At 37.5% G+C, this 71,054-nt stretch overlaps 8 protein-coding genes across 11 annotated transcripts; 5 read left to right on the plus strand and 3 right to left on the minus strand.

Moving 5' to 3' along the window:
* Positions 1–9,483: 9,483 nt before the first annotated feature.
* Positions 9,484–13,294, minus strand: LOC130738794 (uncharacterized). The gene is made up of 2 exons (XM_057590947.1): positions 11,868–13,294; positions 9,484–10,823 (listed from the first exon to the last, which is right to left on the minus strand). The coding sequence occupies exons 1-2, from the start codon at positions 13,048–13,050 to the stop codon at positions 9,571–9,573; spliced, it is 2,436 nt and encodes an 811-aa protein (XP_057446930.1). The 5' UTR covers positions 13,051–13,294; the 3' UTR covers positions 9,484–9,570.
* Positions 13,295–15,794: 2,500 nt separating this feature from the next.
* On the plus strand, positions 15,795–19,564 carry LOC130735538 (WUSCHEL-related homeobox 1-like). The gene is made up of 4 exons (XM_057587487.1): positions 15,795–16,682; positions 16,920–17,261; positions 17,497–17,573; positions 18,689–19,564. Exons 1-4 carry the CDS (start codon positions 16,496–16,498, stop codon positions 19,181–19,183), a joined length of 1,101 nt encoding a protein of 366 aa, XP_057443470.1. The 5' UTR covers positions 15,795–16,495; the 3' UTR covers positions 19,184–19,564.
* A 1,643-nt stretch (positions 19,565–21,207) lies between these two features.
* LOC130738795 (multifunctional methyltransferase subunit TRM112 homolog A-like) lies at positions 21,208–23,734 on the plus strand. The gene is made up of 2 exons (XM_057590948.1): positions 21,208–21,416; positions 23,055–23,734. The coding sequence occupies exon 2, from the start codon at positions 23,091–23,093 to the stop codon at positions 23,457–23,459; it is 369 nt and encodes a 122-aa protein (XP_057446931.1). The 5' UTR covers positions 21,208–21,416; positions 23,055–23,090; the 3' UTR covers positions 23,460–23,734.
* Positions 23,735–25,906: 2,172 nt separating this feature from the next.
* Positions 25,907–26,800, plus strand: LOC130738796 (probable calcium-binding protein CML27). Its single transcript, XM_057590949.1, has one exon. The coding sequence runs from the start codon at positions 26,001–26,003 to the stop codon at positions 26,559–26,561; it is 561 nt and encodes a 186-aa protein (XP_057446932.1). The 5' UTR covers positions 25,907–26,000; the 3' UTR covers positions 26,562–26,800.
* Positions 26,801–29,091: 2,291 nt separating this feature from the next.
* On the plus strand, positions 29,092–44,098 carry LOC130738797 (ras-related protein RABA6a-like). Its single transcript, XM_057590950.1, has 2 exons — positions 29,092–29,499; positions 43,399–44,098. The coding sequence occupies exons 1-2, from the start codon at positions 29,279–29,281 to the stop codon at positions 43,832–43,834; spliced, it is 657 nt and encodes a 218-aa protein (XP_057446933.1). The 5' UTR covers positions 29,092–29,278; the 3' UTR covers positions 43,835–44,098.
* Positions 44,099–45,141: 1,043 nt separating this feature from the next.
* LOC130735539 (uncharacterized) lies at positions 45,142–47,678 on the plus strand. The gene is made up of 5 exons (XM_057587488.1): positions 45,142–45,352; positions 45,444–45,558; positions 46,110–46,202; positions 47,230–47,260; positions 47,364–47,678. Exons 2-5 carry the CDS (start codon positions 45,484–45,486, stop codon positions 47,555–47,557), a joined length of 393 nt encoding a protein of 130 aa, XP_057443471.1. The 5' UTR covers positions 45,142–45,352; positions 45,444–45,483; the 3' UTR covers positions 47,558–47,678.
* A 4,351-nt stretch (positions 47,679–52,029) lies between these two features.
* On the minus strand, positions 52,030–52,446 carry LOC130736818 (uncharacterized). The gene has a single exon (XM_057588600.1). It carries the CDS (start codon positions 52,444–52,446, stop codon positions 52,030–52,032), a length of 417 nt encoding a protein of 138 aa, XP_057444583.1.
* A 6,849-nt stretch (positions 52,447–59,295) lies between these two features.
* On the minus strand, positions 59,296–70,895 carry LOC130738798 (probable serine/threonine-protein kinase SIS8). Of its 4 annotated transcripts, none has more exons than XM_057590951.1 (13): positions 69,829–70,895; positions 67,832–68,269; positions 67,333–67,436; positions 65,789–67,011; positions 65,631–65,671; positions 65,198–65,266; positions 63,765–63,865; positions 62,913–62,991; positions 62,717–62,815; positions 62,556–62,624; positions 61,715–61,764; positions 60,890–61,066; positions 59,296–59,820 (listed from the first exon to the last, which is right to left on the minus strand). In XM_057590951.1, exons 1-13 carry the CDS (start codon positions 70,288–70,290, stop codon positions 59,670–59,672), a joined length of 3,063 nt encoding a protein of 1,020 aa, XP_057446934.1. In that variant the 5' UTR covers positions 70,291–70,895; the 3' UTR covers positions 59,296–59,669. The 4 variants fall into 4 exon arrangements, with proteins under 4 accessions (XP_057446934.1, XP_057446937.1, XP_057446935.1 ...); XM_057590954.1 differs by having other exon boundaries at positions 67,832–68,288; positions 69,829–69,965; XM_057590952.1 differs by lacking the exon at positions 69,829–70,895 and adding an exon at positions 69,617–69,790 and having other exon boundaries at positions 67,832–68,288.
* Between the last annotated feature and the right edge of the window lie 159 nt (positions 70,896–71,054).

Here is a 71,054-nt window from a genome sequence, read left to right on the forward strand (position 1 = left end):
TCCTTTTTCTTGGGTTTTTGCTTGTGTTGAGGTAAGTTGTCCCCCAAGATTTGAGTTGATGGGCTTAGGAGTGTATTTATATGGCTAGTTAAGCTTTTGAACCATGGATCATTGTCGTTTTGTTGAGAAATGCAAGAAATGGGGAAAAGCCCCAAAGTTTTGAAACTTTTTGAGATGATTTTAGAGTTGTGGCATGTTTCAGGCTAAGTGATTTCACATTAAGTTCTTATATGGTCTTTAGTTTAAGTTGTCTGGAATCAATTTTGAAAAACCACAAACTTTGTGTTTTAAGGGTTTTGCCAAGTTTGGTCTTATGCTTTAAACTTTTTAAATGAGGAATATGCATGCCTTAAGCTTTCAAAAAATACTCATATTTATGTATGATTTTGAATTAGGGAATTTTGGTAATTCAATCTAGACCTTGTACGGAAGTTTGATTGAGTTTTTAACCATAGAAATGCCACGAAAATGCCTAGGAACTAACTAGTTTTGGAATCCATGAACCATTGTTGGTCGTGAGCTTACTATTGATTGTGGGGGTGAAAGTCTTATTTTTGAAGCTTAGAATTAATGCATGATGCTTAGGTTGTTTTTGGGAAAGATTTGGGTTTATACTTGTAGAGAAAAGTTGAAATATGTTATGTACTTCTTGCCCTTTTAAGTAAGTGGAGAACATGCTATATGTTGTTACATGAGAAGCTCTAAATGAGCCTAGTTTTTTTTTTTTGTTGTATTTTGAAAGAGAATTAAAAAAAAAAAAATTGTGCATATTTTGGACTAGAGGTCGTAGGCCTAATATGAGAAAGGAAGGAGAAATTTTTTTGTGACTAGGAACATGCCTAGGATTAAATCTTGAGGTCGCATTATTTATCCGCTGGTATGAGATGCTTGAACTTTAAGAAATTTACTTGGTAAATGCTTGTTTAAGAATTTTATTTTGAGTGAAGTTGTCTTTCTGGAACAATAGCATATTGGCAAGTCATGACTAATGCGGTGGTGAACGAAGTAAATAATCTCCTTAAGCATGAACTTCCAATTATGATTCTCAAGCACAATACACTCCAAACTAACTATGAGTACATCCAAGTAAGATGTGTCAAAGTGAGAAGGCTCTCGTAGCCCCGATCTAAACAATTTAGGAAACTTCATCATCATGATGAGGCAATGAAAATCCAAATCTTTCTTGAATAACCCTGGAAAAACAACATGTTGGTAAGTCATGACTAATAAGGTGGTGAACGAAGTCAAAAATCTCCTCAAGCAAAAACTTCCAATAAGGACTCTCAAGCACGATACACTGCAAATTAACCATGAGAACATTCAAGAAAGATATGTGCCCTCGAAGGATAACTCAAGTGGTAAGAGCTAGGGACATAAGAGTTGAGTGAGATGAAGGGTGAAGGGTCCCGAGTTTGAACCCGGAGGAGGGACTAATTTACTAGCATTTCTAACAACTAAAATTTGCCTATAAAAAAATTCAAGAAAGATATGTCCAAGTTAGAAGTCTATCGTACCCAAGATCTAAACGATTTAGACAACTTCACCATTGTGATGAGGAAATAAACATCCAATTCTTTCTTGAACAACCATTTCTACAACAACAACTTTGAGCAAAGCGCGAATGATTGCATGGCAAATTTAGCAAGGATACTAGCCGAGATGGGTGTGTGATTGAGACTGACCAGACGAGTATGAACCCTTTTAGAGATGAAAGCACTAAAGGCTTTGAGCTCGAACATCTTTTCCATGAAAAACTAGAGGCTTCCGCCCCTAGTGTCCCATTCCCAATCAGAGAACCGCACGATGTGGGAGACCATGTAATCCACCACCACATCCGGCAGAGAGGTGCCTTCTTTACTGCATAGGTGCGCCACCTGTTGAAGGGTTTTTTTTTGATAAGCAAGTGAAATATATTGAAGAGAAGTACAAGGGGTACTTCAACCCAATACAAGAAGAAAGAAGGGAAAGAATAGAACAATGTAGCAAGTTACATCAACAAAGTAAAATAATGATCCTCACTAATAGAAGAACCCACCACCCACCCCCTCCTAGGAGAAAGGTTATAGAGATCAGGCCTCATTAAAACCTTACCAGGAAAAACCCCCTTGGGAAAACCTAGTGAAGGAAAAAGAGTACTAGAAATCTATAACCAAGAGGAATTCTCCAAGGAGTACAAAACACAAGAAGCACAAAATCTAAAATTAGTGCAATTCCACTGCACGCACCAATCCCAACAGATTTGCAATAAACAAGGTCCAGCAACATGCCATGATCCCTTTTAAGTATGCACAACACAGCCAACAATCCAAGAAATTCCTTCACAAATAGATGAGTAGCAATCCAACATCCTTCCTCGTAGCAACAATGAGAATTATGCAGGTCCCACCAACATGGAAAAATCATAAACAACAAGACCAGCAATGCTGTACACACAAATTGCACATGACCCAACCGGAAGCAACTCACAGCAACATTCTAATGACAGAAAAAATCATGAAATTATAGGACTGCACAACATGCAATTGGCTCACCCAACCAATCAGAAATTGTATGATGGAACCTTCTATGCTTAGCTTTTAACCAAAGCCAAGCTTTGTTTCTAGCTTGATCAAAAACCTGTTCTGGCGTCGAATGCTCCTGACGAAAAATAAACCCATTCCTAGAAATTCAAATCTGCCAAATAACTGCCACCCAAATTACTGCGAGGCCTTTCTTCATTGAGCCTGAACCAACACCAATAAACTGCTGGAAATGATCTCTAGCAAGTGCAGGGGGAACAAAGAGCCAGCCCAACCACCTTAAGGTGAGTGCCCAAACACGCCAAGCAAATGGACAAAATATGAAAAGATGATTTGTATTTTCCTCCTGTATCAAACACAAAGAGCACAGTGAGCTAGCCAATGGAATATTGCGAGCAATAAGATTTACCTTAGACTGAATACGATCAATGAAAACCCGCCAGCACATCGCTAATGCATTTGAAGGGGCCAAGGTCGACCACAGAGTCATGAAATTTGTATCCATGTCTGATAAATCAAAGTCCATAAGTTTTTCATAAGCAGAGCTTACAGAATAGATCCCATTGCCTTCATATTTCCAGCGCCATGAGTCTGGTTTCCCTCTCACCAATGGAACAGTGGTGATCATCCTCAGTAACTCATTTCTCTGAGATAAAAGATTACCCAAGATTTCTTCAGACCACTTTAAATCCCAGTGCCAATTATTTTCAGTCCACATGCCCATCTCAGCAACCCTGCACATTTGTTGTTCATAAATAATAAATAAATTAGGAAAGAGTTCACTAAATAAGCCCCCACCATGCCAATCTTCCTGCCAGAATCGGGTATCATCACCTTCACCAATTCTCCTACAAATGCCTTCCTCAAACCAATGGCCAGCAGCTTCCCCCACACATGAATTATTCAAATCTTTCCACCAGACAGATGCCTTAGAGAGCTCGCCATAGCCATATTTGGATTGTAAAATCTGACACCACAGCTGGTTCCTGTTATGAAGAAAACGCCATCTCCACTTTCCTAAAAGCGCAACATTAAAGAGCTCCAAATCTCTCACACCCAAACCGCCCACCACTCTTGGGGAGCAAACTTGGGTCCAACTAACCCAAGAGATCTTCCTCTCCTCCTCATCACCTCCCCACAAGAATCTCATCATAAGCTGTTTACATTTATGTAAAATCCCCTTAGGCATTTTAAAGAAAGAAATGTAATATAAAGGTAAAGCAGTAAGCACACTTTTAACCAAACACAATCTCCCACCAAAGGACAACTGTTTCCCTTTCCAACTAGCAAGCCGCCTCCTCAATTTGACCAGCACTGGTTCCCAAGTAGATAGTCTTCTAGGATTAGCACCAACTGGCAAACCCAAATAGACAAAAGGAATGTCCATCCTCCTGCAATTAAGCAAAGCAGCAAAACGCTCCGTAACAGAAACATCAATTGCAACTCCAGCAAGCTTACTCTTATGAAAATTTACCTTCATGCCAGACACCAGCTCAAAGCATCTCAAGATACATTTCAACGTCTTTGCTGTCTGTAAACAAGCTCTCCCAAAAAAAAGGGCATCATCAGCAAACTGTAATAGTGCCACATCCACCTTAACCTCCCTACCAACACTGATAGGTTGAAAATTATCAGAGGAAATTGCTTCTCTCAATATACCAGTCAGACCTTCAGCCACGATTAAGAATAAAAAAGGCGCCAAAGGATCTCCCTGCCTGATGCCCTTTTCCATCCTAAATTCATTTGTTGGACTGCCATTCACCAAAACAGAAACATATGAGGATTCAAGACAACCCACAACCCACCTTATCCATACTTCACTGAAGTTCATCCGACGCATCATATATACCAAAAAACTCCATCTAACTGAATCATACGCCTTCTCAAAATCCACTTTTAAAATCAAGGAGGGGATTTTACAGCATTTAGCCTCGTGGAGCACTTCATTTGCAATGACCACACTGTCAAGCATGTTTCTTCCCCCAAGAAAAGCAGACTGATTCTCTGCAATCACCTTATGGAGCACAAGCTTTAATCTGGCGGCCAACAATTTTGTAATAATTTTGTACAGACAACCCACCAAAGAAATAGGTCTGAACTCATTTAAATTCTGTGGGGAATCAACCTTGGGGATAAGAGTAATAAAAGAAGAATTTGTACCTTGAGGCCATCTCCCATTGACAGAAAAATCATCAACCAATCTCTTCACATCAAACTGTAAAAGGTCCCAAAATTCTTTAATAAATTTGAAATTGTATCCATCTGGCCCAGGACTTTTATTGCCATCACAATCCCATACAGCAGCTTTGATTTCCGCCAAGTCAAATTCAGATGTCAGTAAAACATTGTCAACCTGTGATAATTGAGCAAACGGTATACCATCAAGAGTCGGAACAGAGCCACTAGATTCCTTAAATTTCTGCTCAAAGAAATCTTTAATGCCCTCCTTCACAGCAGTAGGATCTTCTTGCCACACATCATCAAGAACAAGGCCATTGATAGCATTAGATCGTCTTCTCCAGTTCACCATTCTGTGGAAGAAACCAGAATTTGCATCACCGTCTTTAAGCCATTGTACCCTAGATTTCTGCCTCAAGAGAGATTCCTGAAGATTTGTCACCCTCCAAAACTCACCCATCAAATCCTTTCTTTCATTAATCTCCTCAACAGAGAGAGCATGATTTGCTGCAATAATATCAAGTTCATTCATTCTCCTAACAGCTTCTTTTTTCTGAGAATTTAAGTCCCCAAACACCTCCGAATTCCACCCTTTTAGGAGACATTTAAATTTTTTCAGCTTCTCCTTCAACATAATAATACCATCCCTCTCCGAGGCTAACCCACCCCAACTCTCCTCTACAAACTTACGGAATCTAATATCTGAATGCCAACAGTTAAGTACACGGAATGGTTTAGGGCCCCATTCCTGGTTCAGGTGCTTCAATACAACTGGACAGTGATCAGAGATGTCACGATCCAAAATATGTTGGACACTATGTGGCCACAGAGCAAGCCATTCAAGCGAGATCAAACATCTATCAAGACGACTCATCGCCGAGCCATTAGGCCTAAACCAAGTAAACCTTCTTCCAGTCATTGGCACATCAACAAGCTCCATAGAGTGGATAAAGTCATTAAAAAATTCAGTATCTCTTCGCGAAACAGATGTATCATTTGTAATCCCTTTCCTTTCGTTCGGATCTCTAACAGAATTGAAATCTCCAAGAACACACCAACAATCAGCCGTAAATCGCCTTCTGCAATTCACAAGTTCTCCCCATAACTGACGCTTCTCCTCTGAACTACACGGAGCATAGACATTTATAAATGCATAAGTTTCCCCACTTCCACCCCACTTTCCTTTTAAATAAATCCATCTAGGATTACAGCTGCTTTCCTCCACCACAAAGTTCCCTTTCCTCCAAATACACACTAAGTCGCCACCTCTATTTATAGCAGGAGAATACAAATATTCGCACTCCTCATTCCCCCAAAGCCTTTGACAAAAAGTTGCATCAATCAGTCCAATTTTAGTCTCCTTGAAACAGGCAAAATCAATCTTCTCATTGGAAAGAAGATTTCTAATGATTCTTCCCTTGGCACTGCTCCCGATCCCTCTGATATTCTAACTTAGAACTCTCATTAGGACAACTGGTTCATTACCCCTCCAATCTGACCACTGCCTCTTCTAACCCCTTGTTCATCTCTGGCCTCCATCTCTACCAACTATCTAACAATTTCTTCATCATCTCCTTCATATCTCAAACCGAATGATTTACCCAAACTCCATAATTCCCTAGCCTCTTACTCTCTGTGTCTCATCCAAAAAACCCCATTGCAATTTCGGATACATGTATCTGACATGGATAAGCACATTGAAGAAGATTTCTGTCGACTTGTTGACCTCCCTGTTGCGCTACAATGGTTGATTCTTGAGTGAGAAGAATGGTTCAAAGGACCCAAGGCAGCCCTAGGAGAAGAGAGCGCCTGATTGCCCTGGGTCAACCCAACTGAATCCACAAGATTTGTTGATGGGTCAAGTGTGTAGTCCTCTATCGAACGCACAGAGCTACTAGACGAGTCTCCTCCAATAGTATTTGAATTCAGGTCCCCCCTTACACAGGCAAGCACAGGTGCAACACTGCCTCTGGCATCTCCTTCTTCCTCTGTCTCTTCTGCAATTTCCGCCCCACTGCCACCATGGTCGTCAGAAAATCCCACAACGCTCTCCCCATCTGGTATGCACGCAGGTGATGGAATTTGGGTATTCTCAGCACTTTCTGATTCCACTGGATCTGGTTGGGAGAGCCCAAGAAGAGAACCAAAGCTAAAACCCTGCAATGGGCCAGGGCCCAAAATTGAAAGGGGCCCCACATTAACCGCACCCTTAGAAACCTCCATGACCGGTGGTAACCGGTTTTGAATCCCCTTAAATTCCTCTGTAATATTCAAATTTTGATAATGATTGAAATCATTAACCTCCTGCCTCCCTAAATTCTCTCCATCATTATCTTTGCATTCTCCCATGATTCCAACGTTCCCCTTGGAAACCTGCTGCCCCAATAATGGTTCATTAATATCCAAATTCCCATTACCCAAAGAAGTTTGAGCGTTGCCCGGAAAGCCACCGTCATCACCGCCGGAATCATCAGCAGCGTTGGGGCTTGGCGGCGGGGTATCTACATCAAACCTCGACCACCCAGAGTCATCACTCTCCTCCGATTCACTCCTGGAACTGTCGTTGAAATTTCTGCAAGCGCCATAACAATCAAGTTCCTCCATTAATCGGATGTTGAATGAGTTCTCCTTAATTGCCATCTTGTAATGAATAAAAACAGGCTGCATGGATGCAGTGCGAATGCAAAGTCTTGCAGCATCAAGCTTTTCGAACTTGGTTGTTTCCCCTGCAATTGCTATTAATTCCCCAATCTCCCTTGTTACAGATTGAAAAAATTTCTCATTCCATAGATTAAGGGGAATACCCTCACACCTTAACCAAATTAATCTTTTCTCTGGCGTAAGGTCAGGTCTCCATGGGTAAATTGTAGAGAAATGTTCATCAAACCATTCCCCTGATTGTCCCCAAATTTCATTCACATCTGCTCCTTCCTCCCCTGATAATAATACCATGTTATCGCCAAGATAACGTGCCCTAACATAGTGCAATCCTCCTGCAAGAACAAACATATCCTGAATGTTGTTTAACAGAGTAACATCCTTAATAATCCCCACCAAACTATTTTGTAGCCATGGTTCCACCTTTTCCTCTATCTCAATTGAACAGCCCTTCCCCAACTCCAGTTCTTTCTCTTCAAGAGACAAGCTTGCTGGTTGCTTGATGTTCTTGCCCTTGTTGCCATCCATCAGGGCATTCTTGTAGGAGGAAGATCCACCGCCCCCTCCCTGGATGCCATGCTCAATACAAGGCCTTCCCTGTTTCTGGTTGTGCACCGCTGCAACTGCGTGATTCAGCGATTCTGTCCGCCTCCCATCTTGAAATCTCTGCCCCTTAGCTTTCATACCAGTTACCTCATTCTCTTTCTGAAATCTGGGTAAGTTCACATGCAATTTCAAATTGCCAATCAAAATATTATCCAGCCGCCTTTCCATATACCTGCAGTCCACCACATCCCAGAATCTGGCGAAGCCAAAACGAAGACCCGCTCGGTTCACCCTGTTAGGAATCACAACCTCCTTAACTTTTCCATACTTTCCAAAAACTCCCCACATAGATTTGGCATCAAAGTTGTCGGGAAAGTGTGAGAAATAGAATGAAGTGACATTCCTCTATCTTCTTCCTGTAACTGTAATCCAGCCTTGATCTCCATCACTTGCGCCAGCAGCCTTTCCACCATTCTCTCTTCGTCGAATGCTACCCCCTCGACTTCCCGCTCTCTCCCACCCTCTCTCTAGTTTCTCTCTCATCCCGTTCTCACACTCACCAAGACATAATACATGTACCTATCATCCTTCTAAGGTCTTATCAAGAATTTCAACAGTTTTAACTTAATGGAAGCCCACTTTTATATTTTGTGTCTTTAGCGTTGTTTTCAATCCCTCATTTGCCTGAACGCTGCCCGTGGACAAGAATTCTACTTATCCTTTCAATCCTTTCTTGGACAGATTTGACAGTTTCATCTTTTGAACATTGAATCACAATGTAGTCACTGTTCGGTAACTTGTGGATGAAGAACTGAAGCCACGACGACAACGACAAGCAAGACGACATCGCCGGTGGTGGTAAGCCAAAAGTCAAGAAAAGTAATCCAAAGCGAGACCAACATGTTTAATTTCTATATGAGAACTAGGTCAACTACCATTAGTTAAGAAGAGTTTGAAGAGTAATTCAGTTTATATTAAGATACATATTTAGAAATTGCTTGTAAATTTTAAATTGATTATGTCAATACATATTCTAATTAATTGTTTAATGTTAATCCATAAAATATCTAACAATCTCACACTTAGATATAATTAGACAATTAACAGAAATATGAGTATTATTAAAACTAGAATATTGAAAATGGACCAAACGCATATCAATCAAGAGTAAAAATATTAAAGTTTAACTTCTTTCTAATCTTCTTTTTTTGAACTTTCTTTCTAAGACCATGTACAATGGTGTAAACAAGTTTTTCCCATTCAACACCACTTTTTATCTTCCCAACACTCCACATCATCTTCTCTCTCCAATTCAACACACTTTCAACAAATACCCACTCCAATGGTTTTCTCTCTCAACACCCTACCCCACCACTCACCCTACCCCACCACTTTTTATTTCATATTTTTATTTAATTTTATGTTTTTGTTTTTTTTATTTACATAAAATTACAATTATTATTTTAAATTAAATTAAATAATAAACACTTAACGAATTAATTTTTTTTAATATAGATAATAATTTATTTTATTTCCTTAACTAAAAAATGGAAGACGATAAACGAAGCACACAATAATTTATTTTATTTTCTTAACTTAAAATGCAAGACAACAAACTAAGCACACAACACACAAATAACGTAATTAGTACGATACAAATCATCTTCCATCACGAAGCATTTGCAAACTTTGTCCATATGTGCTTCACTAGATCTGCTTGCAGTTCGTGATGAATGTTCGAATCACGCAACTCGGATCTAGCACGCACATGATTTGCAAAAGCGGGTAACACCTCGGTCGAGTATGGTTGCGGTGTACTAGATCCACCTTCCCCAGATTGCTCAAAATCGGTCCAACGTTGAGCAAATGTATCTCGTTCATCCTCAACAATCATATTATGTAATATGATGCATGACCTCATAATGATACCCAAATCAGCTATGTCCCACAAACGAGCTGGTTCACGGATGATTTTAAAACGAGCTTGAAGAACTCCAAATGCACGTTCGATGTCCTTCCGACATCTCTCCTGAACTTGTGCAAACAACTTATCCGGTTCACTTTGAGGAAGTCTGATCGATTTGACGAAAGTTGGATAAGAAGGGTAGATACCATCAGCTAGATAGTATGTCATATTATAGGGACGTTGATTCACAATGAAACTCACAGTTGGAGCCTTTCCCTGTTCCACATCATCAAACACTGGTGATCGATCTAGAACGTTTATGTCGTTCAACGTTCCCGGACATCCAAAAAAGGCATGCCAGATCCATAGATCATGAGATGCAACTGCTTCAAGAATAACTGTAGTGGTTCCCATATCCCCTCTAGTAAATTGACCTTCCCATGCTTTAGGACAATTTTTCCACTCCCAGTGCATGCAGTCAATACTCCCGATCATGCCTGGGAACCCCCTTTGTTCACTAACCTGTAGTATTCTTTGCAGGTCCTCTTGAGTTGGTGCTCTCAAGTACTCGTGCTCATACAATCGTATGATTCCATTACATAATCTATGTAAACACTCCAGTGCTGTAGTACCTCCTATTTTGATGTACTCATCGACTGCATCTGCTGCCACACCATATGCTAACATTCGCATTGTTGTGGTACATTTTGCTAAGGGTGATATACCTTCTTTCTTGGCTGCATCAACTCGCTGGGTGAAGTAGTTATCACTACTTGAAAGGTCCCCAACGATTCGAAGGAAAACGTGTTTTTGCATCCGGTACCGACGACGAAACATTGAATCGTCATATGTAGGCTCATTGGCAAAGTAGTCGTCAATTAGCCTTCGGTTTGCTGCTGCATGATCTCTACGGACATACTTTCTACGAGGTGCACTATCTTCCAAATTTTGGTTTGGACCCAACCCTAATTGGTTGAGTATAAGAGCTTCTTCAAGTTGAGAATTTTGAAGGTATGTTGCAATATCAAAAGGATTTTCACAAGGATTCTCAAAAGGATCAAAAGGATCCATTTGTTGTGAAATTCGAAGTAGAAAGTAAGAGGTTTTGGATATTGGTACATAAATTGATCTATGAATCCATATATATAAGTAAATTGAATGGTGGACACTGACGGATTCAAAACAAGTTACCCACTAGAGTTAATAATCGGAAAAGGACTAGATTCGAATTGAGTGGAGCATATTCAAACCCAATAACCCATACACTAAAGCCGAACACTGCAGACTTGACACCACTGGCAAATTATTAAAGCAAACCCCACCGACTTGACACCACTGGAAAATTATTAAAGCAAACCCCACCGACTTGACACCACTGACAGATTCGAAACAAGTTACCCACTAGAGTTAATAATCGGAAAAGGAGTAGATTCGAATTGAGTGGAGCATATTCAAACCCAATAACCCATACACTAAAGCCGAACACTGCAGACTTGACACCACTGGCAAATTATTAAAGCAAACCCCACCGACTTGACACCACTGGCAAATTATTAAAGCAAACCCCACCGACTTGACACCACTGACAGATTCGAAACAAGTTACCCACTAGAGTTAATAATCGGAAAAGGAGTAGATTCGAATTGAGTGGAGCATATTCAAACCCAATAACCCATACACTAAAGCCGAACACTGCAGACTTGACACCACTGGCAAATTATTAAAGCAAACCCCACCGACTTGACACCACTGGCAAATTATTAAAGCAAACCCCACCGACTTGACACCACTGACAGATTCGAAACAAGTTACCCACTAGAGTTAATAATCGGAAAAGGAGTAGATTCGAATTGAGTGGAACATATTCAAACACAATAACTCATACATTAAAGCCGAACATTACAGACTTGCCATCACTGACAAATTATTAAAGAAAACACAACATACTTGACGACAACACTGACAAATGGTTAAAGCAAACACCACAGACTTGACACCACTGGCGGGTTTGACCGAATACAGACAAATACTCGATTGAAATTAATTACCAAATAGGTCTTGGGCCAACTTACTCAACAGCTCTTTCTTACGGTCATCGAGATCCTCTTCAGAACTTAGCTTGAGATACAAATTGGTTTTCATCAATTGGTTAGTTTGTTCTTGCACCATTGTTAGCTTATCAATTCGTGCAATCTCTTGAGCCTTCAAATCTTTGTATTCAACCCAAACTTTCCCCTTCTCCTCAACGACAGGTTCTTTACTTTTCTTTTTATTCTTTCTTTTAGCTGCCTCCCTACCCATTGGACGAGGAATTGATCCTATAGTGGTTGAGCCACATGCATCACTGTCGTGAGATCTCTTAGATCCACTACTTGCTGAGCCACCATTTCCTCCTACTTGACTACAAAAACGTGGTAGATCACGGAGAGCGATCCATTCTTCCATCAAAGTAAATTGAACATTCTTCCCACATGCGAATAATTCCTGCGCTTTTGCCAAAACATCATTATCCGACCAACCGCTTCCTTGTTGACGCTTAGCGGCATCATAAGCGCCAATCCATTTACCCAGTATTTTGTTCATATAATTCCAACGGTTTCGACATGCAATTCCATCACGCGGAGGATCGAATGAGCAATGCTCATTACAATACTCAGCAATATCTCTCCAAAATGTTTCTCCTTTCTGGTTTTTCCCCACAACACTGCTTGTTCCACAGTTAATCCACCCACTAATTAGCACCATATTTTGTGCAGTGTTCCATGCGGGTGCATGCGTTTTTTTGCTCTTAGGAGTGACTTCATTGACTTCATTATCAGCTGACCCGTCACCAAGATTGACTTGTGTTGAAAATTCCGGAAATTCCGGTCCATCAACACTAGGAAAATTTGCACGAACCATTGGCATATAACCACTAGACTGGGGTGTTTGAGATGGATATCTCACAGATCCATAAGATGGATGAAAGTTTGGAACAAATGATGACTGGTTCGAATACTGATTTGGATCTGGATAATAGTTTGGATTTTGAGGATGTTGGTTGGAGAATTGATGTGGGACTTGAAAATAGTTTGGATTTTGAGGACGTTGGTTGGAGAATTGATGTGGGACTTGATAATTGGTGGGATTTTGAGGACGTGGGTAAGAAAATTGATTTGGATCTTCATAGTTGTTGGGATTTTGGTTGGAAATTGGGTAGCTTGAAGAATTCTGGGTGTTGTAATGGTGATTGTTGGGATCCATTTCAAAACAAATGCTAATAGAAGGATAATAAGATGGTGAGAGAGATAATAAAGATGGGGAAAAACTTGGTTTTTTTTTCTGTGTCCAAATCTATCAAACCAAGTCTGTATTTATAGAGAAAAAAAAGTTATGAATTTTGGTAAAAAAAAAAAAAAAAAAAAAAACATTTTCAACAAGATAATTCAGTTTAAAGTTTTTTAAAAAAAAAAATCCGGCTGGCCAATGGGACGCTGCCACGCGTCCCATCCTCACCCACTCGGTCTTCTCTCTCCTCTCCCACTGACACGCCACGCGCCTTGTCGGCGCGTGTCGTGCACGCGCCTTGCTCTCTCCAATCCGGAGCTGCCACGTGGCTCCGGATGCTCCTCTCAACTTTGTTGAACCGGTTCAACATTTTCCCACTTTCAACCGCTTTCAACCAACCATTGCATGGTTTCAACAACTCTCAACATGTTTCAACATGGCATTCAACATGCCATTGTAAGTGGTCTTAGAAATCAAATAATAAAGTCATATAAAATCATTTGAATAGCATTAAGAAACATCAATTTACTGTTATAAAATTTAATAAGAAAATTGTAACTGCAATCGTAAAATAATTGAATTAATATAAAATTTAAACATCAACTAGTAACGAGGTACGTTATGAAGGACTAAAGACACTTTTTTTTTTAAAGAGACTACCTCCTTTTCATCTTTAGCACTTTCCATGCACTAAAATTGAACCCAAGACATGGTTCATTGCATTTCATCAATTATCATTTGAGCTAATATTGCTAGTGCCTTTCACATATATGATTAAATGCCCAAATTTCTTCGTATGGGGCAATCATGCCAAAATTATATTATCAGTCCCCTGGTTCATACCGTGGCTCATTCTTCCTCGATTATTAATGGTCAATCAATAATATTAGAAATGATTTTGGATTCAAACTGTGAAAAACAACAATTTTTCATAGTTAATTTGTGTTATGAATCTTCTAGATTCATAGCTAAAGGATATCATACTATTCTTTTGGATCCATAGCTTTTGTATCATGCTTTGGTTCTTCTGGATCTATGTCATATGAATCTTCAGGATTCAAAAAGTTTTCTACTATGGTACTTATGGACTCATAGTTTATGAATTTTCAGGATTCATAAAAATTTCTACTATGGTTTTTCTGAACTCGTAGTTTAATCAATGTACAAAATAAGGATTCAAAGAATAAATTATACAAAAAATAAAATTATAACATTTCACACAAATGCTATATTTTACGCCTTGATGAATATTGATTTTTGGGAAAAAAACTTGGAGAAGGATTCTTGACTTCATAGCACTGGCTTGAAAAAGAAGTGGAAGAACTTAGAAATTTTGGAGACTATCGTGCTGATAACGTGTTAAGAATAAGGGTGAGCATAGCAAGTATATATAAGAAAAGAGGTAGAGAGAAGCAAGCGTCTAGAGAGAAGAGAGCAAAAGAAGAGAGAATAGTGTGAATGATGAGTGCTCATCTTGATGCATCTCCTTTGTATTTATAGGGGTGAATATGGATGAAAAAGCCAAGTTACATGGGCTTGAACTTAACCCATAATGGTCATCCAAATTATTCATAACGACAGAAATATTTTTGAAATGAGGGTGACATGAAAATGTGTAGGGTTGGTACTAAAACCAATTGTCATTTATTTTCATTGGTTAGACTTAGAAGTAGCTAGAGACAAAATTCTGTACAGAAGAATTGCAGAAGATAGAGAAGAGAGGGGTGTGGTCTGGTCAGCATTTTAGACAAAGAAAAGGGTGAGAGTGAAAGAGGGGCAGTTTGGATTGAGAATTGGTGAGAAAGGCACGAGACATGAATAAATGGGAGAGGTGGAAAAAGGGGCCGGTGATGAGCCTCATCATAGCCCTCATGATCGTTACGTCCTTTTTCATTCCCCACTCCCAAACATCTCCAACTTTCTCCTCTCCTCTTCTTCCCTATCCCTACTCTTTCTTTTTAAACTGCTAACATCCAAATTAGTATTAGTATAGATGAAAGATATGTTCAAGAGACATTAGAGCTCAAACCACTAATCCACTAATGAACTAACACCATAAAACAGCAAGATATTTATACACCATATCTTTATCTAAAATTGTATATTTAAACATTGAATATATGGATTTTATCTTTTATAAAATCTTCACCTCTTTTATTCATAATTAATGTGAGACTTCAACTCACACTTGAATTCTAAGAGATAATATAAGATAAGAGACATGTGTAATAGATGTAGTATATATTTTTTTGGTAAAAATAATGGTAGAAAAGACAAAAAGCACAACTATCAGCAGGGCACCAAGGAAACCAGCAAAGGCCCACTCCTAGGTGGAGTGTTAGAGGAACTCTTGGAGGAGAATTGCCCACCAACTGGGTTTTACTAGACGCATGAGATTCCAAACCTTCAATCTATGGGGAGGTGAGAGTTAAACTCAGAATCTGTGGCCAGTATATATGAAATAATATGAAGTAAGGATAAATAGAAAAATGAAGTATATGTGCATTGTAGATACTTTTGTAAAAATAGAGATTAATTGTTTCTTGATAAAAAAAAGTTTCATTGTAGCATTGACACCCATATTAGAAATATGGAAAAAAAAAAAAAGAGATAATCGATAGATATGATATATAATAGGAAAATATTAGATAAATACTTGGTAAGTGTAAAAATCCATAGTTTATACTGAGAAAAGAACAAGGGCGATAAAGAGAACCCTCCTATTCTAAATTTATAATTGCCTCACTCATGTTTTTTAATTGGCATGACAAAGTTTTATTAATGAGATAAGAAATTGAGACACTATTTAACAACATAAAATCTTAATCTTAAAAAGAGATAAAAAGAAAAGTGGGTGTGAATTTATCAAAATTTTCCATACACAAACACACACAAGTCACCCTCACTTTGTCCCATGTTAAACCAACACCACACACACACTCTCTTCCTATTTGCTCTCGGGGGAGTGATCAATCCCTATCTCTGAATGTCTGAGGCCCAATATACTTCACAGTTTCAGCTCACACAGCTCATTTTGAACAACAGATTCTGCTTTATCAGCATCAACCTATACTATATATAAACTTTTCTACTTTTCATTTTGAAGTAGCTATGAGTTACCATTTTCTGGTCCACCTTCTAATCTCGAACCTTGCATGCTAAACTAGTACACACTCACTTTTATTTTCCCTTTGTTCTTGCTTTTTCCAACTTCAACAACACCATTTCTGTACTCTACACATATCATTTCAATTCCCATCACCAAGTGACAAGGGAAAAAAGAGACAGACACAGAGAAATCTATTCAAAGCACCCCCACTTTATACACACATAACATATCATGCCCCTGTCATTAGTTATAATCCTATGATTATAAGCTGATATAGCTAGTAGCTTCATTCTGCTATTCATCATTACAAAAATGTGGATGGTGGGTTACAATGAAGGTGGTGAGTTCAACATGGCTGATCATTCATTCAGTGGAAAGAAAACCAGGCCTTTCATGCCAATGCCAATGGCTTCTCCAAACAATGCTTTAACAACAACAACCAGCATTCATGGCAACACTTTCTTTTCACAATATCATCACTATCATCACCATCATCAAGGTATGCTGTTTTACTTTTTACCCCTCTTCCTTTCCTTCTCTGTGTTTGAGTTGTACATGCACACATTTTAGTTGGTTAGTCTTATAGCATGTTAACATCAGCTTATTTTTACTCAGAATCGATTTTGACACTAGAAGCTATACTCACATATGCTTCTCTCTAGAAATGATTTTGGTTTTACAATCAACTAGAGAAGGATTTCGCAACTTGGACTAATTTGTTTGCTTGTTTTAGCAGCAATATTGGGAGAGCAGCAGAGCAAGAGAGATGAGTGCAATGATGGTACACCAGTTGTGGTGAGCTCAAGGTGGAATCCTACCCCGGAGCAGCTAAGAGCATTGGAAGACTTGTATAGTGGAGGAACAAGGACACCTTCTGCGGAGCAAATTGAGCACATCACTGCACAGCTTAGAAGGTTTGGTAAAATTGAAGGGAAGAATGTTTTCTATTGGTTTCAAAATCACAAAGCCAGAGAAAGGCAAAAGCGCCGCCGTCAAATGGAATCATCATCATCTGCTGCTGGTGATCATGGTCACCAACAACACCGCGATTGTGAGGCTCCGGAGAAGAAAAATCCAGGTAACACCCATGTATTCAATTCTTGTAGCATGTCTGGATCATTGTATTTTTCCTCAGAATCAATTCTAGCATCGAGAAGCTATTGAAAGGATACTCTCTTGAAAATTGATTTTGGATTTGGAATCTTAGAAGGATTTCTAAACATGCTTGCTTCTTTTTTTTCTCATTTGAATTGTTGCTTGTTGTTTGCTTGAGATGTAAAGTTGTGTTCTTTTGTTTTTCTTTTTGTGTACAGGTGCAACTAGGACAATGTCTGAAGTGGAACAGACCAAGAACTGGGCACCCTCTACAAACTGCAGTACTCATGCAGAGGTCTAATATTCTACATCTAATATCCTTCTTTGTCTTTTCTTTGTCTTTGTTTTCTGTCCTTGTTCATGGACTAGTACCTTTTGCTTTTTCAACTTTGGGATTCGCTTAATCTCCAAGAAATCATAAGCATCATATCCATTAATCAGTGATTATAATTTGCATATGATTACTAGGTAAAGATCTAGTTGATAAACATTATGTATTATGAAAAGATCTGAACTAGCATGGGAAAGGACCCGGCAAAAGCAACAAAAGCTTTGTTTGTTGGGAAATGCAAATAGCTTAAAAGCTGAACTCCTTCCTTTCTGTCGGGGCTCTTGTCATGAAACTTAGCTCCTGTGCTTATTCATGTCATTTAGTTCACTAGCTTTTAGGGAACCCCATAACATTCTATACAATTGATCACTCTTGATGATAGAAAAGACAACCTCACCCTACTTTAATTTAAGTTGTCTTATAGCTGCATGGCTGGTTTCACAGTCAAATGTTGAATCAATTCTGGCTACTAGCTACAAGTTTTAGTGTGTTTTTGGTTTCACATTGAGAACCTCATAGTCAAATCTAATAGAGTAAAATCAATTTTGGATGATCGTATAGTGTATATTTAGATACATGATGAAAAATTATGGTCACATCAAAATTATGGTGGACAATCGCAAAAGCTAAAAGAAGTTGCATTTGTCCACCATAATTTTGGCTACTCAAACATGCACATAAATGTTCAAGAGTCATTTTGGAGAATTGATTTCAACCCCAGAATCAATTCTCCTATAAAAGATAGAGATAGTAACTTATGCATTAAACATAATCAATTCTAAGATTTTACAAAAATGATTCACAACATCACACTACAAAAACCATTTTTCTCATAAATGTATCCAAACTTAAATTGCTTCATTTGCAGCTCGTGTTTACTATAATTAATTTTTTCAAAACCAATTTTATCCACAACAATTGTGACTACGCACATTCAAACACTCGCTTAAAGAAACATGTGTGACTTTAATTGAATGCCCAATTGAAATATGTGTCATCATTCAATACCTTGCTCTCCCAAACATATGTATGTTAAGTTTTTCATGTGTTTGCATGACTGCAATTAAAAACAATTACAGGAATCTGTTCCAACACAAAGAGCAGCAAAAGCAGTGGTTGCTGCAGAGTGCAGACTTGGTGGATGGCTCCAATTTGATGAAGAAGAATCACAACAAAGAAGAAACTTTCTGGAAAGGAATGACACATGGCACATGATGCATCAGTTAACTTGTCCTCCTCCACCTGCACCTGTCACACCCCTCATAAAAACCTCTCCTAATGCCTCTGCATCCACTTCTAGTAGTATCATGGCAACTACTACAACTACCACAGTAAGAAATTACCTCATTAAAACCCATGATCTCACCTTTTTCATTTCACCTCAGAGTGAAGAACATGATAACTGCGTTGTGGAGTCTCAAACCCTTCAACTTTTCCCCTTGAGGAGTACTAGTGATGGTGATGGCAGCAGCAGTGGAGACATTAACGATAAAGAGACAGAGATATCAGCTTCAGCATTGAATTCCAACCTGACCCCAAGTCAATTTTTTGAGTTCCTTCCATTGAAGAATTGATCAGAGACATATAAATATATACATAGCCATGTTTGTGAACTGATGGGATTGTGTTTTGGTGTTGTTAGTTTGTTGGAAAATGGCACTGCTTTTATTGTTAGAGATGTGAATGTTTCAAGGAATTGGTGCTGTAGTAGGAACACTCATCAGTGACTTTGAATGATGCAGGCATTTTCCTTCGGACTGCATGTGGACTATGTTGGTTGAATCAAAATTAGAAGTATTTACTACATCTAAAGGGTCATGGTAAATACTAAATAGGCCTTATTTAGTAACTTGATAGTTGATATTTTTATATACCTCTGCACTACATGTGGAGGACTTTAATGAGATATGTATGAGGAATTTGATCTGAGGGTTTGATTTAAAGACATAGTAAGATGTGACAGATTTGGATGTTTGAAGTTAAACTATATATGAGATTGGGTTGGAGAATTATTTTGTTCTTTTGTGACATACATGGAAAAAATTGCAAGGGAATGCACATGCGGGGCATTGCATCATTTATTAGTTGTAGGGGGAGTAAGAAATGTAGTGCTATTCACGACAATGAAGAAATCACATCAGTGCGAGAGAGAAGGTAAAAGAGTCAAGTGCATTTAAAGTGGAACTCGTGAATTTGATTGAGAGATATTTGATTTTCATACCAAAAAGTCAAAACAAAATGACACACACATGTATGTTTGTATTTGTGTGTGTAACTTACTTTTTCCTTAGCTAAAGTGATGCTATTGCAAAGTTTTGTAAAGAGAAAGTAAGTGAAACTATTTTTCAAGATTAAATGAGATGAGACTTATTGTGAGACATGAAAGCACTAAAATGAAGGAGAAAACATACACTTCCTTGTACAATTTTAAAATATGTGCCACTTAATGTTATTGTCGATCAAGTCAACACAAAGTAGTGTCGGTTTTCCGTTCATTAGCATTAATTTGTTAAAAAAAAATCACCGGCCACTTTAATGTCGGCTCATATTGATGTTAATTTGAAATAGATCTGACCCATTATTTCGGCCCATACATTAGTGTTGGCTTGACTGAGGCTAATGTTCGATGAAATCTATGTCCAAGCATCAGCCTTGGTCTAGCCGATGCTAATGTTCAATGAGTACTAGCTAGGTTGTTTTCGCCTCTAGAACTTCACCCCAACTCTCGTTCTCTCCTCATCGTACCCTCCCCTCCCTCATCCCATCTTCGTGCCTTTGTGCCTTCCCCGCGACAAACTGCCTCACTCTCTAACTTTCCCTTAGTAAACTCTTCCCTCCCCCTCCCTCCACCTCCACCTTTGTGCCACCACCTCACCGTGCCTAAGCTTCCTCCCGTCGTGACTATGTGACCTCATGTCGTGCCTCCACTAACAGGTGATGGGTTAGATCATGTGTTGGTTTCTTGAGGACCCATGAGTTGGTGGATATCGTGCAAACTTGGCACTACCTCTGGTACCGTGTTGCTATGAAATTTTGGATGGATCATTATAGCAATACATCTGACATCATGTTGCTATGCAATTTGAGATGGATCATAATCCTCATGGTTCATATCCATACTGGACCAGGAGTGTCATCCATCACAAATTGTATAACAACATGATGTCAGAGGTATGCACAATAGCCACCAAGTCAGAGACCCTTGAATGTGATGTAATAAGAAATATAGAGAATATTTAAAAAATGAATAAAAATGATATATGAGAGAAAATGGTGTGAATAAATTATTACTTGACATTTTTAGTCAATAGCCTTACTATACCCCTATGTTTTTATTCATGTTGCTATTAATAAATAATTTTTTGGATGAAAATTAATATATATTTTTAAATGTGACTTATTTTTATATGATTTACTTTTAGTTTATGAATAATATTTTGAAATATAAATATAAATATAATTTATTTTAATATACTGTAAAATGGGGACTACAAAATTATTTAAATCTTAATTTTTTACTGATCAATCTTAACCATTTATTATAACAATCAACGGCTAATATTTTACATCAGAACATACACGAGAGAATAATGGTGCCTTTTAGGGGTTTAGAGTTTAGACCCATTGGCTACCAGGATTCCACACAAACACTGACCCTCGCTCCTCTCTCTTGCCGCCACCCTTGTCTTCGCCGCTTCCCGCCGTCGCTTGCCGGATCGGAGTTTCACAGCCACCCCTGTCTCTGGCGTCGCCGTCACAGGCTTCATCTCGCGGCTGCAGTAGTAATCTTTCTCGAAACCATTGAAGGTAAATCAGTAAACGAATCTCCTTTGCTTGATTTTCATTTGCGGCATTCATTTACGGAACCCATTTACATGTTATGATATGGGAAGCTTTTTTGTGCTATTTTGCTGTGTAACTACAGTGGAAGCAGCTTCTTAGTTGGACTGATCACTGATGCATATTAGGTGTTTGATGAAATGGCTGTTTGAGTTTAAGTGTAGGGTTAGCTGAAGCTACTGTAATAGCTGTTAGGGTTTCAGTTACTGGCATAAAAAACAAGTACCCAGTTTCAGTTTGAATATTATTTATAAAAGTTGTAGGTTTATTACTGTTATTGATCTAATGAGAATTATTAGGAAATATGAATTGGTTTTATTCTTGTGGTAACTAGTGAGAGGAAAGAAATATGATAAGATAACAATCAGAGTTGTACATTTAGACTTAGTTACACGGGTACTTGTGCCAACTTGATGCGAAAAGTAGTAAATTATTTTCATGGAATCAAACTAGATATATATAGTGATTGAGAATGTGAAGTTGCTTTATGCAATCAATCTTATGAGGCAACATTAGCATTATATGGTTTTTATGTGATTTTTGGATTGGGAATCCTAATGGATATGTAGGAGAAGCTTAAGCTAAGTTCATTTTGGATTAAAATGGTATTCTGACATTCTTAGCAATTCCATTATCGAAATCTGTTTTGAATGCATAAAACAAAAATCTACTGGTTGATAGTGAATTTGTGTGTAAAATTTTAACTCAAATGGAACACTTTTGACTTTTGAGTTTGATGGGGGTATGTGTGCTAAAGATGATTTAAGATGCTGAATTATGTCATGTGTGCTAAATTTATTTAAGATAACAAATTCTGTTATGCGAGTTTCAAGTGGTCATGGGTCAAGATTTTGAATTTTGAATTCAGTTCTTACATTGTATGTCCAATGCTAGAGACTTTAAGTTAGAAGTGCAGAGGAAGTTCTAGTAGAGAATTAGAGGAACTCCTGATCTAACAAATAAGGATTTAACACCATTTATAAAGTGCATGAGAAGCAATTTGCAATGGTTGTATGAGTGTCTAGGTGTTTTATGAAGGAGGAAAGCATCTAATTAACTGATTTCAATTGTTATAGCCTTATAGGTAGCTAATCCAATTAATTGGTTGTATGTGTTTTTTTTGTGTAACATTTATTTTGAGTCTTTGTTAATGTTCAATTATGAACAAGTTTAGGGATGAAAGTCGTGAAACAGATTATTTATACTTTAATATCTTAGAATTTCTCCTTGACAAAATCCATGCTTCGATTGCTCTCCATTTGGCTGGCTGCATGTATAATGAGCAGTTGAGCTTGCTAATATGCTAATGTTAACGCACCATAAACCCTACTTAATACAGCCTTGATGTTTTCCATATTAAGAAAGAAAAGAAGAAAAAAGAAAATCAACACTATTTAATTATTTATACATGTTCTTTAGCAGACTGCAAAAAAGCTTTTAGTCTTGTACGTTCTGTAATTATGTCCCCTGAAGTGCATGCTGCAAGCTTATGGTTAGGAAATTCCATGCAAGTGCTCTTTACATTCTTCTCTAAATGTATTATGTATTCTAGGGATGTTTGAGTTGTTAACTTTGTGTTGTTTATCTGTATTTTGAACTTGGAAGGCTAAGTGCTGCTGCTGATATCGAATTGTTGGGAAAATGAGACTACTAACACACAACATGCTATCATCAAACATAAAGGGCGTGGTGAATGGATTCCCACTGCGCATCGAAGCAGTGAAAGTGGTGGAAAAGACGGTGGAAATGAATGGTGACTTCCTGAAAAAAATGTTTGATAAGATTGATTGGAAGGCTTTTGTGGTTGCATCACAGGCCATGGGATACACTGAGCTACCTGAGGAGGCTGACTCTTCTATGCTAGATTCAAATGAATTCCTGAACAGGTTTCACCATGCCCTCTTGGAACTCCACCTTGAAGAAGGCGCTCTTGTTTGCCCAGAGACCGGACGACGCTTCCCTGTCAGTAAGGGCATTCCGAACATGCTTCTTCACGAGGACGAGGTCTGAATTTTGCTGTTAATCCATGATCACCTTCCCCTGTACGAGCACCCTTCTCTGTTTACTATGTTCTCTGTCACTATGTAGTTAAAAATGCTAGTACTGGAAAGAATTCAACTTCAATGGATTTATAGTTTTGATCATCAAGTTTGCTTTATTTTGTTGACAAATGGTGTATTGTGTGGCTTTTTTGCTGGGCTATTCATGGATAATTTTGACTATTTCCAGCTGGCATGTTAGCTCAAATTGCATCAAGAGCATCAAAGGCTTCTTGATTTCGATTAGTTCCTGCTTCTATATCTATAGATGATGCCAATTATTAGGATGACAGTTTACTTTTACAATTTAAATAAAATATAGAAAGATAAAAGAAAAAGTCAGGTTTTCTAAGATACGTTTTAATTATAGGAAGTTACTTTTCATCACGAACCATTTTGAACTTACTACTGTATTAGTGTTTACAAGAAGGGATCCATATTAGGGTGAACCATTATTACCAATAATAATTTGGTCCACCGGTGGACCACCATCGGATTTGAGATTCTTAGAATGTTCTTTAAATGGATGGATATAATTGAATGAATGATAAAAAAAGTAAAAATATAATGTTTTTTTCTTATTTCCGCTTTCACCTGTCATTCATTGTTACTGAGATCTCCCCACCAACTTTTGCCGGAGTTTTGTTGAATAAGATTTTATGGGTATACATGAATTCGTCTAGAAGGGTGATGTGGGTTACTCCCTTCCAATTGACCTATGGTCATGAGGTCGTGGTGCTGGTCAAAATTTAAATGCAATCTGTCAGGTTGCAAAGACAATAAAAATTCCTCAAAATGATTATTGGGATATGATGTTCAATGAAATGTTGGACTTAGACGAGGAACGATTGGTTGCTTTGGAATCGATTACTCGGCAGAAGGAAAGCATAGCCAAGACCTACAATTAGAAGGTTAATACAAAATATTTTTATGTTTGCGACTACGTTTGGAAATTAATACCGAATTTCTTTTTTTTTTCCAAATAATGCATATTCAATCAGAGAAATTGTTCTGGATGCTCCAATTATGTCAATTAACGGTAAGTACTTGAAATTGTATTAACCTATTGTGCATGAAATTCAAACAAATTCATAAAGAAAAAATTAAGAGGCATCAAGTTACAAAACGATGAAATGTTGCCGGTCGATTATGAAACAGAAATGGTAAGATATTGCCATAATATGAAATAAGTTGACCTACAAAAGCCATCAAAGGCATAAGCAAAGCAGAAGTGACTAGCTTGGGTCAAGAAGACAACTTCAATGCACATTTGATTTCTTGAACTAAAGGCGCGAAGAGAAAATCGTGTCGAAATCTTGGGAAGTCGAAGTGTCAACCCTAAAAGGTTTTAGTAATATTGAATCACTTCCATTTGACTAGTTTGGGTCAAGAAGATAGCTTCAAAGCATATTTGATTTCTTGAATTAAAGGTGTGGAGAGAAAATTGTGTCGAAATCTTTGGAAGTCGAAGTGTCAGCCCTAAAAGATTTTAGTAATATTCAATCACTTCCATTTCTTTTTCCATTTCTTTCTCTTTATCTGCATAACTTTATAATCACTTATATTTTCCTATTATTTGCTTTTATTTTGTATTCTTTTCTCTTATATTCATTCGCCTCATTTTCACCCATGCATCTAAATAGAGGAAGCTTTGACTTTTCCCTTAAAAAGTTGCAATTTGATGGAAAAAGAAAACGTACGACGAGGAAGAGAAAAACCAGGTAAAGGGTTTGAGTGTGGAGTCCACGAGAAATGGGGAGATAAGGTTTTCTAAGGAGAAGTTGTGGTGACTTCATGTGAGAAAGAGTCATGAAACTGAGTACCTCATTTTTCGGAGTGAGAACTCAAAATTATAAGGGTTAAATATATTTTTAGTCCCTACAAAATAGGAGTGAATTGAATTTGATCTATCTAAAATTATTTCATAGCTTTTAGTCCCAACTTTAATAAAATAAGTGATGTATGTCCCTACAGTGCATTTTGTCACAGTTTAAATCGTCACTAATATATTTTGTTGACCGTTAAAAACCTCTGCTAATGCACTAAAACAGTCACAATAAAGAACAACAAAGACTAATTTTGCATATTTTATTAATGTTGGAATTAAAAGCTATAATATTTTTGAAAGAACTAAATACAATTCACTTCTATTTTAAAGAACTAAAAAGACATTCAACCATATTATAAAGAGATTACAAAGCAGATTTTCTTACATATATTGACCTTCATTTTAAACGATATTATAATATGAGAAAAAATTTAATGCACCGACGGTGTAAGATTTTTTTTACACCGTCAACCAATTAAATTGAGTAACATGACAAATCTTTAATTTTAAAATCTAATTGGTTAACGGAAGATGTCGATGCATCAAAATTAAAGTCTTATGATATTACATACTCCTCCTACTAGGCTATTATTATTATAGTTAAAACCCGGCAAACACACGAATCACAATCGCCTTCGCCTTCATCCAAACGCCACCTCTTTCTCTCTTCCAATCTCAAACACAATGGCAACTCCCCAACCCGTTCCCGTAGAATCCGACCCGACTCCACCGTTCCCCGCAAAAACCGACCCGGAACTTCCTCCCACCGCCTCACCCTACCTCCAAAACACGGCCGAACTCGAGAGAGTCTTCAACCGCTTCGACGCCAACAGCGACGGTAAGATCTCCGTCGACGAGCTCGACAGCGTCCTCCGCACGCTCGGATCCGGCGTGCCACCGGAGGAGCTTCAGCAGGTCATGGAAGACCTCGACACCGACCGCGACGGCTTCATCAGCCTCCCGGAGTTCGCTGCCTTCTGCCGCTCCGACGCGCCGGACGGAGGAACCGCCGAGCTCCGTGACGCGTTCGATCTGTATGACCGTGACGGGAACGGCCTCATCTCCGAGGCGGAGCTTCATCTGGCCTTGAATCGCCTCGGGATGAAGTGCTCCGTTGAGGAATGCCGTGATATGATCAAGTCTGTTGATTCTGATGGCGATGGGAGTGTCAACTTCGATGAGTTCAAGCAGATGATGACTTCTCAGAATCGTAGCGTCAATGGCTCCGGACCGGAGCAACTGTGAGTCTTCGCCGGTGTTGCTGCTGCTTCCACAGTACGATTCTTGTTTGTTTTTCTTCTATGAAGATAGCATAAATAATCTTTGTGGTGTGATGGTTGATCACACTAGTTAAACTTCTGACATAGATTGAAATTGAATCAAGATGAAAATAGAAATTTTCTTTGGCTTCGTTTGTTGTAAAATTCAATGGAGCTTGCGTTCTTCGCAGTTTTTCTTGAGTGTGTTTTTTATTCTTTTGGTCATTTTGCTTAATTCTTATTGTGGAATTGATTTGTAAATTAGTTAGTGCATGTTTGGTTTGACGTTAGAGCTAAAACAAATGTGGTTATCTCAAGCACGTAGACATGTTGAGTTTAAGGTGGATCGGAGAAGCAGGATTTTGACACGGCTAAGCAGCAACACCTCCTTGCCGCTATAAGGATTTCGAGATATCTCGTAGGAGCAACAACTAGCTGTGGTTTGTTCTTCAGGAAGGGGGATAAAAGTGAATTAATTTGGTTTTGGGTTTGTAGATAGTGATTTTGTAGGACTTGGATGAGTAGAGAAGCATAAGAAGGAACATAAGGTTATATTTTCATCTTAGGACTTCTAGTACAGTTGCTTCCAGTTTCAAGAAGGAACAGAAGAAGAGTATGTTTTTTCAGTTGCTTGTCAAGTTGTTTGGATGAGAGTAGTGGAATAATAGCAGGAATGAAGATGGAACAGAATATAGCTGCCAAGGTCTATTGCGACAATATCTCATCAACCATTAAACTTTCTTAAAATCCTTGTTCCTGGGTAAGACCAAAGGTTACTCGCCACAGGTGTTCGTAAGTGGTAAATGGTTGACCATGAAATGTGCTTAATTATCATGAGCATTAGCAAGGATCGAATCAGAGACCTCATGGTTAAGGGATAAGGTGAACAACCACCACGCGACACCTCGTGGTTTGTTCAATTAAGTTTAGTTTAAGGGAGAGTGTGTTAGCTAAATATGCCTGAATTACTGAAGTTGTCCTAGGAGTTTGTTTGATTCATTATATTACTGTTAGTAGTGTACCTTATTTTTAGGAAGAAGTTCAGGGATATTGAGTTGTTAGCATGTGGCAGTGCTGCTATGTTTTAGCAGTTTTGGTTGAACTTGAACTCTATTTAAATTGTATCATGTATCAGTTTTTGTGGCGCTAACCTTGCTTGAACATTTTTCAAGTGAGAATGAGTGTAAACTGTACCATGTGAAAATGGTGCTAAACTCATTAAGCACATTAAGTCATTAACCAAATAAAATATGATGCATCTATTAAGAAATCTGAATGATAAACCTGCAGATATTAACCAGAATATAACAAATTTTAAATAAATGAAAATCAGGGTAAAGATAGAGATAACCAGAAAAAGTTCTAATGAATAATGATGATATTTTTTTTGGACAAAGATTCTAATGATGATTGATAATATTGTTTTTGTGTACTCAAGTGAGGGTTTGCTTCTAATTTCTAGTAGGATTGGATCAACCGATCAAGTACCACCAAAATGCGTGTTTTGTTTTTTTTGAAAAGTCCAAATATGAATATCCAAATAGTTAGAAGAATAATGGGCCTGTTAAGAATCAGCCTAATTTGAATTTTGATCCTGAGCTTAAAACCCAAAGTAGAGCAGTAACCAAGTGTTTGATGTTAACATCAGTAATTATCTGTTATACAAATCTAGACATTTATTGCCAAACCATACTAATTTGATCATTTTGATAGCATCTAGCCACAAACAAGTAATCATCATATGCACTGCAATATTTTCTAAAGAATGGAATACTTTGGAATCATCACCTTTATGTCTTCCATCCTGAAATGGCTATGATCTTAACAGCATACCATTGGACAACCAATCTGTTAGTTGCGATAAGCTAAAAAACAGAGAACCTTTCAAAGACATTAGCATGAAGAGGCCCATCCCCAGCTACACATATTTAATGATACTTGTCCATTATAAATGTGAGGAATAAACCCTCTCCCAAAAATAATCACATCATTTTTAGTTTATAATTTTCATGTCTCATTTTCTCATTTTTTATTTTTCTCTTAATTTTTATATTCAAATCCAAGCTATTTTTTTAGGAAAATTTGGGTGGTATGGCTCCGGTCACCACCATGGACTAGAGCATGTCTTCAGCCGCTTATACAAAACATATCACCCACCAATATTGCCATTGAATACATAAGCATTTTTTTTTTGGGTACATGGAGACATAAGCTTCTGCGAAGAAAACAAGTCATTAGAAGTTATTAACTTTTTATTGTATGAGACACATATATAGTAATATAGTATAATTATTTTATGTCGATTAGATATATTTTTTTTATGGATGTGGATTAGATATTCATTTCTTAATATTTATGTTAATTTATTAATTAATATTATACAATATTAAAGAGATATATTAAATTATTATTGAGTCGATGACGATCGAATCATTCGGTTTAACGAGAGGTTCAATTTTTTAAACATATAATTTATAAATGAATAGCACCCTTTTATGTCCACATCCAAAAATAAAGGACTCCATTTACTATACAGGCCGGTTACAATATATGATAGTGCCCCTCCCCTGCTTTCAAGCTAGTATCTAACAAACCAACATAGTTTCATAATTTGGTCAATTTCAAGTGTTTTCTCTCCTCCTTGAGTTTCATTTCCTTTGAATCCTCCTCTTGATTAAGGGTGATTGATTCATATATGTGTATATGGCTGCTGATGCATTTGATGAGCAGTGTGATTACCTGTTCAAGGCTGTTCTGATTGGAGACTCTGGAGTTGGGAAATCAAATCTGATCTCAAGGTTTGCAAAAGATGAGTTCCGTTTGGATTCAAAGCCCACGATAGGTGTCGAATTCGCTTACCGGAACATTAAAGTCAGAGATAAGCTCATCAAAGCTCAGATATGGGACACTGCCGGCCAAGAAAGGTAAACTAACTAACTCATGCTCCCTCTCTCTTCTCACTTCGTTTTCATCATCAACCACTTCATGTATTTGCATGTTTAGATATTAATTAAGTGCAACGTGAACGAACCAATTTCATTCACTTTTTATTATCTAAAGTGCGTGTTTGCTAACATCTGTTTGCATTGATTTATTATTAGATTTCAAACATAGCCGGTGTATTTTGTTTCTTTGATTGGCCTTCAATTTGACACTTTACTTGTTTTTTCTATGGTTTACCCTCTTTTTTTTTTTTTCTTATCAATGGTTAACCAAATTCATGAAAACCCTTTTTTGAATATGTAGAATGCAGAGACCAGAACTGAATCAGTTGCATGGTACTCTAGTTTTTCGGTCTCTGTTTTGGATGTTGTTATTTTCTTCCTTTTTTTGTGAACGTTTTTCTCCACCTGGAATTTTTAATTTTCAAAGTCGGTGTTCTTTATGCTTGCTTAGTCTAGAAGAAATGAATGAACTAAGCTAACTAACTTGTATATAATTAGTCTTTCAATCATGTCCCACTTACTATCCTTAAAATCCCTTATCTACTTCCCCACAAACATCTTTGCCCCACCCCCTTTTGTTTTTTTCGCATTTTTGGGTGCTAATTTTGTGTTGTTTGTTTTTTATTGGTGACTACAAATAAGAACTTATCTGAAAAAGTTAATTTGTGTTTATCTTAAATAATTATATAAAACATTTTTAATTAAATTGTAGGAGGCTAAGTTTTTTTACATTTGCAAGTGTCGGGAATCAAACCCCGAATTACTTGCTTAATGAACGAAGTGTTGAACTACTAAGTCAACTTATTTTATTAATTATATAAGTATCTTGTGACCTACTTATATAAGTTATAAAAAAATTTAAGCTTAATTTTATTTTAATTTATCAACTTATTTTATTAATTATATAAGTATTTTTTTTTAAAAGAATTATATAAGTATCTTGTGACCTACTTATATAAGTTATAAAATATTTTAAGCTTAACTTTTTTTAATTTATCGAATTTTTTAAGTATTTCTGCTGGGTTAAAAAAAGTATTTATATGTGTACCTTAATGCTTATTATTTTGTTTATCCAAACACACATTTCACATAAAAGGAGGGCAAAAATGGAAAAGAAAAATACAACAATTTTTTTAACTGTTTCCCACTCATCGGTGATAGTGATCATATCTTGAATTTGATTATATAAAAAAAATATAGAAGGCAACAACTAATATTAATGTGCCAATTGAGTACAGGTTTGGTTTTGTGGTGAAAACCAAAACTATAACTGGAATCCTTTCAGCCGTGGGACCTTTGATGACACTAGGATTATCATAAAATGAATCGAAATCTAAGCTTTGACATTGGATTCATATTTGTTTATACTTTTTGTTCTGTACTAGGGCAAGCTTATGTAAGAGAAAGACAAAAGGTAAACCCTAGCAGAGCACTAAAATAGCAAAACTACCATAAAAGGAATATTCTCATTAATGCTGAAAAAGTTGGTCTCGTACAAGTGGATGACCTCCCCTTTTATAGAGGGGGTGGTCATGATATGGATCTTTCCTATATTTGGGTCTGACAATCAGGGCCCAAATCCCCGTACACATAAGACAAATCCAAAGGAATCTTCCAGCTGGCTTGTGGGTCCATCACCTAAGGGAGGGCAATGAAGCTCGTCATGTTGCCTTTCCCGCCTTGGCTATCGTCAATGGTTTATTGTTCATTTTGGGCGGGACATAATCTTCTTTATGTCCCGCCCAGTCCACATGCCCCCAAGACATGAGACTCGAGTAAAGAGTTGAAATGTCTTCATCATGTTACCTAGTAGTTCGCCTCTATTGTTTATTCGTTCATCGCCATTTTACCTTCGTTGTTACATCGCCATTTTCACGCTTCGCCACCTTTGTTGCCGTTTCAAAGATATGTCGCCATTAATCATAACCGTCAACCACGTCTTTTCAACTGACGCACGTATCCTTATTTTCCGGGATTTCGTCATCATTTGTTATAAATGCAATCTTCAGTTGCGCGTCTCGAGGAGTAATGTCTTTTCGCTTCCTAACTTTTCGAATTTCAAATCCCACGATCCCACGATCTTCCCCCACTCATTCTCTCTCTTCCTTTCTCTCTATAAAATCCCCTTTTCACTTTTCATTTTTCACTTTTGCTCTGAAAACCCTTTTCACCGCAGCTTTCATTCTCTTCTTTGAACTCCGGTGAACCTTTTCTTCCTCCGGCCGTCGTCATTGCGCGGTGCTCCCCTATCGCCGACGTTCTCCTTTCTCAAATTCACGTTTCTCCCTCTGGTTAGTTTTTCTCTTTCTTGAGACTCTTCGTTTACTTCTTTTTTCTGACTCTGTTCATCTTCTTTCTTCTTTTAACTCTGTTCGTCTTCTTTTTACTTTTAACTCTGTTCATCTTCTTTTTATGAAACTGCCTCGCATGTCTTTACCAAACGCTAGCCTTTCTTCCCTAGAACTTTCTTCACCCTCCACGGAGGAGGAAGTTGTCGCCCCTTCTATAATTGAAATTCATTCCTCGCCTTCTACCCATGATGATTCCGGTCCCGCCGGCTCTGTAGACTCAATTCTCTCCTCTAACGGAGATTTGTCTTCACCTGAATGGCGCTCTGACGTGCATTTAGTTGAAGATAAATGTCTGTTGCATTCTATCTGGAGCAGCGTTGGGAGCATTAGTTCGCTTCGAATTTCTGCTCAAGGGTTCACGAAGATAGATCCCGCCACCTCGAATAATGAAGATCATCTGTTGAATGTCCTCCCATGTGGCGAAGATGACTGTGTTCTGTTGCGTAAAGAACCAGACGATGGATCGCCCGATTTTTTCTTTGTTTATGGCTACTTCTTCTTAGATTTAAACATTAAACTTCCTTTCTCGCCGTTTATATGTCACGTTCTTTCTTTTCTGAATGTGGCGCCTTGCCAACTCCAGCCCAACGCCTGGGGTTTCCTCCGCTGCTTTGAAATTCTTTGTGAACACTTGAGTTTCACTCCAACCTATCCCTTGTTCTTCCTTTTCTATAAATCAGTCACCACTAAACCTACTTCTGTGAAATGGGTTCCACTATTAGCCCGTAAGAACATGAGTCGGTTTACCGCCCTTAAAAGCCATTACAAAGTATGGCAGAAGAAATACTTTAAAGTTGTGGAGTCGCCCGAAATAAAGAACTTGTTCCGAGATTCTGACAATAACCCCCTCTTCCCTTTTTACTGGACAAAGAACCCTCGCCGAAAAATATCTGTTTCATACGACGCCTTGGATGAATCTGAACAAGGCGTCGCCGATTACCTCCGCACACTACCAGTAATTTCCGGTCACGACTTGATTGAGGCGTCGAAATCCGGCACTTTAAATCAATTTTTTAGTAAGTTTATAATCTTTGTACGTAACTTCTTTTTCTTTTTGTTCATGTATCTCGTCTAATTGATGTTTTCCGTACAGCTACGATGGGAAAAGGCAAGGTTGACGCGAACCCACTCAAGATGAAGGAGTACCTCGCCCAGTCTGCTGCGGCGGCGAAAAAGAGGGCCGCCGAAACTGAGCAGAAGAAGAAGAATGAAGGTACCTCGGGTTCTGACAACGTCAGGGACCCTAAACGTCAAAAAACTTCAGGTGCTGCTGGTGGTAAGCCTCTCCACCAATCAACTCTTGATTCAAAAAGTCGTCCCGCTGAGAAAAAGAAGGGACATGACAATGTCCCGCCCCCTCAACAAGATTCAAGCACGCTGATCAACCGCCCATCAACTCCATTTGGCCAGGCTGGGCCTAGTTCAGCCATTGGTGGCGAAGCTCCTCCCCCCTTGCTGAGCTTGTCGGATCCTCACTTCAATGGGCTGGAATTCATGACCCGTACTTTTGACAACCGGATTCACAAGGACATTTCCGGTCAGGGTCCCCCCAACATTGCTTCCATGGCGATCCATCACGCACTGTCTGCCGCCAGTACTGTAGCGGGAATGGCTCAGTGTGTGAAAGAGTTGATCTCAGCCAAAAACCGTTTTGAGAAGAAGGCAGCTGATTACAAGACAGCCTATGAACGGGCTAAAACTGATGCTGAGACCGCCAACAACAAGCTGAAATCTGCTGAGGAGAAGTGTGCTAAATTAACTGAAGACTTGGCTGCTTCGGACCTGCTTCTTCAAAAGACCAAGTCTCTTAAAGAAGCCATAAATGACAAGCACACTGCCATTCAAGCCAAATATCAAAAGTTGGAGAAGAAACATGATCGCCTGAATGCTTCCATCCTAGGGCGTGCTTCTCTCCAATATGCTCAAGGCTTTCTGGCGGCCAAAGAGCAGATCAGTGTAGTTGAGCCGGGCTTTGATCTTTCCCGCATTGGGTGGCTGAAGGAGATCAAGGATGGTCAAGTAGTTGGTGATGATGACATTAGCCTCGATCTCCTTCCCCAATTCAATGATGAGAGTGAGCCTGAGGAAGATGGCGAGGATGGGAATGAGCAGCACAGGAATGAGGATCAAGGGAAGGAAGATCCTCAAGCTGGGACAAGCCAGGGCAACAACGCCAACAACGAGAACCTGGCTTGAATTTGTTTTTATTTTACGAAGTTGAAATTTTTCTTTGGGCATTGCCCTGTTTTATTTTCATTCCAAATCATGTATGGGCATCGCCCCCTTTTTTCTACTTTAAATGGATATCATCTTAAGTTCATTCGTTGTTTTTAGTTGTTCCCAACTTTCGTTGTTATATACCTTAGCCGATTTTTCGACGAGGCTTGGTTTCTAGTGGCCACTAGAATTGCCAAGGCTTTTAACTTTTGAAGGCGATACTTTCTTATTCCGAAAGGTTTACTCGCGGTATTGCATACCTTGATACGATTTGCATTGCATGAACTCGTAATAAAAATTCAAAACATATATGATTCTGTTGAAATGATCTTTTCATTAATTTTCTTTCGTATGGGAACAATTGTCCCTTCATTACAATTGTCGCCTCATTAAAAACCTTTCCAAAGAAAGGGAAAAAGAGTGCGACTTTGTTCACATTTGTTGTTTCTACTAACTAAAATACTGCTTTAGATGAGAGGCGTTCCATGTTCGTGGAACCTTTTGACCGCTTAGTTGTTCCAACTTATAAGCTCCTCCTCCAACATCGCCAATAATCCTGTAAGGCCCGCCCCAGTTGGGTGAGAGTTTGTTGTGTTTATCGGGCATTGTATTTTTTCGGAGCACTAAGTCTCCTACCCTCATTTTTCTTGGCACCACTTTTGTTGAGAATTTTCTTGCCACCTTCACTTTTCCCGCCTCATTTCTTATGTGGGCCTCTCGTTGTTCCTCGGGCAGCATAATTAGATTTGCTATTAAGTTTTCTCCGTTGTCATTTTCATTAAACCGAGCCACTCGCCAATTTTGATTTTCAATTTCCACTGGGAGCATGGCGTCAGTTCCATAAGTTAGACGATACGGGGTTTCCTTTGTGCTTGACTGCTCCGTGGTGTTGTATGCCCAAAGAACGCCTGGTAGTTCCTCCGCCCAAAGCCCTTTTGCCTCATCCAGTTTCTTCTTTAAACCCTTCAGGATAACTTTGTTAGCCGATTCAGCCTGCCCATTGGTCTGTGGATGTTCTACAGAGGCAAATCGCATCTCGATTCCCATTTCTGTACAAAATTCTCGGGTAACACTACTTGTGAATTGTGTTCCGTTGTCCATTACTAATGCCCTGGGAACCCCAAATCTACAAATAATCCTTCGCCATAAGAAGCTCCTGACCTTAGCGGCCGTGATAGTTGCTACTGCCTCAGCCTCTATCCACTTAGTGAAGTAATCAACCGCGACGATGATGTACTTCATTTGTGCCTTCGCCACAGGGAATGGTCCTAAAATATCGGTCCCCCACATGGCGAACGGCCAAGGCGCCATCATGGTTGTTAATTCTTCTGGTGGAGCCTTGTGTAGGTCAGAAAAGACTTGACATTTTTCACATTTCTTAACATACTCCAAACAATCCTTCTTCATCGTTGGCCAATAGAATCCTGCTCTTATCACCTTAACTGCCAAGGATCGCCCGCCAATATGACTAGAACACACGCCTTCGTGGACTTCCGCCATTATTCCGAGGGCGTCCTTGATATCGACACATTTGAGCATAGGAGACATGATTCCTCGCCGATACAACTCTCCATCCACCAGTGTGTAAAAACTGGCTTCCCTTCGTTTTGCTCTCGTGTTCAAATCATCCTCCTTTGGTGGGTTCTCTAAGAAGGTTTTAATCGATTCCATCCAAGATACCTCGCCCTCACTGACTGACTTTACAGCTTTCAACTTTATTTCTACCAAATCAATGCTCGGGCGAGGCAGGGTTTCTTGAATGACTGTCTGGTAGTTGCCCAATTTCCCTGTGCTTGCCAACTTTGCCAACACATCAGCCCTCTCATTTTGTCCCCTCGGGACATGTTCTATTTTGATTTCTTTGACCTCCATCATCAATCTGCGCACCACTTCCAAATATTTGGACAGTTGCGGATCCTTCACCTGGTACTCACCTTTCACTTGTTTAACCACTAACTGCGAATCTCCTTTGATAAATAACTTCTGGACTCCCAATTCAATGGCCAACCTTAAGCCGGCAATTAGAGCCTCGTACTCAGATTGATTATTGCTCGCCTTGAACTCGAACTTGAGAGACTGTTCAATGATCATTTTATCTGGACTTTCGATTGTTATTCCCGCCCTACTTCCAGTGTTATTAGAGGATCCATCCACAGACAGGACCCATTCTCCTTGAGTCTTCTCTCCTTCAGTGGGTGTTAATTCCGCCACGAAGTCAATTAAACTCTGGACTGTGACTTGGCCCCTTGGCTCATATTGTAAGTCATACTCTGACAGCTCAACCGACCAGCTAACCAATCGCCCTGATAAATCAGGCTTCTGAAGTACTTGCCTTAAGGGAACATCAGTTTTAATTTTGACTTGGAAACTTTGGAAGTAAGGTCTGAGGCGCCTTGCAGTTTTCAGAATCGCCAAAGCCGCCTTTTCAATTTTTTGGTACCGCAATTCTGCCCCCTGTAAAGTATGGCTCACGAAATATATAACTTTCTGCTTTTTTCCTTCTTCCTGGAGCAAAACCGTACTTACCGCCTTGTCAGTAACCGCCAAATAGAGCACTAATGGAACGCCTGGTGTTGGCTTGGAGAGTACCGGTAATGTGGCCAATGTTTCTTTCAATTTGGTAAAAGCTTGTTCGCATTCCTCTGTCCACTGAAACTTTGAATTCTTTTTTAAACATGTGAAGAACGGGGCCGCTTTGTCACCCGCCATTGGCAAGAAACGTGACAAGGCGGCCATTCGCCCTGTCAAACGCTGAACCTCCTTTATACTTGTTGGGCTTTTCATTTCCAAGATCGCCCTTCCCTTATCTGGGTTTACTTCTATTCCTCTTGATGTTAACATAAATCCCAAGAATTTTCCTCCCTGGATCCCAAAAGAACACTTCTCAGGGTTTAACTTCATTTGATATGTTCTTAACTGATCAAACGCTTCTTTAAGGTCGCCGCCATGATCACTAGCCCTGGCGGATTTTACAATCATGTCATCCACATACACCTCCATATTCCTGCCTACTTGCTTTGAAAAAATTTTGTCCATGAGCCGTTGGTACGTAGCTCCTGCATTCTTCAAACCAAAAGGCATTGTCTTGTAACAATAGTTCGCCTGATTGGTCATGAATGCTGTACTTTCCTCATCCGAGGGATGCATCATAATCTGATTATAGCCCGAATAAGCGTCCATGAGACTTAAAAGTTCATTCCCTGAAGCTCCATCCACAAGCTTGTCAACATTGGGAAGTGGGTACGAATCTTTGGGACACACTTTGTTCAGGCTCGTGTAGTCCGTGCACATTCGCCATTTCCCATTGGCCTTCTTGACCATTACAACATTGGCGAGCCACGTTGGGTACTGTACCTCACGGATGAAGCGGGCCTTGATCAATTTTTCAGTCTCTACTTGCACAGCCTTGTTCTTTTCTTCACTCATTCTTCGCCTTGGTTGGATGACCGGGGTCGCCCCTGGTCGTATGGCTAGCTTGTGGGTGATCACCTTGGGATCAATCCCTGGTACATCATTGATGGTCCATGCGAAGAGATCTAGATTATCACCCAGAAGGGTGATTAGTCTGTCCTCTTGTTCTGTTGTCAACCCACTGCCAATCTTTAGAAACTTGTCCTTGACTTGCACCTGCTTGGTTTCTTCCAGCGGTTGTGGGCGAAAATCATCAGCATCATCTCTTGGGTCCAAGCTAAATCCTTCTTGTGGGAAGATTTCTGTAATTCGGTGGCTCTCCTTTGCGGCCTTCCGCCCATAGAGCGCCACGCTCCTCAAATAGCATTCCCTTGCTGCATTCTGGTCTACACGCAATATCCCGACCTTCCCGTTGCAGGCGGGATATTTAACAGTTAAATGAGCAGTTGAGATGACCGTGCAGACCTTATTGAGGGTGTCTCGCCCCAAGAGTACGTTGTAATTGGCTCTACACGCCAATACTAAGTACTTTACTTGAAACTTCTTGACAAACTCTCCTTCTCCAAAGGCAGTCGGAATTTCGACGTATCCCCGCACACTGACACGGTCTCCTGTGAATCCCACCAAAGTTCCCCTGTATGGTTTCAAATCTGATTCCTTTAGTCCCAGGCGATCAAAGGCGTCTCCATAGATGATGTCTGCCGAAGATCCCTGGTCTAAGAATACTTTCTTTGTCACATAATTGTTAACCCTAATTGTTACCACAATTGGATCGTTGTCATGGGGAATTACATGCGCAAAATCCTGAGGGGTGAATATAATAGGGGAATGATTCACCCAACACTCGCCTTCGTTCGACTCCTGTACTGAGTGTACTGCCGCTACGTAGCGTTTTCTAGCCTTACTTGAAATTGCACCCCCGCCAAATCCTCCTGCAATAGATGAGCATTCCCCAGCAGGATCGCCCAACTCTTCAACTATCTCTTTACCTTTACCTTTGTCCCCTTGAGTGATTTTAGCTACCTCCGGCGCTGCTATGTCTTTGACAAAGTTTGCCAAATGGCCAGCTTTAATCAAGCGATCAATTTCCCGCCTTAAATTCCAGCAATTATCTGTCGTATGCCCCAACGCTCTGTGGTACTCGCACCACCTATTGGTGTCCACGTTAGCTGGCGGTCGCCGTGGGGGTGGTGGGTACTGCACAACGTTGGTCTGTCCAACCGCCCTTAAAATGGTACTTAAGGGTGCATTCAACTTAGTAAGTGGGATTGGCGTTGGCGAAGCACCAGGCTGACCAGCTGTGGCAGCAGCGGGACCTTGTGAATTTCTGTGCCATGTATTTTGAAAGCCAGGTTTAGAGTTGTGGTATGGTCCCGGTCTTGGTACGCGGGGGGTTTGCGCTATCCTGGTTTCCTTCCCCGCCTTAGATTTGTCTTGTGAAACACCGCCAGATTGAGACTGCTTACGTCCTTCCTCTCTTTCTTGTTTCTTCTGGTCATCTTGCTCAATCAATATGAACTCTTGAACACGAGCGCGAAGATCCATCATATCCTTCGCCGGTCGCCTTGTTAAGTCTCTATTCAAATCTCCCGCCCGAAGGCCATTTTTGAATGACGCCAAACAGACATCTGGATTTTCATCCTCCAACTGCACCGCCATCTTGCTGAAGCGTGCCATGTAGGTTTTTAATTTCTCGCCTGGTTGCTGATGTATGCTGATAAGATCAAACATTGTTGCTTTTGTGGTTTTATTGGCGGAAAATTGAGTCAGAAACTTAGTGGACAGATCAGTGAAATTATCAATGGAGAAGGGCGGTTGTCGAATGAACCACTGCATCGCCATGCCCTTGAACGTGGAAGGCAATAATCGACATTTTACCGCATCCGACGCCCCGCCGATCACCATTTTAGTATTGAAGTATCTAAGATGCTCCATAGGATCAGATTCGCCCGAAAAGGCGTCTAATGCCATGGTTTGCAGGTGCTTTGGAATGTCCACCCTAGTGATGGCTGGAACAAAAGGTTGGAATTCAACTACATCCTCCGCCTCCAGGCGTTGTTCTTGCTTAAAATTCTGCCGCTGAGTAAGATACTCAACTTGGGCTTGCAACTGCTCGTTTTGGGACTGCACCTTCTGCAAGGTATCTAACATTTGTTGCAAAGCCGCAGGCGTGATACCTGTCACTGCCTCTTGCACTCTCCGTGGAGCAGTTGTTTTAAGATCTTCCAAGTTCACGTAGTCAGGCGGCGTTGAACGCCGCCGAACACCTGGATCTGATTTAGCGATCAGATCTGAAGGTCTTCCCGGAGCTGCATTCACCAATGACGCCGGCGACGGCGCCACTGAGTGGACCCCCTCCGAGGAAGCTTCCTGCTCTTGGTCGTCCAGTACGGGACGGTTGTTGTTTCGTCCGCCGGCGCGACCGCCGTGTCGACCACCACCGCGCCGGCGATGATCGCGCCGACCTACGCCGTATGAACGAGTCTCCATGGCTCGCGATTCCTCCTTCTGTCACCGGAAGAGCTGAGTCTTCCCCACAGACGGCGCCAATGTTCTGTACTAGGGCAAGCTTATGTAAGAGAAAGACAAAAGGTAAACCCTAGCAGAGCACTAAAATAGCAAAACTACCATAAAAGGAATATTCTCATTAATGCTGAAAAAGTTGGTCTCGTACAAGTGGATGACCTCCCCTTTTATAGAGGGGGTGGTCATGATATGGATCTTTCCTATATTTGGGCCTGACAATCAGGGCCCAAATCCCCGTACACATAAGACAAATCCAAAGGAATCTTCCAGCTGGCTTGTGGGTCCATCACCTAAGGGAGGGCAATGAAGCTCGTCATGTTGCCTTTCCCGCCTTGGCTATCGTCAATGGTTTATTGTTCATTTTGGGCGGGACATAATCTTCTTTATGTCCCGCCCAGTCCACTTTTCGTTCATATTTGTTTATACTTTAATTAAAACAAGTGCTCATTCAACACGGTAATGCATTGAATTGTCCAATATTTGTCTTAATGTGTGTTTGAATCAAATTACTTTGAAAATGTAATATGGTGCACCAACAAAATGTACCTACTACTGTAGGTTGCTTGACGAATAGAATGTGATAACTAAATGTTAAAACATGAGGTGAGGCCATATATAATATATATAATTTAAACATGTGATAATTAATTTAATGCCATTAGGTAAAAACTTTAACTTGCTTATAGGCACCATTTGAGGTGACTTTTAATTTTGAAATTTAAAATATTAAAGTTAGTTTTGAACTTTATAATTTTAGTTTAAGCTTTTTGTGTTTTTATTTCAAAAAATTGCTGTAATTTTTTTGAATTCGATAAGTAAGATTTCCATTATTTGGAACATTTTACAACTATCACCCGAAACATCTACCACCATTATTGTCTAATGACAGTGTGATAACAATACCGTATCCATTTTGGAACAATAATCAACTCAATTACCGTGTCCACCCATCTCTTAGCCCGAATAAATTTAGCTTTTGGAAAATCTAGAAGAAATGACAAATGGATCCAATATTAGCTTATTAAGGAGTTTAGACATAGGTAAAAATCCAAACTCATCAAATTAAAGCTAATTAAAGAGAGTACACCAAAAGCAGAGAAAATTAAATCACTGAGGTATGACATCTCTTGAAGAGGATGAATGACGTTTTCACAAGAGTAAAAGATCATTTAATAGAATAAAATATGACTCAAATATGGGCTTTATTGCTTGGTCACACTATAATAATATGTTCTTGTTCTTTAGCTGTATGGAGTGGATCAAGACCAAAGATCAAGCATATTCGTCGTCAGGAATTTCTCCTCCTTTTTCGTAATATCTAGTACTATGTGCTAACATGAAATCATTATTTGATATTCACTATTTTTTATACTTTTACTCATTTGAATTGATATTTAATGAGTTTTTTTATTTCGTAACATTTAGTACTATGTGGTGATGAATCTCATCAAGTTATCCATGTAGAGATATAAAAGCTCATTAAATATCGATTCAAAGGAGTAAAAGGTAAAAATATAAAAAATAGTAAATATCAAATCATGATTTCATGTTATCACATACTACTAGATGTTACGAAAATGGTGGAGAAATTCCTGGTGAATATGATTGATCTTTGGTCTTGATCCACTCCATACTGCCAAAGAACAAGAACCCATTATTATAGTGTGACCAAGCAATAAAGCCTCTATTTTAGTCATATTTTACTCTATTAAATGATTTTTTACTCTTGTGAAAATGTCATTCATCCTTTTCAAGAGATGTCATATTCTTCCTCGTGATTTAACTTTCTCTGCTTTTGGTGTACTCTCTTTAATTAGCTTTGATGAGTTTGGATTTTTACCTATGTCTAAACTCCTTAATAAGCTAATATTGGTTCCATGTGCCAGTTCTTCAAGATTTTCCAAAAGCTAAATTTATTCGGGCTAAGAGATGGGTAGCCACTGTAATTGGTGGTGGAAGATTCTAGGTGGCATGGTAGTCACAGAAGATGTCAGTTAGTGATGGATTTAACAACAATGACGGAAGGTTTTGAGCAAAGTAGTACTGAAATTTTGATTTTAAGGGTATTTTTGTGATACTTTTCCCCGAATAAGCTTGTCATTTCAGCGATTTATGTAGGTGTAATTTTTGAAGAATGTCAAAATGACCGGTTTATACAGTTGCAGAAGATATCAAATAATATAAAGATCAAATTTCCAATTTCCAATATACTCATAAAATAATTCCAACATATATACATGATAGTGTATTAGTATTTCTCAATTCTCAGTCTAAAAAATAGAGTAAGGTTGGGCGAGGCGGGTCCAAGACAAGGATTGAACATGTTCAGCTTCTGCATAAGAAAGCAAAGCTGAAAATGATTGGGAGTAACATGAATATGATTAGGAGTAAGAACAAAAATCAAGTCGGCTATCAATAGGCTGAAATACATGTGAAATGTTGCAAGTTCTGGTCACCAACCCCACTATCAATATCTTCTTTCTAATTGTCAATGATCTCACCTTACCTCACAGTCAGCCACCTACACCCAAATTCTATGAAAAAAATATTGTAAGGTGAACTCTACACTATAATCATGAAAAAAATCATGTTTTCTTTGCTCAGCTGAAAAAAGTGCTGACAATTATTTATACATATAGTGTTTCCACAATTAATTTTAAACTTATTGGTTCTAATCATATAGACTGGTTGCTCACTTCATCATTTAATCAAATATTCAATCCTTATTCATGAAAATATAATACATTTTATAGTCAATTATTTACCGCTTAGTGCAAGTATCATGAAGAGATTAGTCACTAATGTGGGTGGATACCCTAATCTTAATAAAAAAATCTACTAATTTTGAAGTTAAAATCAATTCTGGATAAAATCTTATGTGAGTAGCTTTTGTGTTAGAATTAATTATGGAGAGAAAGAAATCAGATCCAAACATGGCATTAAGGAATATTTAGTCTGTATGGAGTTGGTAAATAATTTTAAGTACCCCATTCGAAAAGAAAAAAAACAATTATTTTTGGTGAATTGTGAGTCAAATCACAAATGCTTTAGTTACTCTGTCATGTATAAAATAATTCTGTCATGTGTAAAATTTTACACTAAATCAAATTTCTAATGCATAAAGATGAGGATGTTTGTAAACTAGGAAAAGTTACCTTGAATTTTAAATACATAGATAATTAGTCTTTCATACATGCCCCCAAATCAAGAGAGTGTGCATGTTCTGGCATTGTATATATGCTCCATAATCACATAAAAAAGTTTTTATTTCATTTCATTTTTTATAGTACAAGTTATATCTTTTAACTAGGTCTATTTCTTAAACTTGATCTTGTGTTTCACTCTTAGAAACATGTTTATAATTTTGTGGTAGGTTTAGAGCTATCACAAGCTCATACTACAGAGGAGCCTTGGGGGCAATGCTAGTGTATGACATAACCAGGCGACCAACATTTATGAATGTGATAAAATGGTTACATGAGCTGAGAGAGTTCGGAAATGAGGACATGGTGGTTGTTCTGGTGGCGAACAAATCTGATTTGGTTCAATCAAGGGAAGTTGAGAAGGAAGAGGGAGAAGAGTTTGCAGAAATAGAAGGGTTGTGTTTTATGGAAACCTCTGCTTTGCAGAATTTGAATGTTGAGGAAGCATTCTTAGAAATGATCACTAAGATCCATGACATCATAAGCCAGAAAAGCTTGGAAACCAAAATGAATGGGCCAACAACATTAAGTGTTCCAATTGGAAAGGAGATTCAAGTAGCTGATGAAGTGACTGCTACTAAACAAGCTAATTGTTGTTCAAGATGAGAGTTTCCTTGATGAATTTTAGCTACTATCCAAGTGACTACGACTAATTCAACAATTGATTCTTCCTATTTTCCCACTTCGTATTATTTCCCCCCTTCCATTGGGCTTTTCTTTTTAATACATAATGCTCATGGCAATGTTTTATGGAAGCAGTGAATTGATGTTAAAATGTAAATTATGGTTTTCTCTTGTTAGTAGGTTCTTAGTTGTTACCAAACTTTTTGTCAAATAATTTCTTGATTGTAGGAACATTTTGTTGGATGATTTTGCTGGTGATTCTTTGTTTTGCAAGGGCCTTGCTAAATGATTCATGAAATTGTAACTTTCACTTGGAAAAACACTTAACAATTAGGAATTTTTTCTACATTAAAGAGACCGACCGATGATTCGTGATACTTGAAGAATGTTTAATGTCTTGAGGGCTTGTGTTCTCATCTTAATTGGTTGACCAAAGTTAAGTGAAGACCGACCGAGAATTATGAGATTGATTTGTAAATTGTCTTTTTGTTTATAATTTAGGAAGGCTAACCTTATTTACCAATTATGTCAACCCTAGTAAAACCCTCCAATCAAGTGATTACTAAAATGTTTGGGAATAACTGCTTAACAGTTAACACATGAGTTGAATTATGTGTTTCGCTTTAACACTCTATTCTCAACACTTACTCTTTAATTTATTGAAATTTATGTGAGGTTCATTAAAAATATTATCCACACTTCCAATTTAATAAAATCCATAACAATTTCAATTAATTAATGAGAGAATATTAGTATTTAAACAGGTTTTTTTTTAACTAGTATTTAAACATGGTTAGAATGAGTGTTGTCAGCAATCCTCAGCAATATAGATATTATGGAATGGTTCACTGATATATTATGACACTCGTATGAATAGAACATCAGTCCATATTTATAAAAACATAAAACATCAATTTAGTGGCAACACATATTAAAAAGTATTCTCAAATTTTTCCTACTCAGTATTATCCAAGTTTAATAAAAAAAATCTTCTACTAGGCGACACTAATTAAATGATTTGTCAGAAAATATTGAAAATACCATGGCTTAGTTGATAAAGACCGGTCATTTTCTCTCATAATTTTGTATGTTCGATTCTCGCTGCTGGCCTAAATAGGTGTTGGTAAATACTTTTGTAAATGATTTATGATCCCGAATGTATGTCCTGACTAGTAGTGGTGACCGGAGCCAAACACACCCAATCTTGCTTCTTTTACCAAAAATATAATATTGAAAATGCACAAATCACCTTCAAATAACTTGTCTGCAGCACGTGTTGCGACAAAAATATCATTGGCCTTGGCAGGTAGGTTGTTGAATGGTGGGGGAGTTTTGTGGCTTCTATTCTATACACTCCTCCACACACACTGCTCAATGGTTCATAATCCTCGTTACTTCTAATTCTCTTAACTCTCCTCTCCTTATCTTATGTGCAACAAATGCTGAGCCTTAAAAATCCTTAGAATTGTGGATGAATTGCATGCAATAAGAAATACACAGGTTGCTTTCTGTTGTGATTTTTGTTTTCCTTTTTTTTCAATAAAATACTTTTCTCTAAAGCCCAATGCCACATTTCTGGTGTGTGTTTCAGATAACTGCTGCTTCAGCTTGCCCCTTTTCTTTCACTTAACATGTCAAATTGCCTTTTATCTTCAGGCCCTTTCTGTATAGATGACAATGTGCTTGGATATTGGTTGGGAATATTGGTATACACCCCTTTATGACAACTTGATAACAACATGCTATGGAAATTGCACAATATATATGTAGAAAGGTTATTGACTGATTGTTTTTAATAGAAATCTTTTGTGTTGAAAATGTGTCTCATTATTTTATCTGTCTCACCGATAAAATTTTGACAAGTCAACTAAAAGTCATCATGTAAGTTTGTAACTTCTACGGCCCCATTAATGCCTTTTTTAATTGGCATGATAAGATTTTATTGTTGAGACACTATCTAAGGACAGAGATTCAGTACTCATCTTAATGTTGTCCTCCGTTATCTACCAGCTGTTTAAATTTCTATATTAACTATTAATGATTTTTTCATTCTTCCACCAGGTTAAGGTGTTTAGAATTTCATGTGCTTTCAATGCTACAATTTATTTTTTTTTCTTTTTGGTTTTTTTTTCTTCTCCCAAGTTTATACCTTCAGTTTACCTTTTGTCTGTAAAGTCAATGTTCCTTTCTGGTTTAAATGACTGGCCATAGTAAAATGAATTGGGGACCTCATGCTTAATTTCATTTCACATTATAGCCAGTCACATTTGCTGCAGCATATATTGGCAAAACCTTTAAGGGACTTTCAGAGATTACACATGGATGGAATGAAGTTTCAACAGCTCAATGGGTATGTGTAACCTTAAGCCTGCATTTTCTTTTTTCTTTTTTCCCTATTTTTTCATAGCAGACTATATTGGAGAAAAATTCATATATGATAAAAATGATCAGCTCTACAATTCTCTGACTAAAATCTCAAAGGAAGAGAAACTTGTTTCTCAAGCTTAAAATTTTTATATGGCGTGCTAGTAACACATTCCTTGCAACACACTCCCTCTTAATAGTTGAAATTCATGTTTGTGACACTAAATCGAATTGGGAGTGTGAGTCGTATGATTTTGTTGATCCCATGAACTTCAATCCATAAGAGTGTTACTAGTAAGAATTTCTCTTACTTTTATACTTTTAAAGGAAAAGCCTTTCTTGATATTGGAATTCAGCACCAAATCAACTTGAAACTTATCCTTTTTGGCTTGTGTTTCAATTTCTTTTGGTCTTGACACTCTTTATGCTATTTTCTCAATCACAAGAGCATGTTGGTAGTTCCTATTCCATTGATTTTGAAAATGTATTTAACTTTGTAAGGGCCATGCAATCTCCTCCACCAATTGTTGGACATGTAGTTAAATCGTTTATACATGGCTTTAATTAGGGTCATTACCATGATGTTCTTGATTTTATATATGGATTTGATCACAACTCAATTCAATTTTCATTTCCCTTTCCCTTTCCACTTTTTCATGTCTGCTATGCTTCCTTAGATCATTAAAGGAAATTTTATACTTATGTTCTTTTAATTACCTGCCAAAGTTTTTAAGTGTATGTTTGGATTTCCAATGAACTTAACTTGTCAAAATCTTATATCCTCAATTCATGTTGAACTCAACATGGAAAATTGTAGAGTCTCCATTAAGACCTTGAAATCACCTTGCCAAAACAAACATAGACTAATTGGTGTGTAGGAAGCATATTTATTCATTTTTCAATGTTTAAAAATGATCTTATTGCAGTAAGACATTTGAACGATTTCAATTTTAATTTCCATTTGAATGTCGTTGTGTAGTTCACCACGTATTAATGTAACTTTTGCAATGCAGGTAATATTGTTCTTGGCATGTGGAATATCTGGTAATTTGCCTTAATGATGCAATGGTTAATCATATATAGTTGGTTGTTGTGTTCCCTAATTTTTACCACTGTTTTTATTTTTACCCTTCATGTCTTTGTGTAGTGATTCTTCTGGCTCTCGTCACCGAAATTGCCAAGGCCTCTCTCTGCGATGAACAAGCTAAAAGAAGCAGTTTAGCTCCTGAAATGTTAATGCTGCCTCTTATAGCAACTAGCAAAGAAATGGACCTCAAGTCTGTCATAATAAGAATAGATCCACTGAGAGAGGATCTTGAAAGAAAAACTATACTTGTTTGATTCATTCCAGCTAGACCTTGAGTGCAACTTGAATACCTGAAAATTATAGGTTATTATTGTTATATATGTTGTTTAAATTGATTGAGAAACTTTTGTTCCTCTTTTTCTTGAGGAAGAAGAGAAGTCCAATTTTTTAAAAGAACCATATATATATATATATATATATATATATATATATATATATATATATATTATCTCCTCTGTAAGTTTCATAATAATAGTTAAAGAGTTGATTCAAATTTTGTTATAGTTGAAAGTAGCAATAATTAGTTCTACTAAATATCTTTAACTTCCTATACCACATTTTAGACAAAGATTATTGTCAGCAACAGCAAGGGGAAAATAAGAAGGCAGCCTGTCATATACAATGCAGACATTTGAAAAGATGACAACAATGCTACCAAGTAGACAGTGAAAGGGATTAAGGGAATATGTGTGATAAAATGGAAACACATGTCGAAATAGATTCCATTGACTACATAAGAACAGGTACATTATATAATACCAGAATTTAATTAGTATAATTTCTTCTGTCAGGAAGGCATTAACTGACAAACATAATATGACAAATGTTTAGAAAGTTTAGATTGCTACATAGACTGCTACTTAGGCCAGGAAAAAATAGATTTGAAATGGAAAGGAAAAGAAAGGTCATTTCACCAAGTGGATGTGTTTTATGTTGAATTGGAAACCACTTATCTTTAAATGAATTATCAATGCTGGAGACAAAAACATTCATAATAATCTATTTAGTTTTTGTCTAGCCAGCTGTGGATATGGTGAAGGCCAGGGGATAACATCTCATCAATCATCTCATGTGACCCCAATCAATAACTTGAAATGGGGTAAATGAAGTGTAAGAGATAAAGCATTCCAAATAATCAAGTCAGTTTCAGGTTACTTGGTAGAAAGACTAATAAGAGAACCATTGACTGAAAATTCTGTCAACACTAACTGAAAAATCATTTAAAGTAGAAGAAGCAGAGGGACAGCACATTGGGCAGAAAAAGGATAGTGAATAGTCTATCTTCCTTTCTATACATAAAAATCAATTGGAAAAGAATGACTGAATGGTTTTCATTAAAATTCAAAATAATGTGTAACTAAAGAGCATCTTACCTAGTTTTACACTTTAAGTATAGCTCTGGCAATACTTTCACTAACCAGTCTTCATGTTCATTCTTAAGCTTTCCATAAGTAGGAGGGTGCCTGTATGCTTCAATAAGTTCTGGCTCGACAGGATCACTACCTTTGTCTCTAAATTCCTTGCATAATGCAAATGCGGCGTCAAGTTTATATGTTTTGCATAAATCATTGAATAAGGAATCATAAGTGATTCTGTTAGCTGGTTGAGTTTCATCGCTCATCTCTTCCAGACGCTCGAAAGCATATAAGAATAGCCCAAAATGGATAGATGCTTGAATAAGACAACTGTATGCGTGAATATCAGGATTCACTCCTCTTGTAACCAATTTTGACCATTGTTTTGATAAAAAGAAATGATGTATTGCAAATGAATATGTCAAAGGGGAAATATATCATCCCATATGACACCTAGCAGCAAACCAACTTTAGGAAAATGGAGTCAAATAAAAAGAGATGAAGTATTGCAAATGACTGTGTCAACTTCATGTTGATTTGTTGGCTGAAACAGTAACAATGAGCTAGAACTGAAAAGAGCTATTAAAGTAGATGAAGCACATCAACAGAACATTGGGGAGAAAAAGGATAGCTATGTCAAGACTTGAAAAATCAACCATTGGTATAGTTCCAATACAAAATGAACCTGCCAACAATTAATCAAAACTAAAGTGATAGTGAGTCCATTGCATTGGTTGTCCTCTTTTCTATGTATAACTATCAAGAGGAAAGAACATGGCTGAATGGCTGTCATTAAAATTCAAAATAACAATGTATACTTAGAATAGAAAGCATCATACCTAGCTTCACTCTTACAGTAATCCTCTGGCAGGCAATTCACCAACTATCAGATTACTCATGTGGGTGGCACAGTACTAGTTCTTGAAGATCTTGATGGAAATGCGTCGGCAAAATTATGGTTTCTGCTTAAAGCATCTACTAATGTATAGTAGGTGGTTATTTTAGTTTGGTGACCTGTTTCCCGCAGCTCTTCCAGAAGCTCAAAAGCATACAAGAATCACCCTAAATCGCACAATTCGGGAATAAGAGATCTGTAGGTTTCTGCATCCGGATCGATGTTTTTAGAATGCATTTATTTATAGAGATTCACAGCTTTATCCACCATTCTAAGCTCACATAGCCCATGAATCATGATATTATATGTGTGAACATCAGGAATCTCTTCTTGTAGCCATAGTGTTGAACAAATACTGGGCCTTGTTCATTCGATTAATTTGGCAGTAGGCAACTAATAAGGTTCCACACATGCTTTTATCATCACAGCTACCACAGTGTTAGCTTGTTTCACCTTTCCTTCCTTGCAAAGGCTATGAACCAATGTATCAAATGTATAAACATCTGGTATGATGTTTTCCATTTCAATTACATTGAAGAAACCATGTTCTGGATTCAGACTAACCGAGCGGATTCAAAAGGCTTGAAAGTCCGAACAAAAGCCTAAGTGATCCGCAGACAATCTAAAAGAGTGGTGAGAAATCACCTTGGCCAAATAAAAATATGACGAAATGTTAGAGGTGACAATGGCACTGCGTTGTGAGCATTGTGATCATGGTGTAAGTATCATTTCTCCTAGGGAGATTTTAATGTGTTAGTTTGGTTTCTCATTTGTATCTACTTAATTCCTGACAGGAAAACACAAATTTACATATATGTTTGTTTAAAGAAGTGACTTACCAAGGCACGAAATGAGACTGAAAATTTGTACAATAGTTTCGGAGTTCGCTTCCCCTAGATGATTGATCTAATATCATATATTGGCAGGCAGTGAGAAATAGTCATAAATAGTCTAAAGCATCGATACAACTAACAGGGACACTTAATAATTTTTATTCATCCCTTTCAAGTTTTCCTAAAAATTAATTGCAAATTGAGAATTATAGCATTCAATGGATCACACAAGGATGAATCAACATGGGTTAGAAAGATACATGCAGGATTAATGAATCAAATAGAAGAACATTGTTATCTTTTATATCAAAGATGCATGTTTCTAAAAAACGAAAAGGGTGTAAGATTCTAATCGCAGAAAACTATATGGTAACTTTTATTTACACTTATTCTATTTTAAGATCTTTTAATTTCATAACATTTTTAATATGAATATTATGAGAAGAAACCATTCTAATAAATCTAACAGCTTTTACAATTTTATAGCAGTCAGCAGCACATTTGTAAAACTAAAACCCCATTTACATTTCAATGTAGTTCCAATGCTGATTTCAAGTTCCTAAAACACTTAATAAATAAATTAAAACTAACTAATGCTGCTTGATTGTTCTTACAAAAGCAATAACAAAGAAGATAATGGTCATCAGAGAAAATGTTATTGACACCATGATGACAAGCCCCGCACCAGCAGTAGCAGAAGTGTGACAAGCAGGGTTCGTTTGAGCCAAACCTCCTCACCCCATGCCTTGGCTTTACATTGGAGATTTTAATGATATAATTTCCCCAGCTGGCAAGCTTGGTGGTGATATTCCCAATATGCGACATTTGCAGGTTGCTAATCAAACCTGTAATGAGTGTGATTTTCATGATGTTGGTTTCTCAGGTACAGGTTCACTTGGTCTAATATGCGAGAGGCACCTCACTCAATTGAGGAATATCACCACCAAGCTTGTCAGCTGGGGAAATTATATCATTAAAGTCTCCAATGCAAAGCCAAGGCATGGGGTGAGGAGGTTTGGCTCTTTGGATAAGCTCCCAAGTCCTAGTCTTATTACTCTAAAATGGGATAATCAGGTCTAATTAGGGTTTGCAATTTCATAACCGTTGGAGCCTTTTAGAGTCACGTGAGAAGCATGTGACCTGTCCAGTCATCAAGCTCTCTGAAGAAAGTCACGTGAGACACACGTGAGGGAGCCACATCAGCTTCTCACGTTAGTTTTCTCACGGAAGGAAAACGACAGACCAAAAGTGCAACGACATGTATAGTTGGAGGACGTTTTTTGCTAATTTTGAAGTTTGGGGACGATTTTCGTAGAAAGGCAATAGTTGGGGGACCAAAAGTGCAATTAAGCCAAAAAAAAATTACTTGGACCTTACATTAATGACAATACAAATTTATTAATATTAGAGGCTAATTAAATTACTGACTATATTAAATATTAATTGTGAATCTCTTTTTTTTTTTTGGATAAGGGCACAAGGGGTGCCACCCTTAGTACAACAAAAGTGAGAAACAAAAGGACAAAACATAAAATAGAATGAGATACTAAACAGATAGAAAACAACAGCGATGAGAAGCAGAAATAGATAATTAAATATTAAAATTAGCTAATGTTTTTTTTTTGAAATGTTCATGCAATATATTAAACTGAGGGCATAGAAGCTAAAATGTCTGCGGTTACAAAAGCGTCAACCTCTGAAGGAGCCTCCTCTATCCACACGCAACTGGTGTAAGAGGAAGCGTTCCTAGCCAAAAAGTCTGCGACAACATTGTCAGAACGGCGAACAAACTCAACATAAATAAAATCAAAAGAACGACTAGAATGAAAACAATCACCAAGAATAGTAGCTAAGTAATTCCTCCCATCCGGAGGCTTCTTCCACAGGTGGAAAAGTTTGAGACAATCTGTCTCAAAACACACCCGTATAAAACCAAGGTTTATAGACAAGCCAATAGACCACTGGAGAGCTAGAGCCTCCTCCTCCACCACCGTCGATGGACGCTCCACTACCTCAGCTGCTCCATCAAGAATCAAGCCTTCATGATTTTTGGCCACCATACCTAAGCTAGAAACCGTATCAGGCTTCCACGATCCATCAAAATTCACCTTGAAGATACCTTGTGGAAGTCTCCTCCAACAGCGTTCTGCACAGGAACTGAAGAACCGAGAGCCACCGTCGAGTCTCCCACATGCTCCAGCAACAAAGCCCGCTGAATAACAACATCACAACTAAAGGGCAGCTCCTGGAAGATGAGCTTGTTGCAGGCTTCCCACAAAGTGTACGAAGCTGTCTGCCACCACGCCACAACATCAATATCTGCATCCGCCAAAAACTGTACAAGGAATTCAGTAACAGTGGAAAATTTATCCAAACGTAATGCTAATGAATGAGCAAACCAAAAACACTTTGAAACCGGACACTGTAACCAAAGATGGTTTACAGTCTCATACTCATTACAATCTCATACACTATAACACCCACTTTGTACTCCATATGCTAGACCAAGCATAGCTTGGACGCCAACCTTTCTTCGCTTTGATAAGAGACCCATTCGGGAAGTACACACCTTTAAAAATCTGTGCCAAGAGGGACTCTGGGTGGGAATAAATCTGTCACCAGTTTTTGGCTACTAGAGCTGTATTAAAAGAACGGAAGTCCCTAAATTCAAGCCCGCCATCACATTTGGAACGACGAAGATTGTTCCAATTGGTCCAATGAAGGCCTCGTTTGGAAACATCTCCACCCCAATAGAACCTGGAAATCATACTCTCAATTTCTGCACAAAGACCATTAGGAAGCATAAAGCAAGACATAACATAAGAAGGGATAGCCTGAGCTACAGATTTAATTAAAACTTCCCTCACTGACCTTGAAAGATACCCCTTTTGCCACCCCTTAAGCTTTTTCCAAACCCGGTCCTTAACAAATTGAAAAACCTGAGATTTTGACTTACCAATAATAGTTGGTAATTCCAAATATCTGTCAAAGCTTTCAACGATCTTAACTCCTAACAACTGCTTAAGCTCATAAAGACGGTTCTAAGGCACATTGCAGCTAACTGAAAGCATTGACTTGTACAGATTTATCATTTGTCCGGAAGCCCGCTCATAGGTGGCTAGAATGGTTTTCACCGTCTCTGCCTCCTGATCAGTGGCTCTAGCAAAAAGAATGTTATCATCTGCAAACAAAAGGTGATGGATAAGGCATGATAAGAGTTTGATGTATAAGCTACATGAAAATATTTAATCCACCACCACCCTCAATCGCCGCCACCACCCTCCACCTTCGCCGCCACAACCCTCCACCTCCGCCCTCATCGCCATCACTAACGCCATCTCCACCACCACCATCACCACCCTCCACCACTGCCACCACCATAGTTGCTGCCATCACTATCGGAACTGCCACTGCCTCCACCGACTCATTCACTACTAACCATACAAGGTTGCCCAGGGCGGCTAAGATCTCAAAAGACCTTCCATATGGCTTCCTAAAGACTTTGAGAGACCATTATGATAGATACCAAGTCTATAAGTATAGGTGTAGTCGTTGATTTACGCATGCATTATTCATTGGGAAAACTTAGAGTTCTTCTTAGGTTTTGAGATTCTCTCTTTGGTCTCTGTATACAACCGTCGGAGAATAAAGAGATTTAGACAGGGGCGTATCTAGGATTTTCTTATTGTAGGGGCCGAAATAAAATAACAAATTTTGGCAATGAATCTTATATAAACTTTAATGATTATAAAATATTTAAATAAAACTTTTCATTCTTCCATAATACTAAATTTATCTATTGTTGTATAACAGGGATCTTTTTAGCGATTTGTCTCAATATATACAACTAATAAACTTGTGAGAATATCATCTTTGATCTTGTTGCGAAGTCTAGTCTTAACAACTATCTTTGTAGAAAAAGTTCACTCTGTAGATGTTGTTGAAATAGGACGTGTTAAAACAAGACGTATTAATCTATCAATAAGTCGAATAATTGTTGTTTCAACTAACCCCTGATAAAAATCAAATAAACTTGACATTTGTCGTAAATTAAGATCTCACGAAATATCTAATGACAATGTCTTAGTTACAACGGTAAATTCATTTTTCCAGCTTGGAAAAATCTTCTTCATAAAGTTTCTCAACATGCTTATATGTTTTCTTAGTATCGAATGATTTAAAATTTACCTTAGGAGGCGTTTGGTAGAAGGTTGAGAAATATATTTCCGGGAATAATATTCCTGGGAGTCTGATTGTTGGGAATATCATTCCTTGGTAAGACTTAATGTGTGTTTGGTTAGGATTTAAGATTCCTGGGAATATTTTTAAATTTAATTTAATTTAAAAAATTTAAAATGATAAAAAAAAATGATGAAATTTGTGAGTAGTAGAGGTTACATTCACTTTCCCATGGGAATGCAAGATTCTCAACTAATTAATGAGAATCAAATGACGGAAGTTATGGAAGTTATGTCATTCCCGGGAATGTTTTATGCCGGACATCCAATTTCTAACCTTGTACTCCCTCCGTTCCTTATTATAAGTCACATTTTTTGAAAAAAATTTGTTCATAAATATAAGTCAATTTCTAATATCTAGGAAGCATTAAATAATTTTTTCCAAATTCACCCTCATATTTAATATGAAAGAGATGATAAACTTTTGGAATATTAACTTGGAGAGAGAAAATCATAGGAAAGTAAATAAGGGTAGTCTAGGAAAGCTAATCATTTCATTTACAAATTTATTATTACTAACTACTTTTCTTAATCTAAAAGAATTAGTTTTTTGTGACTTATAAATAGGAACAGAGGGAGTAACAAACATGGGAATATGATTCCCTACCTCCACATTCCCGGGAATGTATTTCCCAACCTTCTACCAAACACCCCCTTAGGATATAAAATTGAATAAAGTATAAGAAGTTACGCCGCCTCGACATTAAATTCTCTATGTGAAGAATATTATATTGGATTAGAAAGATGAAAATATACCAAATGTTAGAGGTGACAATGGCAGTGCGTTGTGAGCAGTGATCATGGTGTAAGTATCATTTCTCCTATGGAGATTTTAATGCGTTAGTTGGGTTTCTCATTTGTGTCTACTTCCTGACAGGAAAACACAAATTTACATGTTTGTTTAAAGAAGGCAAGAAATGAGTGAAAAATTGTACAATAGTCTTGGAGTTCGCTTATATATATATATATATATATATATATATATATATATATATATATGTTGGACTTGGACCTTAAAACTGTGAAATAACAACTTGATCTTGTTAGGTGCATTGGAATATTAGAACTAACAGGGAAACACATTATATATAGCATATATGCATCTCTAATGAGTTTCAATTGCAGGGAGGATGCTCCAGCTGATTGAGGAGAAATCAAGTTCCTAAAATACTTAATAAATAAATTAAAACTAACTAATCCTGTTTGATCATGCCTTTAAAAGCATTAACATAGAAGGAAATGGAATACAAAGAAAACCCTGATGAAAGCGCGTTGCTAACCCACACAATAAAACTAGCAAAACCGTGACAAGCAGGGTGCATTAGAAAGAACTTGTAAAGGGCTACCGTGAGAAAAACATGAGCTATTGTGTGAAAGGTGAAGGCGGCAACCAAGCCGATGAGAAGTAAGAGGCGGCGGTGTGTAAGGTATTTTTGGGTTGCCCTGAGCATGCATCTGGTGAGCAGGCAGAACAAAAGCGCAAAGAAGTTGAATGCGGCCACGTTTGGTATGGCAAGGGGGCCGAGTGGAATGCTAGACGCGGCACACGCAGCTGGATCATTACCATCGTGAACAATACCCCAAATAAGACTTACAATGGCCATTATTGCCTCGAACTTTTCATACTTCAACATGTCTTCCAAAATCTCCATTTTGATATTCCAAAGTCGAACAAGAACTACTATACTGAAATGGCTAGCTAGGTTAAGTAAGATCTAATCGATGGTCATCTCATATATATTAGGAATTTGTTATTTAATTAAACTAATTAATTGGCTTGTTTTTAGGGAGATAGTTATGCAGTTAGATCAATCAGAGACTTTGTAAGTTTCAAAAAAAAATAAAAATCAGATAGAGACTTTGTAGTTTGCATCCATAACTACTGAGACGCATTTTGGCCACTATTCATCCATGGTTTTTATCCCATGTTATGATGGTATATTTTAAGCTAAATATGTGCTTATCTTGTGTTACTTTACATCTCATTTCCATTATTTTAAGATCCAGATTATTCAACTTATTTTGTGTGTAATAACATTTCTAAAAATTATTTGTCTAATATTTCAATCTACATAACTATATATCATATTAAACTTTGAGTCAATTAGGTAGCATCTAGGGTGAATTTGTTATGATTTAGTAGAATATGGGTTTTTTTATGCTGGCGAACCATAAGGTACAACAGTCACGGATCCAGAAATTTCATGTTGTGAGGGCAATATATTTGTAAAAACATTTAATAAATACTATTAGAAGTGAAGACATTTTTTACCCAATGGAACACAAGTGATACATTTTTGTACCAAATGAGTCATAAAAACCACATACTTTTACACTCAAGTGAGGGCATTTAACAATGTGGCAAATAAGTGATGACAATTTTTACCAAAATGACCATTAAAAATCACATACTTTTACTACTTAAATTTTTTTTTTAATGATTTTTTTCCAAAATCAAGTGAGGGCACATGCCCTCACATCCTTCAACCTGCATCCATCTCTGGGGTACAATATGGGTTTTCTTTGGCGGAATCACTATCGATGATGGTGGAGAATCTTGGGTCGAATCTGGTGGATCAAAGGTTTTTCATGTGTTCATCTCTTTCCATTTGCTATTAAGCCTTAATCCTCACAAAGAGGTTGCAGCCTTGGATTTGGGAATTTTAGGGTTTTTTTAGGTGAGAGGGAGGGAGAAGATGAAGAAGAAAGGTGGCGGGGTTGATTTGGATTTTTTTAGTTAGTGTTAAGTTTTTAATTAAGTTTTAATCTCCTTTTAATGTATTACTTACATGGCATTCAAGTGGAGCATGATGTTCTCATCCACATCATTTAATGAGTGACACACATGCAATTTTCATAAATTAAAAATGTCAAGTTCCAAATTGCTTGTTTTGAAGATTAGGAAGTTAAATCGCACAAGCCTGATCTTCAAGGACGAAAATTGCAATTAAGCCTTGAATTTAAAATATTCCCTCTGTTTCAAAACTATTGTAGTTTTAACTTTTTTTCTTTGTTCCAAAAATATTATTGTTTTGCATATCCAAAGCACTTTATAATGCTTTCTTCCTTTTATACCCTTTATTAAATAAATACTCCACAATAATATCCCATGATAATTACCACCTACTTTATTGAACCAATTTCTTAGTGTTCCACCGTCTAATTAATTGAGCCATCACTTCTTATGTTTTCAAGTACCAGACGTAAATAGACATAAAGATGGCTCTAAAGATGGCTTGTAGATTATTATTTTCAAGCTGCTGCAGATCATGATTTCTTGTAGATTATTGTTTTCAAGCTGCTGCATATCATTCTTTAAAGATGGCTCATCCACATGTATATCACCTTCAAGAAGTGGCTCATTATTTAGATCAAACAGAAGATGCTTGGAAGATGAAACACCGGCACTTGATGAAGCTTGACTATGATTGAAGGTAAAAAACTTTGAAGCATCAACATTTAGATCCGGCAATATTGAAGAATTTTCTTCATTGGATGTGTTAGAATCCCTTAAATCAACATTCAAGTCTATTTCAACAATAGGCATATGGTGAACTTTTTTTGATGCCATATTTCATATGATGAATTTTTAGCATGAAGCTGATTAACATTTATAAGTAAATTTAAGAGGGAATCTAAAAATATTGAAACTTCAAGTGGGAAAATTTGAAATATTGTGAAAACTGAATTTTTAGTTAAGTTTTGGAAAAATTTAAGAGGGAAACACCATATACAGGAAAACCAAGAGTTAACTCTAGCAATTTAGCGGGAAAAACAAAAGCTGGAGTATTGTCAAATGAGTATTGGAAAAACAATATGGTTTTTACGTTGAACCATTTAATGGAAAAACAAAAGCTGGAGTATGAAGAGTCACTTTTGTTTGTGAGGGTGTATGGAACAAATGAATACGTTAAATGCTTTTGTTAAATGTGTTGAGTAATTAGAGGATGTTCTTTGTGGAAAATTATGCAAGTATAAATGATGTACACAAAGATAAATAAGGGCATTTGAGTCAAAATATTTACCTAATGATGAGTTTTTAAACTGTGTGAAAAAAACCAAAACTGCAATAGTTTTGGAACGGAGGGAGTATGTTGTAAACAAAATTTCTGCAAAATCATGAGTTTGATAATGATCCTACAGTTCCAATGCTGGTTACAAATGTTGGACCTTAAAACTATGAAATAGTAACTTTATCTTTTTTGGTGCATTGGAATATCAAAATCAAGTTCCTAAAACACTGAATAAGTAAATTAAAACTAACTAATGCTGCTCATCATGTTTACTAAAGCAGAAACTTCATTCCTCTTGTAACCAAAAAAAAAACTAAAGCAGAAACAAAGATCAAAATGGTAAACACAGCAAGAAAAGATGAGCTATTACGTGAAAGGTGAAGGTAGAAGCCAAGCCGATGAGAAGTAAGAGGCAGCGGCGTGTAAGGTTTTTGTGGTTTTAGTCCTTACCATTAAGTTTTGCATATGTAGCTTACAGAATGATGACCAACACTTCCCACTTAGACTTTTTCAATCTAATTTAGCACTGCAGGACCATCCATATAAATTGTTTAAAGTGTGACTTACCAAGCCAAGATATGACTGAATAATTGTACAATTTTTTTGGAGTTGGCTTCCCCTAAATGATTGATCTAATGTCAATATATTGAGCAAGCAGTGACAAATAAATAGTTGCAACTGTTCTAGTTGCAAAATTTCATAACTATTTATGGACATCAAAACTTAGAATTGATTACAACAATTACCAAAGAATTGTGTACAAACAAATAGGGCAACCTGGCAATGACTGCACTGCCAATTGCAGAAGGAAAAACCAACAAAAAGAAGTAGAAAACAAAGAAAGAAAAAAAGGAAAGGAACAAGTGTGGAAAGATTCACAACCTTTGACAATAATGAAAAGAACCACAACATTAAGTGATGACTTCACTCACTTTTTTTCACCCCAAAAATACTGTACAGCTTGTAGTTGCACTCCACTTTATAGAAGAAAATGAACAAAGATTTGGTTAGTTGTATGTCTGTTTTGTTTTCCTAATTTTCTGGATCTTCTGCAACTGATGGCTGGGCCTTTTCTTGCCTAGCTGATGCAACTGGTCGAGGCACTTGAGAACCAACAATTTGCTTCTGTAATGGCTTCAGAGTCGCCAATATTTCAGCAAAAGTAGGTCTCAACTTTGAATCTCTATAATGCAGCAGAGTAACATCCAGTCAAGGAGAAAAGAAAATATAACAAGGCAATATATCTAATTAATCCATAACATGCAATAATGAAAATGCAATATTGCAAAGGATTTAATTCATACGCACTGACGGTGTAAATAATTTTACACACACATCCGACCATATCTTGCCATGTTTCTATTTTGGTATATTCTTATTTTAATTTATTTATGATGTGGCAAAAAAATGAATTCTGATTGGATGTTTGTGTAGAACTTTCTTACACTGTCAGAGCATATTATTAAACTCTGATTCCTATATACACAGCAACAAAAGCAAGTTTATTTGATCAGGGAAAAATAATATAAAATTACTAATGTACGCCCAATAGGTAACGCTTTTGGAATAATTGGTTTACGACATGGTATCAGAGTTTCTATGACTAAGTGGTCATGAGTTCTGAGTTCAGTCACTAAATCTATTTACAATATGATCCAAAGATGATAGTCCTCAGTCACTAACTATCTCTTTATAATACTCCCTTTCACAACTAACTGAACTCCCTCTAACTAACCAACTAACTACAACACACCTTAACTAACTAGCTACTAACTCTGAGTACCTATCAGAATGATTGCAATGCACTATACATTTATGTGACTGACGTGAATTCCTTGTCCAATCTTGGTAGATCCTTTTTTTTTTCTCAGAGACTGATGTATAAGTCTAACTAGCAAATGTTTATCGCCGGTAAACCAAGATTAGTAACTTATGCTCCTACAGCCATTCCAAAAATTGACTTAGTTCTTGTGTCACCCTAGATATATTACATTAGTCTGAGTGTAGGTCTTCAGAAATTTGAGAATATGAAACATGAAAATTAAAAAAAAATGGTTAAACCAGCCTCTTAATTCAATGGCATACTACTGCAAACAAGTTTTTCTATGAAGAGAACTAGACTAGTTCAGTTCAGACAGACCTACAGGCAAATCCAAAATACGTTGAAAATGATGTCATGAAGAAAATGCATCAGAAACAATTCTACACCTATTTTAGCATGAAGGATAAAATGATTAAAGAAGTAAACTCACGTCTGCCAGCATTTCCTGACAATCTCTGCAATGGCAGGGTCCATATTATCCGGAATGTCAAGACGGCGATGTTGGAATCCCACAGCACCAACAACTTGCATTGGATTCAATCCTCCCCAGGGTTGCTGCAAAGTAGAAAGCTCCCATAACACGACCCCAAAGCTATAAACGTCACACCTAGATATTGGATTTGGATCACAATTTATTAGCATCATAAGACCATTAATTGGCATGAGACAATAGATAGAGCCAATGAACAATATTTCACATGGAAAAAAAAAAATCAATACAGCCCCCCCCCCCCCCCCCCCCTAAAAACTCCAGATAATTCAGTAAGCAAACAGGCTGCTTCAAACTTTATCAGTTAATAATAGAAGACTTCATCAATGAGAAAAGAAAGAAACTACAAGAATCATCTTCTGTTCTAAGGAAAAAAAAAAAAGAGGCCTATAATGCCAAACTTCATAACATATCAAAGGAAAAAAAACACCCTTTAAAACGCAGGCATTCTGCTTCAACCGAAGAGAGCACATAAAGCAGAAAATGCACAATATCATGTAAACTAAGCTTCATTTTTCAGGAAACCATAAGTTTAGCATCAGAGTGGATGGGCACACGTCATACACCCATAACCATCCAACAATGCAAAATACAATAGTTACTTGTACCACAACTAGCCCAACACACCACATATCAGGACAAATATCCAAGTGAGGTTCTTAAGGGAAAGTAAAAGAGGAATTAAAAGAAGAGGGGAAAGGTTACAATTGCACCTCCTCCCCTTAAGAGAAATAACAACAACAAGACCAAGCATAAAAAGATTACTTTTCATTTGACGGTTCATTTCTCAACACCTCGGGAGCCATCCACTCAGCCTGAAACAAAAGATACAAAATGAAGAAACTAATATATCCAGTTGCAGTGTTTGAAGCGTTTACTTATGAATTCAAACACAAATAGAACGATAAGTGAGTATTCAATACGCAATGCCCAAATTAAGAGCAAAACCAGTGCTGAGCATAACCTGATGAAACATAAACCTAGGGCTGAGCTACTCAAATACAATACTAAGCAGCATATAATATCACTTCATTAAGGGTATCACTTGCCTAATACCGTAAATACAACTAAAAATATCAACAAGAAAAAATTTCAAAGAGTATTTATGGGACACTTTTCACCAAGGATTGTCCATCCACACTTCCTTGGACCGCAACATTTGAAATTGGCATGCATAATTAAATAATCATTGTCCTGAAGATAGGAAATTGTCAGCCCCTAATGGCTCAACATTTTATTTTTTTTGATAGGCAAATGTTAGTTGTTAGAAATGTTAGTAAATTAATCCCTCATCCGGGTTCGAACCCGGGACCCTTAACCCCACCCAACCCTTATGTCCCTAGCTCTTACCACTTGAGCTATCCTTCGAGGACCCTAAAGGCTCAACGTACTATGGCAAGCATTTACTAAATTTATAAGGTAGAAAATTTCCACTCAACCAAAACAGTTATTAATGAAATAGCAGTTGTCTGCATTTGTGTGCACAACTATGTGCCTCCGTAGCATGATTTCAATTATATATGGAACTGCATGAACAACCAAGAAAACAATCAAGAGAATGAGAGAATGAAAAGGCAAAAGATGGATAAAGTTTACGATATCTTACTGTTCCTGCAGTTGATCTGGAAGAGAGGAACGTGCTAAGCTTCATACGTGATAAGCCAAAATCACACACCTATTCAACAGACAAAAAAAAGTCATCATGTTAATACGTAGCATTTCCCGTGCTGCTAATAATGAAATTTAATCAAGAGATTTGATTAGCACCTTTACGACCCAATTTTTGTCAACAAGAAGGTTCGGGGACTTCAAATCACGATGCACTATCATTGGACTGCAGCTGTGTAAATAGTTCATTCCTCGAGCCTGAATATTCAAAAGTAACATGTTATATTATCAACTGAGCGTCCCTTGTTATAGCAATAATTTCATGGCAAAGCACTTAAAGGAAGTAGAATCTTACAGTATCCAGGGCCATTCTCAAACGCCTTCGCTCATCTAATTGACTGTTTGATCGGTGAATTAATCTATACAAACTTCCTCTGTATAAGATGATCAAACATCTCAGCATTGAAATAGTCAAAATGAGGGGAAGAAAGCACTCCAAAAGACATTAATTAATAAATTAAACACATTGGGAAAGTTGATGGGGAGTGAGGGGTTTCAAATCAATGAAGTATGTAGGCAAAATATAGTAAAATCCATTGTGTTGGATAATTAGCACATGTATGGTTTTTGTTATTTGCTTCTTTAAACTGAACAAATTTATTTGCTCAATTTTTTTATTAGAACAGGTCTGTTCCCTCCTAGCATTTATTAAAGTTAGTCTATATATTGTACATTATTATACTTGCACCATTGGTCATGAGAACCATATTCAGTAAAACTCTTTTTAAGTAAATCTTCAAAAAAAAATTCTTCAAAATGCAAGCGTACATACAGATATCATTTATCAACAACTGTGTACTCATCGCTAGAACCTTCATATATCAGAACATGTAATTGGACATTATCAAACTATAAAATATATATAAGTCACAAAATTTATATACATAATGAAGAATCTTAGTGATTTCGGCTTAGTTCCCAATTAGCATTTGGCTGTATAAAATGCCCACATCATTCAGTAAACCAATTTGGAAAGAGTTTCTGATAGATGCAGCATTATTTATTTTGTCTTTTGAAGAAAGAACATTTTCATAAACTACACTGTCAGTGATAGGAAATATTAACTTCAGAAAAAATTGGCAATTCACAATTTACAATAGTTTTATCACTCATATGAAGCTCTTAGAAATGAAGAATTTCAAGTTACCTGGGAAGAAACTCAGTAACAATTGAAAGATTTGGAGGTCGAGTTACAGCTCCCATGAAGAGAACGACGTTTGGATGCCTCAATCTTTTCATTATTTTGACCTATTTGGAATCAATATCATAAGTTTTCTGGTAACTAATTAACATTGTAGGTTAAATATGCTTTTCCATCATCTAAATTTGTTAGTATCCACAAGTAGAATTGGTATTCGTAGCAAGTGTTACTACTTAATTTCAACAAAAGGAACCATATAAAATGAAAAATTGATGTGGGCCAACAAAACTGAAACTAGAAAACCTTGCAGAAATAAAACCAGAATAACATCCAATACTATTTTGAAGTGTTCAATGTTGGATATAAAATTGTTCATGGGTTTACACCTAGCAACATATACTATTGATCAAGATGTTGATTTATGAGATAATGTCAGAGCCTCTATAACTAGTCAAGATTTCGACCCTTGTTTTGTTGCCCACATTCTTCTAATAGAGAAAACACAATGATAAGTAAGACAAAAAAATAAAAAATAAATAAGAAAATAAAAAAACAGAAGTGATCTTAGAACTCACAGTAAAGATGTATATTAACTAACTGAAAGCCACGAATGATTGCTCTAATCTAATGCGCTGTGAAGTATCTTAACATACATAAATATTGATAGCCATGTATAAGATAGAAGTAATGGGAACAGACAGATACTCATCTACAATAATTCACCTAAAAAATACGATGTTATAAAGATAGACCATGTCATATAAAGTCTTTTTTTCCAGATTAAAGAAGTGATTTCATTAGAGAAAATAGATAAATTATAACAGAGTAAAGCGATAAGATATTCGCCAAAAAAGAGAAACTAAAAAGAATATGCAGAGCCTAATATGCTAAAAAACGAAATAAACTCTTCAATTCATAGGAACAGGCCTTAAATAACAATGCATAAAATGCTATAACATATTTAAAGACAAAGAAACCTGGTGGGACTAATTTCATTCTCTCAAAACCATATATGCCAAAGAATAGCATAAAGGAAAAAACAAGAAAAAAATAAAGTGAAGTTGCTGCCGGAAATAACCCATATATAGCAGAATGAAGAATGGTCTAAACAAGATAGATAAATATGTATATAACTGCCTCCAACTTCTTTCACAAGTAAAAGCAAAACTCCATCTTAATACAAGGGCACTGAAGGGTAGGGTACCAGAAATTTCAAATTAGACTAGAATGAACAGCATAATAATCTAAATAAAAGGTTGCAGCCATATGATAGGTGATTGCGGAGCACACAAGGCAACTGACAAGATAAACCATGAAATATATATCTTAAATCCTAGTTGTATTGTAATATTTGTAGTTAATGAGATCATCAGTCACTTGAGTGAAAATGAGTAGAAATTGAAAAAGAAATACAGTGAGGAAGTAGAAGTGACTTGTACCTCACTTATGAATTCTTCAAGTGATTCACCGGATATATCCTGATCAAGAAACCTCTTCACAGCAACTTCCTACAAATCAACAATTGGAGATGTGCTGTGAATAATCTACAACATAGCAGAAAATTACCCACATAACAATATTGACAAGAATAATTGGAAGGTAATCAAGTAATATAGTAGTAAATATAGCAATAACATCATATTATTTGGTACAGATTAAAATGAAAGTAAAGCTCAAGAATTCTTGGCACACATTCAATCAGAGAAAAGAACTACATTTTAATATTATTGCATATCTGCAGGTGTGTTGCAGTGAAGTGTTATCACTTTATATTTCACTTCAAACAAAAAATGACAACAAAACATAAATGTATGACATAAGTCTCAATGAGAATAATATAATCTTTTATATTCAAGAATATAAGAAACTCACAGTTCCACGCCATTCACCACGGTACACCTCCCCATATGATCCTGCATAACAAATGTTTGCCACCCAAATGCAATCAAGAATTCATGTAAAAAGCCAGATAAAAGGAACCATCTAAAAATAATGTAACAAAATATTATAGAACAAAGTACAGTCATTACCAAGTCCAATACGCTCACCCAGAGTGATTTCCTCCCATGGAATATCATACTCAGCAACTTCATCTAAAGCAGAATCAGATTTTGTGCTATCATTACTAACTACTGAGCGATCAGATCTTCTCTCACCCTCTAAATTTGCTCCTAAAGCACTATATACTCCATCACCACTACCCTTCAGCTCATAACCATCACTGTCCTTATCTCCATCACTTTGACTGCTCTGCTCATAGTGCTTACTCACAGCAGCAGTGGTTGCTACTACAGCTGCAGCAGTAGCAGCTGCCGTTACTGGAAGCTCAATGTTTGAGTCAGTGCTTGACTTTGCCACAGCAACTACCATAGAGGATGCAACAACGGCAGCGGCGGCTGCTGCAGCAGCAGCAACCGGGACATTTTTTCCATATTTTACCTGAGTTGGTATATGTTGTCCGGCTGCTTCCCTTGTAAGGAGTGGAAGGTCGAATCCTAAACCTTCTACAGGCTTTGAATTCTCCAGCTGATTGACAGAACTTTCTTTGGGATGAAATCTGCCGTGAGGCAAAGGAGAAAAAATTTGAGGAGGACCAATATTATTGCCAACCTCAGTTTCCTGCTGTCCACTTCCCCGTTTATGTTCATATTTCTCTTCAGTTGGGAAGTTGGTGTCGGTTAGGGAGCTTAATTCCTCATGATAAACGTCAGAAAATAAATTTGGAGGAGCAACAACACCACTTTCAAGTAAAACATCATGAAGTTTCTGAGCTAATTGAGGGTTTTCCTTGGCAGTATCAATCATATATTGGGAAAAATCTTTGACTTTCATTCTACGTACTGCAGGGGAACTGGTCCCTTCACTCCAAGAAGAAGATCTTGCAAGCACATATGGATTATTCGGTCTGCCAGAAACTTCTTGCACCGTGATCTTCTCAACTTTGTGGGAACTTGTGAATTCATCCAACGGTCTCATTGATTCCTCCTTTGCTGTGGCTCGCCTGCTTACATCAGATTCTTTCTCTGCATAGGAAGAATGTTTTGATCTGCTTTCTCTGTCCAGCATCCCAAAAAATGAAGTTTCTCCAGAAGAACTTCCAACCCCACTGCTAGATGATGCTAGGTGAGAGGAATCAGGGTCTCTTGATAAAGGACTGGCAACAAAAAAGGACTCATCAAACTCAATATGTGATCCAGTTGCATCAGATGGAATAAGAGTTCCAGGATCTGCCATCAGGTCAACAATGTACTCCCTGAAATTTATATGAAGCACATCTTATTGATACTGAACAAGGCTTTGCAACTCCTAATTTAAGTAAGACACAAAAAGAATATATTCAACTACTATCAAATTTAAAAATATCATTTGAAAAATTAAAAAAAGCTACAACAGAAAAGGTAAACTAATTACAGAGACACTGGTAGCCTAAATCATTTCACATGTATTCTACTCAACAGAGCATTGATGACAGAAATTAATATCACAATGACAATGCTCAGAGAAGTATATGATAAACAAATAAATTCTGCCTACTTGCTCAGACCATGTAAAATATAACTTTGATATCATTTACCTCCCATCATCAATCTTGACAAAGTTTATTGCCACATCATCAGAGCCTGTATATTGCAGTCCTTTCACCAACCGAGATGGGATGCCCAAACTATCGGCTAGAACCTACATTTGTCATAAAGCAAAAAAACAATTATTGCATACACCAGGACTTATGAAACATTAAGCTGAGTGTAGAAAAAGCTGATAAATATAAAAACTCAAGATTATCTTGAATAAAATAGCTTGTTCGGTCCATATAGATGACACAGCCTAAAGGGAAAAAAACTTTTGTTGTTGTAATATCTTAAATGCATGGTGAAGTTTTGAAATTTTAAGAGAATGTAGCAAAAATATCACAGGTTGTATTGGTCACAATCTTTCTCTTGATATAATCTAACAATTTTTTGGTTTGAATCTGACGATAATTTAAAAATGTTATTAGAGGCTTCCAACAACTAATGCATGGGATCATTTTTAATTGAAATTTAAATCACAAAAGAAAATGGTGGGATAAGCACCTTAAATAACAAGGCCCGATGCCGAGCCAATCCAATAGTTAGGGAACCAAGTGGCAAAACCATGCTACCAAGGGTTGCTTTCAGACTGTAACTAAGACTCCCCCACGCTTTTGTCATGCTTTCAGGATCTCCAACTGGTCCACCCATATAGTCAGCCACAAATATTGCAAGCTTGCACACCAAATTGTTATCTACAATTACTTCAGAACCAGGTCTTGAATTGACAGTCAGCTCCAAGGCTTTTTGCTCAAGTTTCAACAAATTAAAATCAGCCGCCCTATTCACCAAGACAGCTTCCCATGCAACGTTACTAGAGATTGATCTTCCTTGCAGATCCACAAGGGAAGGCATTCTTGCAGAGGTTGACTCAGTTAAGATCCCATATAGATCATAGAAGCCATCCAAGATTTGGTCATCATAACCAAGAGCATTGTAATTCTGTGAAGAATGGATAAATCTACGATATGAGATGGGTTAGAAAGGTTTATATGTAGGACAAATTAGAGTCAAGTAACCAAGTGACGTCTAGGAATAGGTACATTTTATTTCAAACCCATTTGATATATGGATCATCTGGAAAAAAAAACCAAACCAGACATAGCAATCTAATTGAATCCTAAATCCTAACCCCTTTGATGTGTAGAACCAAAAGCTTTATTCAAAGATAAACATAGAAAAGCACCAAAGATCACATAACATGGTTAACATGAACCAACTATTCCAAAAGTTTAAGCTGTTGGTGCACATGAATGGTTTTATATTATACCTCTACCACGCCCTCTCACGCAAGAGCCCATTTGGCTTGACGCCAGGACAATGCACAGGTCCACTTACCATGTGCTGAAATTTAACATTTTTTTTTGGTAAAATAATGGGGCAACAGGGATCGGGCATCAGACGATGGGTCATAGAGACTCTGATACTACTATAACATAAACCAACAATGTCAAAAGCTTAAGCTATTGGGTGAAGACAAATAAATGGTTTTATATTATACTTCTAACAAACACCATTTCAAATAGGCTTTTAGGGTTAGAGGCCATATCATATACTAACATGTTCTATGAGCTAATGATTGAAAATTAGACATGAAACAAGGGAAATTTAGGAGGCTTTTAGAACAAACAAAAATTAGATATAAGTTTATATTAAGGGGGGAGAGAGTTACAAAATCCAGCAAATCCCCAACAGCAGACAAATCTTTTTAGCCAATATAGAAAGTCTGTCTCTTGCCTATTTCATATCAAAGCATTCAAAAAAAAAATATGACACACACATACCCGTCATCTTATCAAAGAGATCTTGAAATATCAAAACAAGGAAGTCTATCCTTAATGTAAAAGAATATTTAAGCATTAAAAACCTTCAACTTCAATAAAAAACATATTACCAGTCTAAGTACTTAAATATGATCATAACATTCAAGTTTGAAGGATCGTTTTGCATATCTACATATCAAGAAGCCAAACAAATTTCCATATACTAAACTGCCATTTAATGTCCAGGGTGTATGTCAAATTAGTTCAAATGCAAGTACGCAATTCATCTTGGCACTACTTCAACATCACTTCTCAATATATATGGTTGATGTTGAAGGATATTGGAAATCCCAAGCCAAAATCAAAGTCCTTATACAAACTGTCGTGATTTTCTATCCGTGTCATTCACATGGGTAAGAAAGGTAAAACCCACATGAATAAAGGCACTAGTGATATAAACACAATTCCAGACCCTTACTTCCATCTTTTTTCCCTCCTTTTCTTCAGGCTAAGATCTATAGTATACCTTTTAAAACTCCATGCTCCAGAGTCCAGACCATGCCAATGAAGTACCATCTACACATTTGAAATTCTCTACAATCTTCTTGAAGCCTCTTATTTCTCTTGACACAATAATCAAACTTATATCTTCCAATATCTTTTCTTCCACCATCATTAGAACAAGAATGTGAAATTCAACCTAAAGTCAACATGCTTAAAATGAATAAAGTAACTTACCCAGTATCGGTAGGCCACAACTTCTGCTGGTGTATTATCAGGGTCACAAGACCCCAAACTGATCTGCTTAACAGCTTCAATTTGCACAGCTTCAGGGTCCTCCTTTGCACTCAGCTCCAAAGCAAGCTGTATCTGGTACTCTTCTTCTACTTCAGGATCCCTCGAAGCACTAGACCCTGAATCATGCCCTGCTGAATCTGAAACAACATCCAAACCACCACCACTGCTCACTGTGTCAGATGACTCCATTTTCTCTCCTCTCCCCTGCTTCAAAGCTGGAGGACTAGAACTCTGCCTATTAGCCACTGAATGCAACCAATTAGAGAGCCCAGAAAAGGGTTTATGCTCAGAACTTTGAGGGGAACGAGAGTGTACATGCTTCTTAGAGGAAGAAGAAGAAGACCCTTGTCCATTTTCTGATTGATCAGACATGATATGAAGCTTCTTAAGAAGATTCTTCATATCTTTTCCCTGATCAATGCTAGAGAAATGGAAACACCATCTTGATGACTTGACCCTTTGACCAACCAAACAATCTTCAAATCTGTCTCAGTCAAAAGGGTAGCTCAAAAACTGTTCAAAGAAGCTTTTTTCACTTCATTTTTGACAAAACCCAGATGCCAAAACAATCAAATCCATAGCACAATTTCAACCAAGCAATAAACTTTGGAATAGTTGTCCAATCAAAGTGATCCAGATGCTTGGATTGGAATGAAGCAGCTTCCTTTAGACCCGGCAGCAACAGAGAAACACTCACTCACACTCTAACAGACAAACAAACAAACACGTGCAGTGCAGGTCAACAAAACCAACTTCAGAGGTTTTGTGCTGCTAGCTCACAACAACACCACCACCTTTAAGGAAGCAGAAGAAAGAAACAAGAAGCATTAAAACAACCCAGATTTAGAAAGTGATCTTGTTCCTAGGCATAGGAAAATGGAAGGAACATGGGGAGAGTTGAAGAAAACATAAACAAGAAGAGGCAAATACAGAGAGAGAGAGAGAGAGAGAGAGAGAGAGAGAGAAGCAACAAGTGGAGGGGCCACAACAAAGGATGACCCACTTGAGTTGAGGACTAGAAGGATAACAAGGTCACATTAAAAAGTGATCTTGGTGGGAAATACAACAAACAATACATGATTGATGAAAAACAACAATATATGAATATATGCTCTTTGAGGAAGTTTGTGATATTGAAATTTTATTTATTTTATTTTAGATTTAAT

Source organism: Lotus japonicus, chromosome 2, assembly GCF_012489685.1.
Source record: "Lotus japonicus ecotype B-129 chromosome 2, LjGifu_v1.2".
NCBI lineage: Eukaryota > Viridiplantae > Streptophyta > Magnoliopsida > Fabales > Fabaceae > Lotus > Lotus japonicus.

Bases quoted from the DNA above. Each gene is read 5' to 3' on its own strand.
- LOC130738794 (XM_057590947.1), bottom strand. From the start codon at position 13,050: ATGGATCCCAACAATCACCATTACAACACCCAGAATTCTTCAAGCTAC. The intron at 10,824-11,867 runs AAGACCTATTTG...TTGATATTGCAA, and splicing joins GCTGTTGAGTAAGTTGGCCC to CATACCTTCAAAATTCTCAA.
- LOC130735538 (XM_057587487.1), top strand. From the start codon at position 16,496: ATGTGGATGGTGGGTTACAATGAAGGTGGTGAGTTCAACATGGCTGAT. The intron at 17,262-17,496 runs GTAACACCCATG...TTTTGTGTACAG, and splicing joins TCCGGAGAAGAAAAATCCAG to GTGCAACTAGGACAATGTCT. The intron at 17,574-18,688 runs GTCTAATATTCT...AAACAATTACAG, and splicing joins ACTGCAGTACTCATGCAGAG to GAATCTGTTCCAACACAAAG.
- LOC130738795 (XM_057590948.1), top strand. From the start codon at position 23,091: ATGAGACTACTAACACACAACATGCTATCATCAAACATAAAGGGCGTG.
- LOC130738796 (XM_057590949.1), top strand. From the start codon at position 26,001: ATGGCAACTCCCCAACCCGTTCCCGTAGAATCCGACCCGACTCCACCG.
- LOC130738797 (XM_057590950.1), top strand. From the start codon at position 29,279: ATGGCTGCTGATGCATTTGATGAGCAGTGTGATTACCTGTTCAAGGCT. The intron at 29,500-43,398 runs GTAAACTAACTA...ATTTTGTGGTAG, and splicing joins GACACTGCCGGCCAAGAAAG to GTTTAGAGCTATCACAAGCT.
- LOC130735539 (XM_057587488.1), top strand. From the start codon at position 45,484: ATGTCAAATTGCCTTTTATCTTCAGGCCCTTTCTGTATAGATGACAAT. The intron at 45,559-46,109 runs GTATACACCCCT...TTCACATTATAG, and splicing joins GATATTGGTTGGGAATATTG to CCAGTCACATTTGCTGCAGC. The intron at 46,203-47,229 runs GTATGTGTAACC...TTTGCAATGCAG, and splicing joins AAGTTTCAACAGCTCAATGG to GTAATATTGTTCTTGGCATG.
- LOC130736818 (XM_057588600.1), bottom strand. From the start codon at position 52,446: ATGGTGGCCAAAAATCATGAAGGCTTGATTCTTGATGGAGCAGCTGAG.
- LOC130738798 (XM_057590951.1), bottom strand. From the start codon at position 70,290: ATGAAGAATCTTCTTAAGAAGCTTCATATCATGTCTGATCAATCAGAA. The intron at 62,625-62,716 runs GTGCTAATCAAA...TCTGTTGAATAG, and splicing joins ACAAAAATTGGGTCGTAAAG to GTGTGTGATTTTGGCTTATC. The intron at 61,765-62,555 runs GTAAGATATCGT...CTTTTGTTTCAG, and splicing joins CCAGATCAACTGCAGGAACA to GCTGAGTGGATGGCTCCCGA.